General features: G+C 36.9%; 1 protein-coding gene across 1 annotated transcript; it reads left to right on the forward strand.

Moving 5' to 3' along the window:
- Window positions 1–15332: 15332 nt before the first annotated feature.
- LOC114259475 (Tic22-like family protein) lies at window positions 15333–33253 on the forward strand. The gene is made up of 10 exons (XM_028199496.2): window positions 15333–15983; window positions 17715–17809; window positions 18002–18081; window positions 21976–22017; window positions 22082–22209; window positions 22720–22900; window positions 31509–31687; window positions 32155–32382; window positions 32469–32740; window positions 32813–33253. Exons 1-10 carry the CDS (start codon window positions 15478–15480, stop codon window positions 32842–32844), a joined length of 1743 nt encoding a protein of 580 aa, XP_028055297.2. The 5' UTR covers window positions 15333–15477; the 3' UTR covers window positions 32845–33253.
- Window positions 33254–72089: the final 38836 nt, after the last annotated feature.

The following is a 72089-nucleotide window of genomic DNA, read 5'->3' on the forward strand; positions in this document are numbered from 1 at the left end:
ATTTAATGAATTATTATATTTTTACAATTTTATTATTAAACAAAATAATTATTATAGATACTAGTACACACATCAAACTTTTTTTTAAAGAAAACAAAAAAACAAAACAACACACAAATGAAATAAGTGATAAGGAAAAAAGGAGATAAGCTTGGGGATGAAGGGACTTGCCAAGTGGTACCACGTGGTCATCTTGTCCAAGTGAAATGCACCAACGCACTGATAAATATGGCACTGATAAATAGGGCATGGAGCAAGGAGAAGGGATGAAAGAAAGTGTGGTCAGTCAGTAAAGAAGGGAATTTCAATGAACGGTGAAGTGAAAGTAAGGGAGTAAGGGATTAACAGTAAGGTGTGTAAAATTATATTTTGAGTCATCATAAAATATTTTACGTATATCTTAAGTTACTACAAATTATTTTATGCAATTGGGGTTGGGTTGTAATGTCTTAGGAGACTTAAATAATCATTGGTTCTTTGAATTATCACTTTAGTGACCGTCTGATGGTCCCATGCCTTAGGGGATTTAAATAATCATTGACCTTTAATTAGTCACTTTGTGACCTTTTGTTTGTCATGGATCCATTAACTCTCCATTTTGTTCCGTACCGTGGTTACGATTATTTTGTTATAATTCTACATTTTGTTTCTGTTATTTAAATGATTTACTCAAACCAAACTATTCTCTGTTTGGCTTAAATAATTATCCATGGTGATTTTATACCATTCTACTTTCAGTATAATATTTCTTATTCTGCTATGTGATTATAGTTGCTATCCCCTTCAGGTGATGAAATGTAAGGAACAATGGTAATCTCGTGTAATGAGACTAGCAGAGGACTTAATGTAGACTTACTTTTTTGTTATCTTTTTTTATAATTGTCTGATCATCAATAAAATAAATAAAAGTCCCGAGGAATGTTTTTTTTTTTTTAATTATTAAGTATTTTGATTATTATTTCCCTAGTAGGACAATTTGGACTGGCGTTGCTTCTGGGGGCAGTAGGATTTTGGTGGCCCGAACTGGCTGAGCCCGTATTTGCCTTCAGTGTTCTGCAAGCCCTACAAAACAACATAAACAATAGAATGCCTGAACGACGAGAAGAGCCGATTACAGTGAAGCAATTCCAAGATTTGAACACCTCATTCATCGGCAGCTTAAACCCACTAATAGCAGAAGCCTAGATCAGGGCATAGAGAAAACATTTCGCACACGACCTTGTATGGAAAGACAGAAGGTAACCTTCGCTACATTTACTTTTAAAGATGATGCACATGAATGGTGGTTCCTTGCCTTGGAGAAGGAAGAAATCGTAATTTGGGTAAGATTCTTGGAGGTTTTTGTAGTCACCCCATTTTTGACTGTCCTCAAGACTTGGACGTCATCGTTTGAACACTCGATGATCATATATGTTCGTGTTCGTTTTGAGTTCCTGAAGGTCTCGACTGTGCACCTTGCCTTGGAGACTCTCAACTTATCTGTTTTGCACTTGGTTGTGGATCAAGAGTTTGTGGTTTTGTTTCTGAGGGAAGGGAATGGCCTTTTGGCTAGCCCTCCAACTCATCGGCCAGGCCCTGTGCCCATTGGCCATGTCTTCTCTCCATCGGCCATAAGTGGTGGCCGGTCGGCCATATCTTTTGGCCGAGACCTTTTTAGTTATTTTTGCAGATATTTTTGTGCCAGCTGGTGAGCACAGATTTCATCCTCCATACACGTGTATGGAGGGATTGAACCAAGCCCTTAGCTTGTCCAACAAGCTTAGGACTTTAATTTCTATAAGAAGGGAGGCCCTTCTCCCTTTCCAGAGGTTCTGAAAATTACATATACAAAACATATATCTCTCTCTATATATTTTCCTCTCTCTCTCTCTCTCTATATATATTACTTAAAAGTGTGTTGTGTCTTCACTTTTGCACTACAACACCTAATAAAGCATCATTACTTTGTTACTGAGGTACTAGAGGACCTTGTTTGGACTCTCAAAGTTTGTTTTCTTTGGCTCAAAAGTGCTAGGTTGCTGTGGTTCTTCAAGGGTGAGTTGTTATCCCTTTTAAGCCTTGTTTTGCTTAAGTGTTTGACCCCCTTTGCATACTGTTTTAGGCCTTGCTTTCAACTGAAAAAATTTCTGATTTTAAGTGCTTAAAATGTTTGTTTAAGGCCTCTTTGGTGTTGGGGGTGGTCTACCCCCTTTTGTGCCTTGTTTGGCTTTGCTTTGTACTATCTTTTTAAGCTATTGGGACCACCTCTTTTTGGCCTTCTCACCATTGAAACTCAAAGGAATTTCAGTGGTGGAAAGTATGTTTTGAGGTCCCAAATAGGAGGGGGTCATCCCCTCTCCTTGTGTCTTGGCTGTTTGCCTTGTTGGCTCATCAAAGTAGCATGTTTGTTAAGCTTGTTTTGGCTCCATCTTAGCATGTCTTTGGCCTTATTTCAACATGCCTTAGCTCTGTTTTGGGTTGGTTTGATAACTTGTTGCATGCATTTTACACTTGTTGTGTAATCTTGCAATCTAGCCTAACATGCATCATGCTTTTGACCATCATTCTAGCATGATTTTGGCTCAACTCCAGCAAGCTTTTACTCATGTTTTTGTATGCTTAAGCTTTGTTTTATGTTGTTTTGGTCATGCATGCCTTGCTTTGTATAGTCATAGTGCGTTTTTGCTCACTAGCTTTGAGTTTCCAAGTCACTAGCATGCATTGCTTGGGCTATTTGCATGATTTGGCATCATTTGTTATGTGATTTCAGAGCATGTTTCATTGCCATGCCCTCACATCTTTCACTCTTTTGATGCTTTGGAGAGTTGGTGTTTTATGCCTTAAACATGAGCCTTTATGTATGCCATCATGCCTAAGCTTTTAAGCTACCATTTTAGTGTGTATTTGGTCTTATTTTTCCATGTTGCAACTCTGATTTTTGTTGGTGAAGTCACCCCATGCTTGGTTTTGATAGGTGTAGTGTAATCCTCCTCATTGGCCTTACATGCTTCATACTTTTGGCCTTTTATTCTAGCTTGTGTTGGGTATGTTCAAGCATGTTTTGCCATTGTTTTGACCTGCCTTGGGATTGTTTTGAGTCATCTTGGCTCTTTGGGGCTTGATTGACACGGCCATGGTGCAAGTCCCTTTGCTAGCCTTAAGCTTTGAACTTCCTAGCATGCTATGCTTATGTTATGTGCATGATTTGGCATCATTCCTTACATGATTTCAGAGCCTATTTCATTGCCACACTCTCATATTTTTCACTCCTTCAATGTGTTTGAGAGTTGTTGTCTTCATGCCTTGTTTGCGAACCGATGCGTATACACGCTTGTATTTGTTCTTGGACTTCATTTTCAGCATGTTTTGGCCATTGTATTGGCACGCATGAAGCTTGTTTGAGATTGGTTTGGTCCATTGAGTGTTGCATTACATAGCCCTTGCCATTGCATTGTTGTTTGCATGTTATTGTATGACATTGTTATTTGTATGTTGTTGCATGTTCATGATGTTTAGCATGTTGTTAGATAGCATGTTGGTTGCATGTTTGTTGCATTGCATTGTGTTTGGATTGGATGTTAATCCAAAGACGAGAAAGGATGGACATTTCATACTTGAAGTGATGAAACGTGCCTTATTTCTTGGTCACCGACACCTTTGATCATGTATGATAAGGTGAAGGTTCATTGAGTCCTACGTGTTATTTGTGTGCATTTATTGACATTGATTTGTGCAACTCGGCCTCTTTGGCCATCATGCATTGAGATGCGTGATTGATGGCTCGAGAGCCGAGCACTACACTCCTTTGAGCTTTAGACATGATAAGGAGTGTAGTTGCACACACATTTTTCTTACAAATACACTGTCATGCCTTTGTTAGTGCTTTGTTGCAGCAAAAGGAGAAATTGCAGCAAGCAGTGGCCGATCCGCCATCAGAGCTACCGATCGGCCATCAAAGTCTGTCGATTGACTATCAAAATGGCTGATGATCATTTTCTTTGGCCGATGGCCATTCCTCTTGGCCGATCACCCCTTAGCATGTTCCTAAAGTGGGTCAGAAGCATCTTGAAAGTTGGCACAATTTTCAGAAGTCTAAAAGAGTGCAAACAGAGGCAACACGAGGCACGGTAGTGGATTTCCGAGCGAAGCCGACCGAGCATGCATGCATCCCTCGTCACGAGGCCATTTCAATGCTTCTGTTAACTTAAGAGTAAATTGTTATTTTATTTGTAAAAAATGTTGTAATTAATTAGTTAACTAGGAGTAGTTAATTGATTTTGTTTTGTAATAATTAGTCTAATTAGTTTAATTAGATTAGTTAATTAGCTTAGCTTAACTAGCTTAGCTTATTATTCAGACCCTCCGTCGAGAGGGCACAACTGTTGTAATAAGTGTGCGTGTGTGTGATGCATGTCTTCCAACCCCCATTTCTTTCTCCCTTTTATTTACCAGCTTTCGATGGTTAGTTTTAGGGCATATTTTAATTAGCATCCTTATGCTAGCATACGTGCATCATTCATTCGTCTTGCATGCACCGGGCTCGGCGCATCATACAAACTGCATTGTATTTCAATACTTACTTGAATGCGTGTTTCAAAGCATGTTATCAAGTGTTGCATTCATATACCATCTTGGAATAGCCGAGCCCACTTGGTTGCATTTTGCATGTATTGCATTAGGCATTGTTGACATAGTTAGGATCATGCATTGATTACTAATTAGCTTTTGTTTTGGCTCGGAGTACACTGTGAGTGTTTATGCTTTAGCATCTTTGCATGCGTGTAAGTGATTGCCATGATAGCATGCTTGCCACGAGGCTATGTGCTTAACTGCTATAACTGCTTGAATGCCTGTGGATGAAGGTTGGATTGCTTGAATTGGAACAATTCATGAAAATGCGAGTTTTAAGCCCACTTGAAGTGGCAAAATCATGTTGTTTTCTAAGCCCACTTGAGGGTGGCAAATCCCCGTCTTAGCTTACTTGCGAGTAGCACCTTCAAACCATTTTCAAACAAACAAACATGAGATATTTTGTTCCAATTTAGGCGATCTAGTCTATACTTGTATGTTGTGCGCATCATATAGTAAGCTAGCTAATAAACTGGAATAAGAACACATGTGTTTTCAAAAACAACATATCATGTTAGTAAAGGCCGATCCTTTGATTAGGCGAGCGGGGGTGTTCATTGCATGACCTTCCTCTCTCGTACCCAAGTTCCCGAGCCGAGGCAACTTTGGTGATGACGGACATGTGGCCTTAGACGCGAGTCAGGGTTTCCTAAATTTTTCAAAATAAAATATTTAGGTGGCGACTCTGAAATCTAGCAAAACAGTCCATGTTTGGCGCTTTTTGATTAAAATCGATTTTCCAAAATGATTTGCCGGATTTGAACTCTTTGATTTTTTATCAGTCTTGCATTGCATTTTGTGAGATTAGATTCAGAACCGTGACATGAGTCCGAACTCTAGTAGCTAAAAACAATGATTCGCGCCCTCGATTCGCGTCAAAATTCATATACCTAAAACAAGGAACGATGTCGGTAGCTGAATATGAAAGCAAGTTCACCAAACTAGCCCGATTCGCAACATATCTCATTCCCATCGAAACTCAGAAGGTCAGAAAGTTTGAAGCTGGCTCAAATAATGAAATAAAAAACAACATTGAGGTTCTAAAATTGTTAACTTACACGGAAGTGGTGGATCGAGCATACATCGCCGAAAAAGGGATTAAAGCCTCACGTTCTGACAAAATAAATCAAAAGAAGTGGTTTTGGGAAAGAGTCAATATATGATCTGGTGTTGCACCCCCAAAGAAGACAAATACAGGCTCAGCCAGTTTAGGTAACCAAAATCCTGCTACCGTCAGAAGCAACACCATTCCAAATTGTCCTACTTGTGGAGGGACTCATTGGGGACGATGCCATCGAAATATGAGAGCGTACTTTAGATGCGGTCAAGTTGGCCATTTACTGAGAGATTGACCATTTACATTAGCAATCATTGTATTTAACCACTAAAAAATAAAAATAAAAAAAACAAAAATGAAATAAGTGATAAAGATAATAGGAGATAAGCTTGGGGATGAAGAACTTGCCACGTGGTATCACCACATGGTCATCTTGTCCAAGTGAAGTGCACCAGCGCACTTATAAATAGGGCGTGAAGCAAGGAGGAGGGACTAAAGAAAGTGTGGTCAGTCAGTAAAAGAGGGAGTTTCAGTGAATGGAGAAGTAAAAATAAGGGATTAATATTAAGGTGAGTAATTTTGAACATAAAAGTTATCAGTACACATTTTCTCTTTTAAAACACACATCAAACTTTCTCCTTCATTCTTTGTTTGTGTCTCCCCCTCTCCCTCCATTACTCATTGTTCATTCCACTGTTCCCTCAATGTTTCTCGTAAATTTAGTTGTTCACTTCCTAGGTTCGTGTAACTCTATACTCCACTGTTTGTAACATTCTTCCATTACACTCCACTGTCATAGTTGATTTGTGTAAATGGAGAATTTGCATAACACTGAAGGTTCAAAATTTAAAAAAAAATAAAAATAAAAATAAAAATCTAATTGTTCACAACAAATTAGGTAACGAAAATGTGATATATATATATATATATTTTCATGTTTAGGATTATCATTCGAAAAATCAATTCCGAAAATAATGCACCTACATGGAAATCAAGTTCTGAAAATATTTTTATTGCACGACATCTTTTGCTCAAAGCAATAGGTGGTCGACATTTACTAGGTTTAGCATCCATCTATATAATAAATAAACAAATAGAAGGGAGAGAGGGGGAGAATTAAAATCCTGTTCGGAAATACAGAACCAAAATATATAAATATTTCGAAAATATAGAATCAAAAATATATAATTCATTCGCAAACACAAATTCGAAAATATAAGTTTAATTTGGAACTATAGAACCAAAAGATTTTCTTTTGTTCGATAGTTATGTCAAAAATTTATATTTTATTCGAAAGTATAGAATCGAAAATTATTGTTTGATTCGGTTGTTGATAATTGAATTTGTTGTTTATTTATTCGAATAACTAGTACTGAATGGTTTTGATTGCTGATTTTAATTTTTTTATTAATTCGAATAACCAGTACTAAATGGTTTCCATTCTCTTCACAATACAATATGAAATGAATAACGAAAATAATAAAATAGTATAACGATTGTGGTTTTGACTCGACCCTTTTTAATTGCTTTTGGATTTGAGAACCCATGTATTTAACTGTTGTTCAGCTCATTTCCATCTTGTTGTTTGTTGGGTTTGGCTATTGAGAAGTTAGTTTTTCAAAAAGTTGTTGCCCGGAATTTTGGTTATTCGCTCGAGCTACCATTCTTACGCTTAAGCAGTCTTTTACAATCTGCAAAACTATTGAGAGCCTGCAGAATTTTGCTCGAGCTACCAGTATACTTGTTTCAAGTCTTGGTATATCTTGGTATTTTTCGGAATGCATAGCAAACATCGACTTATGGGCTTCTTCTATAATTTTTCTTTTCAATTCTACATCATTAAGAATACAAAGTCTTCCTTGGAAACTTAATACTTGATCTTCAATAGTGAATCCCGATCTGGGCTTGGTTTTAAACTCATCACACACTTTCTTGAGAAACTGATCTTCCATCTGCTTTCGTTTGATTTCCTTAATGATAACCAGTTGTGCAAACATTGCAACCAAAATACTGTCTTACCCATGATACACAACTTCTATATCAAGCTATCTAAATCTTGCAAGAGCTCCTTCCATTTTGTAAGCAAACATGCCAACGTCTTCATATTCTTCCAGCTAAGTGCATCAACTACAGTGTTAGCCTTACCCGGATGATAATGAATTTGCAAATCATAGTCTTTGATCAATTCAAACCATCGACTTTATTGCATGTTTAATTCTTTCTATGCAAAGAAATATTTCAAGCTTATGTGATTCGTATACACTTCACATTTAGCCCTATACAAGTAATGACGCCAGATTTTCAATGCAAATACAATGGCGAGAAGCTCTAAATCATGGGTCAAGTAATTCTTCTTATGCAGCTTTAACTGTCAGGACCTGTAAGCAATTACTTTGTCGTTCTGCATTAAGACACAACCCAAACCTCTGTAAGAAGCATCACTAAAAATTACAATTCCTTTTGTACCTGACAATATGTAAGGATTGGAGTTGTAATCAATCTCGTCTTCAATTCTTAGAATGCAGATTTCCTTTGGTCTGTCCACACAAATGGTTCTCATTTTTGAGTCAATTGCGTCAATGGTACAGTAATCTTGGAAAAATCCTTGACAAATCTCCGGTAATAACCTGCCAAGCCCAAAAAACTTCGAATTTCTGTTACATTAGTTGGAGTGGGCCAATTGATAATCGCTTCAATTTTTTGTGAATCTACAGATATCCCATCTCTATTAATGACATGCCCCAAAAATATAAATGTATTCAACAAAACTCACATTTCTTGATTTTTCCATACAATTGTTTCTCCCTGAGTGTTTAAAGGATTATTCTTAAATGTATTCATGTTCTTCTTTACTCTTTAAATAAATCAAAATGTCATCAATAAATACCACAACAAACTCATCTAAAAATGGTTTAAAGATCCGGTTCATTAAATCCATGAAGGCTGCAAGTGCATTGGTGACTCCGAAAGGCATGACTAAAAATTCATAGTGTGCATACCTGGTCTGGAAAGTAGTCTTCTCTATGTCCTTGGCCTTAATCTTAAATCAATCTTGGAAAACACTTGGACCTCCTATAACTAATCAAACAAATCGTTAATCCAAGGCAAAGGATATTTATTCTTAATGGTTACGTGGTCTAGTTCTCGGTAGTTAATACACAAGTAGAGTGTTTCATCTTTCTTCTTCACAAACAATATAGGTGCATCCCACGGTGATATGCTCAGCCGAATGAACCCCTTATCAATCAATTCTTGCCGCTGAACTTTTAATTCTTTCATTTCAGCAGTTGACATGCAATATGGAGTTTCAGATATTGGTTGAGTACCTGGTATCACATCAATCACAGATTCAATTTCCTTATCAATCAATTGTCCAAGCAACTCTTTCAAAAACACATCAGAAAAATCTTTTACGACTGGAATATCATGTAAGACAGCATTTGTAGTCTGAACATTCAATAGACTACACAAATACCTTTGACACCCCTTGTTAATCAATTTACTAGCCTTCATTATAGAAATTAAGTATGGTGGGGGAACTATACCCTTTCCCTCAAAATAAAACTCATTTTGTCTCGTAAGTTAGAATATCACTCGTTTCGAGGCACAATTAATGGTCGCATAATATTTAAATAGCCAGTTTATACCCAAAATAATATGAAAATGAGTCATATCCAAGGGCAATAAATCAACATACAAGACGCATTCTCAAGTAAAATTTCACATGTAGGGTAAATCGATGAACATATCATAAATCCTCTTGATGGTGATGACGCACATAGTATATATCTCAAGGTTTCCAAAGGTCTATTCAATTTATGAGCAAATAGCATAGAAACAAAAGAAGGTGTAGACCTCGAGTCAATCAAGAGATATGCATATTGCCCACAAATAGAGAGTGTACTTGAAACCACAGTCTCTACATTTTTGGTGTCCCTTGGAATAAGCGCAAAAACCCTTCCTTGTCTTTTATTGTCCCTTGCTATAGTCAGAGTTGCATTGGCCCTTACAGTCAGTACTGATCCAGTTGAGCTTGTAGTACCCTAGTTACCACGTTGTCGTGGTTGTGGACATTTCATCGCTATGTGTCCTACCTTTCCACACAAAAAACAAGCCCCCATAGTCCGATAACATACCCCTCGATGATTTCTCTCACAATTTGGACAAACAGGTGCCAAGTTACCATTCTGATTCAAACTACTAGAGTTTTCCGATTTTGCTTTCTTGTTTGTTGCTGATGTTGCCCCTTTGTTCACATTGACATTTTGCATTTTACCCCTCCAATCAAAATTCCGGTTACAAGTAGCCATGTTTGCCTCTGACATGAGAGCCCTGTCTAAAACATCAACATATTTGGGTAATTTTAACACATTAATTCTTTCAAGAATTGAGTCACAAAGACCTCCTTCAAAATTTCTGGCCTTTTTGTAATATCTATCAACCATATGCAGTGCAAAATGTGGCAACTTTGTAAATTGGGCTTCGTATTCAGCCACTATCTTGTTCTCTTGCTTTAGTTGTTCAAATTCGAATACCTTTCTATCTCGAATACAACAAAATGGACTCACGGTCCCAAAACATATATGCTCGGAGCTTTCACACATTACATCCAAGAATCATCGTGCCCCATTAACAAAAGTTTCCCCCTCCTAGTCATTGAGGTGGTTGCACATCACCAATTCTTGAAATTGTTAGATAGGAATGAGCTAGATGCCTAGTAGAAATACTTTTAACAGGATATCTAATTATTCAAAGATCCATATGACATCATCACAACCAAAAAAATTTCTAATTCAATCAAAGTTAAAGCTTAGTCAAAAGAAACTAAGAAATTAGAATTTCCATCAAAATCAAATTTCAACATCGGGAGATAAGTACGCCATCAAGCCCCTAAGGAGAGTCTCATCACATACATATATATAGGTTTATATCAAATATCCCCACATTTGCTGTTATTAATACGACAGGAAATGAGCACCAAAAATCATCTGTTTTTCCACTTTTACCGACTACAATACGGTGGGACCAGTGGACATCCAAAAACAATTTCCTCACATTCGTTCGATAATAAGCTCAAGATAGGGCAATTTGGCACCTAAGTACTAACACAATACACAACCTTTTCCTAGAATTGACTCCCTACTCGGGCTCACACGCTATTTATCACCCCCTCAAAACAATATTTCCAAAGCTTCCAAACATTTATACATTCATAAGAATAAAAGTAACCTTTCACCATCCAAGCAATTGAGACAAATATAAAGTGACAATTTCCAAAATCTCAAATCAAATCTCAAGAACATTCCAATTTCACAATTCTCCATTCAAATACCACTTTGATATCATAATCCAACCATCAATTTAAAGAATTAAGGATCAATTTCATTGTATCATATTATTTCTAAATTTTAACAATTAGGGTTTTCATAAAATTTGGGGCTTTTGCCCCTCTAACATATATAATATTATTTCTTATCTACTTCCATAATCCAAAGCTAATAGTAAAAATCTTGAGAAAATTGTAAGAAGATCTTTATTTTTGAAAGAAACTTCAATTTATAAACTCAAATATTCATCAACTCATCAATGTCATGGCAATACTACATAAACAACTTCAAATCAAAGAGATACACGGTTAAAAGAAATCCTACCTCAAATATCAAAGCAAAGAAGCTAGTCCAAAGATGAATGCCTCGAGAAACAAAAATCCAATCGATGGAAAAACTTGATCTTCACCCAAACTCCAACTTTTGTAAGGAAAAAGGTTGCAAATCTAAGTAAAATGGGAGATTTCTAGAGAGATTAGGGTTTTCGGAACTAGAGAGAGAGAAAAGAAGAGAGAAAAGAATGATCTACACAGTCACTTTTAAGTGATTGATGTCGCGTTGACCACTCGAGCGGTCTTTCCACCGTTCGAGCGATGAATGAAAGCTCCCAGTATCTTTATCTGCAAAACGAGATACTGTGGACCCCCTCATTTTCGCCTGAGTGGTCCATCGACCTGCAAAGTGAACTACTAGAAGCCTCTCACCGCAACTCAATCGGTCATCTCACTGCTCGAGCGGTCACTTGAGACAAATTGTCACAAATATTAACAATTGAAAATAAATCAAAACATAAATCTTAAACAAAATCATCAAAATACATTGACCTTGTTTGGTTTGTGTTTTGAGATATTATTTCAAAAATAATTTTCTAGAAAGAGTTTAGAAAATTTAAAAATTTGTTTGTTGTATATTTTGAAGATAGTTTTAGAGTTTGGAATGATTTGATATTTTTGTAGTTGAATAGAAGGATATGAGAGAAAAAATGATTGAGAAAGAGAGATGAGAGAAAAAAAGTAATTGATTGATGTGCAATAGAGAAAAGAGTGATTTGGATTTTTTTTTTTTTATAATTTTCAACCAAACATGCTGGTTGAAATTTTTTCTCCGAAAACATATTTTGAGAGACAAACCAAACATACCCATTATTTCTAACAGAAGCAACCATGATGGTTCACCAATGATCGTTGCAATGGTAACTGGTAGTGTGTACTAAAAATGTTAGATTAAGTTATGTCCAAAATGATAATTTAATTGAAAGATATAATGGTAATTAGAAAAAAGCAAGTAAGCATGTGAATTGAGAAGCTTAGTGGTGTGTAAATAGAATTTTCTAATTTGTTAGTACTAATTTCTCACCAAATCACCAATATCCAAATGCAATCTATACTATATTAATGATAATGAGATTTCTAATGAGAAGAGCCTTATGAAACTTAAAACTCTCAAATTATTTTTTTTCTAGAATTTTTATTTTTTAAATAATTAAAAAATATTTTATTGAATTATTAATTTTTTTTTATTATACCTTGATTTACACATTTCAAAAGGAAAGTTAACTAATCAATTTTAAAATTTTTAAAAAATCTTTAAGCTCTTATTGAATCATTTAAAAGAAAAAAATCTTATTATACCTTGATTTATACATTTCAAAAGGAAAATTAATTAATTCATTTATAAATTTAAATTTAGAAATTTGAAAAGGAAAGTTAATCAGCTTTAAAATTTTTAAAAAAATCTTATAACTTTTATTGAATCATTTAAAAAAAAAATCTTATTATACCTTGATTTGCACATTTCAAAAAATAATAATAATAATTAATTAATCATTTAAAAATTTAAATTTAGAAATTTGAAAATGATCAGTTTTAAAATTTAAATTTTGTACCTCTAAAATATAAGAATCAATTCACATCTTCTATAATTTATTTCTCTTGGTGTTTAATTTTTTAAATATTTAAATTTTTTTATATTGGCTAGCTTTTATTCCTTTATAATGTAATTGATAATTCATTTTAAGAACTTACTTCTCTCACCAAATATTATATAATTTTTTTTTTTTAAGATAGTATATATCAATACAATAATGGATCCAAGACTCCTTCCAAACATTGTTGATATGTTTGGTTCATGGTTTTGGATATAAATTTTTTTTAAAAAAATGAAAAATGTGTGTAAAATTAGGTAAAATATAATTATATTTCATTTACATTTCATCCTTCTTTTTTTTTTTTTCCTTTCTCATTCTAAATTCCTACCCAAATCCATGAATCAAATATAACATAAAGTTGGGTAAATATTTTCCATATTTAAAATTTTGAATTAATATTACTTTTTAAATTATGTACTACAAACTCTTATCATACATGTCTCTTCATATAATAATGATTGAAATTTATTTTAGTTGCTATCTCAAAAATTAGTCATGGAGTCAAAGAAAATGTTTAGGTTTTAAAATTTTATGCAAGAATTGTTCAAATGTAATTCTTTTAATATTTATAATTTTTTTATTGATTTATAAAAAGCACAGTAAATATTAAAATTATAATATATATATATATATATTATGATATTGAGTTATTAATGTGATGTATTATAGGTTAAACCAATAATTATTGGAAAAAAAATCAAGTCGAATTAGATTTTCTAGGCTAATTTTAATATTTAATTCAGTATTGGAACTCAAACTAAGGCCAAGTTTGGCATCCTCCAAAAAATTCAAAAAGTCAAAAAGTCACTATCCTATTTAAGTCACATCATCTTATTTAAGTCACATCACCTCTCTAACACATCACTTCAAACTCAACCCAAATCCAACCCATATTTCATAAAAAGTCAAAAAGTGCACTTATTTAGTCTTCCCAAACTTGGCCTAACTTATAACTTATACCGGTCACGAATTGATAAAGACAATTTTTAATGATTAGATGAAAGTTACATTAGTGTAAATATTGAGTCGAGTAGTTTCTAGGTCACTTCTAATGTTTAGTCCGATACCACATGTCAATCCTAATTCATTTTTACGTTAGAGTTATGACATACGATAATTTACAATTTTGAGTAGATAAATTTGTAAATAAAAAAAAAGAGTATATTAACAAATGTAATTTACTACTATCATATGCTAAATTAAAATTATAAAACTTATAAAATGAAGTGTATTTATATTTTATCATAAATATAATTTTTGTAATTTACTTTTTAATCTTTACCAATTAAATTAAGACATGTCATTTTTTATTAAGAATTTAGAACATATCATTAATGATATCAGAATAAAATATTCACTTATTGTAACTTTGATAAGAATAAATAAAATTTAATTAATTATAAAAATATTTTTAGTTCATAATTTAAATAAATTTTATATTATTATTTTAATTTAGCTAGTTATATTAGAGCATCTGCATCAGCCTCTACAATGATTTTGAAGCTATTGTAGAGAGCAAAAGCTGTAAATCTCAGCTCCATCAGACTCTCTATAGTCTTTATTCATTTGGATTTTGTTACAGTGCCTCACCTGATTTGTTGAGGCACTGTTTATACGGTAATATATTTTTTATTTTATTTTTTGGAGCAAAATTGGGCCAAAAAGTCATGGCCGGTCGTCTACTAGGATGTCTCCCGGATGTCTTTCTAGATGTTTTACGAGTGCTTTGTAACAAAGAAGGAAAATGCTCAAATTTAGCATGACCGGTCGACCACCCCTCAGTGGGTTTGACCCTCTTATGTTGCTGCTGTTGTTGTTTTGAGTCTTGTTTATGTTTACATCTTCATAATATTTTAATGAAATAAAATTTGATGGAATGGATATATAAAAAGGAGACTAAAAGCATCTCTAACAGTTTAGCAAGATTTTCACCAAATCTAAGTAAAAAAAAGTCGATTTTCTTAATCTGATACGCGTAGCTCCAATGGTTATGGTTACTGTAGTGTGCATCAAAAAAGGAAGGGGACATTCGGTGGGTCGACCAATTCAAATTTTTTTTGAACCGTTTGAACCAGTAATTTGAACCATTTAAACCAGTTCGCAGGCCAATTTTTGCATGAGCCGGTCGACCGGTTGGTCCACCGGGTGGTTAGGTGGTCAACTGGGTGGTCGACCCTGTAGCGTAAAATTTTTATAAATTTATGTTTTAACGGTTATGCACAGTGAATTGGTTAAAGGAGCAAGTCATCTCCAGTTTGATGAAACGTTTGATATTTTCACAATTTAATACTGTTTTAGTACAATCGTTGAAGTATAAAAAATAATTTTTTCATCAAAATTGAATTTAATGTTGAATTTGATAACGGTTGGAGATGGCCTTACTAAAATATAAAAATGAATTTTACTTTATAATTTGGACCAAAATTTGTTGAGGCTGACAAGACTGTTAATAGGGAGAGCGAACAACTCCCAAGTTCCAAAAGATGAAAATTCCAGCATAAATCTATTTTATCTCACTCTGGGTGGAAAATTCTATCGAGAATCAAACACCCTCTCCAATGGCTTCTACAACAGAATCCAATCATCATTATCATCAGCAGCAGCAGCACCATAACCGTCAGCATATCAGCAGCAACTTATCTCGATTAATCCAATCCACAGCGTCCAATCTCTCTTCTCTCATCATCCCCTTCCACACTCCCAAGCCAATCTCCTCGTCAACCACTCCCTCCAAGATCTGCGTTCCCCTCCGGTTCGCCCACTCCGCTCCACAATTTCTCTCACTAACACCACCGTCTTCCTTCTTTGAGTCGACTCAGACCGACTCACCGTCTTCACCGTCTTCGTCTTCTCCGGCACTCAAGGACATGCCATCGCCCTCTGGTTCAGGTTCTGGTTCTGGTTCTGGTTCTGGGTTTCCTTCGACGGTCAGGATTTCCAGCTTGAATTCCGCCGGAAAGGGCGGCCCGGCCTTTGTAGGCCAGGTGTTCAGCATGTGTGACCTTTCTGGGACTGGCCTCATGGCAGTTTCCACCCATTTCGACATACCCTTCATCTCTAAAAGGTAATTCATTAAATATCTATATTTCTAACCTGTTCTATACTTCTCTCTAGGATATATGAGTGGATTCAAGTGCTTACATATTCAAACCAGGCTACCTTGTCTTTCTATCTATTGGATTGTTATTGATTTTCACTGCTTTTGGAATCTTGATATTTGAATAGTAGCAGTCTAGCAACACATGTTCGGATTAAACTTTCGGTTAAGGAAAAATTTTGGTCACTCCTATGGTTGATCATTTCACACACATGGAATGAGCTTAGGGCATGTTTGATTAGTAGGATTATAACATAGGATTGGGATTGTTAGTCCATAGACTCACAATCCCATGTTTAATTGCAAAATTTATTAACCAAATTACATGTACGGTAGATATTTAATCCAACGAAATTAATGATTTTTTAATAGTGAGAGGGGTTGGGATCATAATTTCAAGTATGAAAGAAAAGAAAAGAAAATGAATACACAATATATGGTTATCTCACTAATTTAATTGGATAACTAATCCTACATTAATTCATGGGATCATTAATCATTTCACTATTAATCCTCTTAATCAAACAAGGCCTTAGGGTGTTGATGAAGATGTGTTCTTTTGATTAGTCCAAGGGAAACAGTGTGGAGGCTAATTGTTGCTGAATTATAGGAAGGGAGTTTTATTTATTTATTTTTAACAGGGAAATGATATTCCTACTCCCCTTTAGCGTCTGACAATCCTTTTTCTTTTTCTCGTCATCTTCCCTTTCACAAGGCCAGTGTGAAGGGATGAAGGGGAGGCTGAATATCATTCCCTTTTTCATAGACCGTCACTGCATTTGTCATAGAAAGAAAGGGAGGTCCTTGACGGCTATCAGGCGTGATAAAGGAATGGGATTTTTTCCTAGGAGGATGGAGTGCTCCCTGCAATGGTTTCGTAGAAATGTTATTGAAAACATAACGTTGGCTAATAGAGGAGCACTAGCCCTAGAAGATTTATTTGGCTGTGGTATGCCGTCTAGATTAAAAATCTTTGTATTCTATCCGTCATTGGTTTTATTTTGCTTGTTTAAAGTAGTTTACCTTTTAATTGGAGGAAATCTGTTCCTCTTGGTTATGCACTGTTTATGTTTTGTTGTATTTTATTTTTTAGTTTCTAAGGAATAATATGGGGACTTTTTTGACAATGGAGGTATGGAGAGGGAGGGAATTCTCCCTCTAAGGTCTTACCATGCTTTTACAATGACTCAAAGTTTCTATTTTAGAGGTGTTTATTTGTTGCAAGAATAATTGAAATAACTGTTTTCTTCTAAACATATGGTGTTCATTTTTGAAGCATAGGTGTGACATAGGATCTTATAGGTTTTCAATTTGATATTTCTTTTATAAATTGAAAACAAGGAGAACACTGTCCAATGTATCTTATAAAATCCACTGTAGGGGGAGGGTCCTAGGCCATCAATTGTGGCTATTTGATCATGTCTGTGAACACATTCCCCTCCCAGGCCCCGCCCCCCCGCGCCCGGTCGTTTGAATTTTCAGCCTGTACATCATGAAATAAAATTATATCCAGCCCGCTGAAATTTAGAACAGTAGAAGATAATATGCACCAAGGTACACAACAGAGGATATATTATATTGTGCATACAAAATGACTGCATGTATGTTTATTTTTCTAGTTGTTATATTTACTTTGTTTTCTGGTTGGAATAATGTTTTTAACTGCAGTGCTTTTGGTTAATTCTCTTTGATATGTAGAACACCTGAGTGGGTTAAGAAGATGTTTGCAGCAGTTACTAAGAGTCAGAGGAATGGCCCTGTGTTCCGTTTTTTCATAGATCTAGGTGATGCAGGTAAGTTTGACACTCTTTATGTTTATTTTGGTCATTTTCATTAACTATTTTTGTGTTTTATTTATTTATTTATTTTTCATTCTCATGTCCTTTTGAGTATTTTTCTTTTAATTTCATGCTTATTATTTTTAAATTGGAATTATAATTGTTTGTAGACATAGATGTCTTACAATTTAATTGATTACTTTCCAGTTTCTTATGTTAAACGGCTGAATATTCCAAGTGGTGTGGTTGGTGCTTGTCGTCTTGATTTAGCATATGAACATTTCAAGGTATGGCTTGCTTGATTTGAGTGGATGTTGTATTGGGAATTTTTTTTTTTTTTTTGGTGGTAATTTAAGGGTAAAATCCTACTTTACTCCCTTGTGGTATGTCTCTGAAGCACTTTACCCCCTTTCTCTTGACAATAGCCTTATACCCTCCACACGGTTTTGGACTAAATTCCAACACTGACTCTATTAATTTTATTTGTAAAATGACATTTATACCTTGTCTTCCCACCACTTTGATCTTTTTAATTGAGGGATCCCTTTCTTTTTCTTTCTAAAAATCAGTTTCTCCCCATCTCCAAAAATCAAACCCAGTTCATCTTTTTCTCCCTTCGTCCCCACTTTCTCTCTGTTCTCTTTCCTTTCCATTATGGAACACCTAACCATTTCTGCTAAAGATAGTGTGTATCTAATTCCTTGATTATAGGCAATGTGCATAATTATTTTAATTGTTATATATCCCCTGATGGTAGAGGTTGATTACGAAGCTTGATTACAGGGATTGATTACAGGCTTTGTAAATTACATAGCCTTGATTATGGGCCTGGCTCCATTTGAATGAATAAGATATATACCTATTACTAGTGGGCAAATCGTGAGGGTACCAAAGAAGAATCTACCGTGTAAAACTAATCACCAGTTAGATCATATTGAAGAAAGACTATCAATGTCTGATTTGTAATGCTTGACAAGCCAATCAATAACTAAGAATGACAACAGTGATAAATTTAAGCCCCTTCACAATATAATTATATGTCATTTTTTTTAATGCCAAATAGGAATAATAAAGAACCAAAAGCTCAGAACAATGCCAAAGTAGTGACACTGCCACTGTTTACATCTGTTTAGTCAGTGATGGTTTGGTTAGCAGATCAAAAAGTTCATTTCTTGAGATGCTGAGGTTGTCATGATCGTGGAGGATGGAGGAGGTGGCAGGGGAGGTCATGGACGATGGAGGAGGTGGCGGGAGAGGTGGGAAAGTCGGTGGGATTGGTGGCAGGTGGTGCGGGAGATGAGGGGTTGAGGATCATGGTTTTTTAAGGTAGAAGATGAAGACAAGGGTTATTTTGTCTTTTTACGGGAAATGTAATGTTAACACTTTGGGTAATTCTATTGACACACCACAAAAAATCTTAGTACACACCATTTATATTGTTCAGATATGAACCTCCTAACAAAACTCAAATGTTCGGATATAAACTTATGAACAAAAGCAATTGTTCTGACATAAACAACTGAATTAAATATATATTTGAACAATTTATTTTTGTTCATCAATTTTTGTTTGAACATTTGCCTTTTGTTCAATAGTTTATATCCGAACAAAACAAATGGTGTGTGTTGACATTTCTTGTGGTGTGCAAATAGAATTACCCTAACACCTTAGTCCAAAAATGTGTGGGAAGTATATGGCTATTTTTAAAATATAAGGGGGTAAAGTGCTTTAGGGCTATATCATTTGGGAGGGGGGTAAAGTGAATTTTTCCCTGTCTTTAAAATAAGCATTCAATTTCTATGTGATTTATGCATTCTTGACGTCCCCTTTTCTCTATTTTGCTACATATGTGATTGTGTTCATGTAGCATATTAGCATGATTTAAACTGTGTTGCTTTCTGAACTTATTTGATATAATTTCTTTCATTTCGTATTACGAATTACTTTATCGCTTCATGTGTTGTCTTTTTACCACAAATTGATTTTGATGCTATTTATTTCAAAGGAAAGGAGAAGTGGTTGAGGTGTTATATGGCTGTATAATGTAAAGCATGGGTTAGCTGTCATTGTCCAAGGAGGACAGATCAATTACTACTTCCACAACCGATTCCAAAGATTAGGGCTGCCATTATGTAGGTGACAGCTAACGTAAAACCCCGTTAGACTTTATATATTAACGTGGCTTGAAATGGTAGGGAAAGACATGTTAGTTTGTAATTTGACAATTAATCAAGCTGAATGATAGCATGGGATTCATGTAGGCAACCTGTCACGACCCCAACCCGCTCCTAGAGGTTTAGGCCATGATCGACCAGTAATCATAAGGGCTGTTTGGAAAGTGAGATTTTAGCTTAATTTAGGCTAAAATCCACAAAAAGATAAAATAGGCTAAAATAGTTAATAAGACAAAATATCACATCAAACCGATAATCATTTCACTTTTTCTCTCACAAACATCACATCCAATTACAAAAAAATCCAATCATCTTCTCAAATACAAAAATTTTAGCCTACTAAAGTAGCTTACTAAAATAGCAACTTCTCAAACACCCACATAGATTACCTATGGCCTTAAAGACAAAATTTCAAAATATTTAAACAATATTGGGGCCTAAAACGGAAGCAAAATAAAAATAAGAATGTCCATTGAGCTGTGTGTACATGATAAACTGAAACAATTAAAATATTTATAATATGCCTTCACATACACACGACATATCTTGTACATCTCACACACATATATACATAAGACTCAAGCTTTGACAAAATAAAACTAAAGCCTCAACACGGAGGTACTGCTTGGGTGGTTTGACAAAAGGGCAGACTCCGAGGCAAACTCTAATACTGATCTTCTAGTTGCTCACCTACACGTATAAGGGAGAAAAACATGTTTTACAAGTCCAAAACGAATCATATTTCATGATATAAAAACATTTCAAAAAGGTAGTAGATTCATGCATTCAATGAGATCCAACTCATAAAGCCCAGTAAGTAATGCCAAAATAAAGAGGTTAATGAATGAAATCCAACATGATATAAAAACATGTTTTACAATTCTAAATGAATCATATTTCATATTCATGTCAAAACGTTTGCTATAACAAAGTCTATCTCATAAAACATATCTTCCAATTTTCAAAACAATTCATATATCCAATCATATCAATATTTGCGATAACAATAACTGATTGAGTCTTATACGTAGTACATCTAATAGAGTAACAATATAACAATGTGCCGAAGCCAATAGGACCACTAGGGTCAATCTAATGGGACCACAATGGGTTAATCAATAATTCACAATTTAATGTGGATCATTAAGGTCTAACATCAGAGATATCTGTGTTTCAATTAATTCAATGAGACATGGTATTGTTTTCCCTAGGCGAGGACCTATTAATCAATGGGCCATGGTATTGTTTCCCCCAGGTAAGGGCCTCACTAAAGGATGTCACAAATACATTTCAAAAAGGTACATTCATTTATTCATATGTGAATAATTGTGATGAACTATGAATATTGTGGCGGGGTCGTCACACAACCCTAAATATTTGAGTTGAACTATGAATGCATGGTCTCGAATCAAGAACCTCCGAAATGTTAATATTCAGGAAATGAACAGACAAGCTGATTATAGAATCATTATAACAAAATATGGATGCCAAGATGGATGTGTGACAAGATGTGTTGTTTTAATGAAGCATGGAAGTTAAGAAGTTAGATGTAGTAGCCTGCTTACAAATAAGATTATGTAAGTTGCTTGGATGATTTGGTTATCAACTGTAAAATAAGTGTCTGCTCCATAAGGAAGAAATAAGATGGTTCAACTTGAAGGTACTATTAAGGATGAAAATAAAGTCTCCTAGGACATAGGTTTTGGTAAGATGGAAAACATGATGGATTGTGCTTTTCAAAAAAATACAGTCCCATATAGAGTAGAACGGCCACAGAAAGTGTCAACGTTATCAATCAAACCCCTAAATAGTTGAACATCTTTTTCTACTTGGGTTGACATCGGTGCTTACTGTTTCTATTGCTACATTGTGGGACATATTATTTGCATGTATTTTATGCCTTATTTGATGGGTTCTGGGTTTTTTTTTTTTCTAATCTCAAATTTGATTTGATGGACCTTTTTCTCTCTGCACCTATTTTAACACTGTTTGCCATGTGCTATGCAGGAGAAACCTCACTTGTTCCAATTCGTTCCAAATGAGAAACAAGTAAGATGCAATGTTGGCATCTTGTTAGACATTGGCATTTGTTTGTAATAATTTTCTCATGCAGGTCAAAGAAGCCAATAAACTTCTCAAGACAATATCACAGAATGGTGGAAGGAAAAGGGTAGATGGTGTTCCTGTTTTCAGTGCTCAAAACTTGGACATTGCTATAGCGACAACAGATGGGATTAAGTGGTATGTTAAATGTGTTCAATCAATGATTTGTCTTTAATTTCAACGTTCTTATTTCTTGCAGATTCTTATTTCTTTTCTGTATAGTTCAAACATCAATGTCGATTGTGGAGACTAGAAACATCTTCTCATCATATGAACGGGATGCCCATCTTAACATTTTTTCGTTTTTGAATTGAGTATTAAATGGACTGGCCATTGATTAGCGGGCATAAGTTTTAAGCTTTCTTTTGTTGCCAATTAATTATTGATATTAGGTTATATGTCCTCCTTTTGTTGGAAAGTGAAATGCTGTTATTGGATCCTTTCGGTCCTTATTGTCCTTATCTCAATGGTAAAAGTAAGGAAGATTACTCCAGGATATGAATTCTCCTTTTCACTGTAGAGCCTGAAATGTCTTCAGCCAACAGTTTAACTAAATATTTCCTGTTCACCCCAACCTATTCTTCTCTTTCTTATTAGTGTTCATTTCAGAACATCTGACACTTGCACTGTTGTTCTTGCTTCCATTAGGTATACTCCGTATTTCTTTGATAAAAACATGTTAGACAACATTCTTGAAGAATCGGTTGATCAGCACTTCCATTCATTAATTCAAACTAGGAACTTGCAACGCCGGCGGGATGTTATTGATGACAACTTGGCCGCAGAAATGACTGAAGAGACTGCAGAAAGTGTATGGGAACCACCAGAGGTATGAAAAAAAATACCGACTTACTTTTTTTTTTTCTGCATGAAAACTAAGAAGATAGGAAACCAAAATGATTACAGATTTGCCATTGTTTGGATTTGTTTGTTTGTTTGTTTGTGTGCTTTGTTTTGGGCTTTCTTTTGGGGAGCGGGGTGTTGTGGTTTTTGTTAGGGGACAAGGTGGAGGTGGGGGTGGGGGTGGGAGAAGGGAAGGGGAACAGTTAAACAGTAAATTTGACGAAGAGAAGAGTTGCATGTTCTTGTGTTTGAGTACCTTGTCTTTGTTTGTCATTCTGTCAATTTCTTGCTCTGTTTTCCTTTTTGAATGGTCGGAGGTGTTGTGGGAAGACACCATGGCCCTTTGGGAATTATTGTCGTCATGGAGATGGCACAAGATCACCATATTGAGGGAGAGAACTGAGGCAGTCTTAGAGTAGATAGAGAGAGAGTGGCAGTGAAGGAGAAACTTTTGAACTTGTTGGAGATGGTGAATATGATTGTTATGTATATGTCTATACATTCTTGTGTGGAGTTTTGTGGGAGATATGGGTCTATAGAGCAGCTCAACCTTGCACAATGATCACTTGGGGACAGGTGACTCATTCCCTTTGGTATGCTTAGGAGGGACGTATGAAGGAGCTGTAGTGAGTAGGTATTATACATCTTGCAAGGTATAACATGACTTAGTGAAAGTGAGGTGGAACATGCACGCATGGAGATTTTGTATTTATTATTTGATTTGATTTATTTATTTTAAATTATAGTTTAATTTGAGTTTTATTTTAGTTAGGATATTATGATTTAGTTTTCTATGTTAATTGAGTTTTATTAGGAGTTTAGATTTCCTATTTAGATTAGATTTTCTAGCTTATATGTATATATTAATTTTTTGCATTGTAATAGTTAGCTTTTGATTAATGAGAATTTAAGTATTAAGGCTGCGGCCATTGTGTTATGGCTGTGGCCCTCTTCTTCCTCCCCTCTCTTCACTTCTCTCTTTTTTTTCTCTAAAGCGTTCTAAATCACAAAGCTTGACCCTTGTTGTAAAGGCCTCTCTTTTTGGTCTAAGGTTGGTCAAAGTTTGACTTCCCCTTAGCTATAGTTGTCAATCCACCATCACTTGTGATCCCTCATTGGGTCATAGGTTGCTCGGGTGTCCTATGGCCTGAGGAACTTACCATTAAGGGGTTTCTAGGCCTATCTTTTGACCTAGGTTGTCATGTAAGCAACATAATGCCCTTCCTATTCATAGCTTGCAATGGTCGAGTGAGGCAAGTGAGGTGACAAGTGAAGGTAGCCGGGCAGAGCCAAGCAACCTTAGATGACTGAGCGGAATCAAGCGTAACCAAGCCAAGGTTCAAGTTGTGCCTTATGATATTATGGGATGATTTGGGCCAACTTGTAGCAATGACGTAGCTTGCTACATAGGAATCCAAATACATGTTAAGTATATTAGTCCCTGTGCAAGGGCTCTCACGAGCCAATGAAAGTGGTCATGCATATCTCTTGATCATAGAAATTGGGTGACACTTTGACTCAATTTGGATGGTATGGCGAACGGGAATGAGATTGTGATTTCAGGTCTCTATGATTCCACTATTTGGATAGGAAAAAGAATGTAATTCCTGCTTACCTATTTGAGCTAGACTCACTTTTGCAAACTAAGCAAGAAGCTGATTCCCACAACCCCATGGTAATTTTAGATTCCAGCCCAATCTAGAAAAAAAGGAAACTGAGGGCTTTAATATATTTCCTACTATACAACATTTAATAAAGTAGAATCCTCTCTATGCCGTCTTTCTCTTCCTTGCAATCTCTCCCATCTTTCTCTCTTCTCCAATCACACTTTGGTTTCTATACTTGGACACTATAGCTATGTTAGATCACTCTCTCTCTCTCTGAATTTTATGTTTTTTAACAAGAAAATCATCATTTTTGATTCCAGATTTCTTGGTTAATGACAAAGTGAAAGCAATTATTATTGTATTGTATCCAAAATAACAAGCACAAGAAATCAGCTTGGAATTGATTCAAATTAATTGCAAAACTTATCATTTGATTAATCTATCTTATAAAAGTGGTGACCCAACAATTCAAAAAAAAAAAATTGTTCATTGTAATTTTTGTTATTGTAACATTGATTCTTTATTACTTGAAGATATTCTCGACAATTTTGTGAATATGGACACAAAAGCACAATGGCAATGTGACATGGAAAACCATTCTTGATCCAAACATAAAAGACATCTTTTAGTTTAATTGAGTTTTTTAAAATCTCATTCCAATGGTGAAATTTTGTCTGCTAAAGTTGATTAGTTTTGTTGAATTAATAGATTGAACCCATGAAAGCCTTGAATAATTTAGGGACAATAAGGTTTAGAACTCTGAGTAGAATATAGTCAACAAAGTGTCGATGGAGCACAAAGTGATGAACGTAGGGTGTTTTGGACAATTAAATAAATTCTCATTCCATCCCTTGTTTTAAAAGTTACACAAAACACTTGAATATGCTTTAATTATTATTTTTTGTATTTATAAAATTCTTGAATTATCCAAACACTGGAATGAGATTACCTTAGTGATGATATGGCAGCAAACGCATTAGATGACAAATAAATTGAAAAATATATGATTTTTTTTTATATTATTAGAAATTATATGATTTAATAGGAACTCCGCTGGGGTTGTTAACAACTCCGCCAGTCCCAAGCCCGGGTTAAGGAGGAAGGTTGTGTGTTAGGTAACCGACAGCCAACACATAAAAAAAAACGCTCGGATCCGTTATGACAATGAATCCTACTTTGAATCGTTTAAATACTAGGTTGTTCCCCTCAAGTGACGCGTTGTGCCTGCCTCCAAGCGTTTCGAAAAGTGAGCAAGGGGCGCCGCATCGATGCCTGGGTGCGGTGAAAAGTGGGCAATGGTTGGCGCGATTTTATGGACGAGCGCGGGTAAAAAAGCTAGTCCAAGATTATAGGTTTAGGGACTATAGGTTTAGGGTAGCTACTTGGAATATAGGAATCTTAACTGGTAAGACGATGGAATTGGTAGCTGTTATGATTAGGGGGAGAGTTAGTATAGCTTGCGTACAAGAAACTAAGTGGACGGGTGAGAAAGTTAGGGAAATTGAGGATACCGGTTTTAAACTGTATTATAGTGGTAAGGATGAACGCAGGAATGTGGTAGGAATCATAATTGCCAATGGTCTTATGGAGAATGCAGTGACGGTCATTAGGAAATGGGATAGGATTATGTTAGTTAAACTAGTTATTGAAGGGAATATAGTGAACGTTATTAGTGCATACGCCTCTCTAGTAGGATTAGATAATCAGACAAAGAGGGATTTTTTGGAGTAAATGGATGAGATCTTACAGGAAATACTCGTAGGAGAGAACCTAGTTATAGGTGGAGATCATAGTTGTCAAATCGGGATTCGTATCATGAATCGAAATGGTCTCGTACCGAATCGCGAATCAAATCGAATTGTGAATCGTAAAGATTCGGTAACTTTTTCTAAATTGCTTAAAAACATATATCTACACATTTAGATATTAAATATATCTTATGAATATAAAATATTTAGATTTAAATCAATGAAAATGTTGTTTTGAATAATAATCACGTAGTTTAATAGATAAGAAGTTAACAAAAGTTCCTATGTAAGATCACCATTTTACCTTTTTTCTTTTTTGGATATTTCTTATCAACCATTCTTAAGAAAGATAATAACCAAATAGACAAACTATCAATTTTCAAAGTGACAATAATTAACAACAATATTGATATTTGGACAATAAGCGTATATACTTTTCTAAGTAACTGTAAGCAAATAATAAAAAAGAATTATTTAGAATATTTTATTTTAAAGTCTAAAATATTTTAAAAGATATAATTGGCCTCACACATATAATATTCGATTATATTCAATTTAATAAATAGCAATAGATAATTCATAGTGTAACTTTAATCTTAAACATCTTTAAAAGATATATTATGATTTTTTAAAAGGAAAAAAAAATGAGAAGAAAGGTTAAAAATATGTTGGGTTTAATTGAATCTGATTGGATCCTATTAAAAATTTCATGATCACTAAAATAACAACAAACCATGTATATATGTTGGTCATTTTGGTATTAAACGCTATTAAAAGTTGTATTATGTCATTTTTACTAAAAAAATAGAGAAAAAAAGAATCGAAAATATGTTGGACACACTAATTTCAAAAATTGCATGAATCGTAAAAAGTGAATCGAGTCGTGAATCGATTGTGAATTATGCGATTCACTAGAGATTCACTTCTAAAATAGATTCACCCATAGATTCGTATCGATTTTGCAAAAATTGTAAATCGAATCGTAAATCAAATCGTGAATCGTAAGATTCTAATAACAGAGGTGGAGATTTTAATGGCCATATAGGCATAGATAAATTAGGCTATGAAAGGGTGCATGGTGGATACGGTTTTGATGACAGAAATGAGGTTGGAGAGAATATCTTAAATTTTGCATTGGCTTCTGATTTGGTGGTGGCCAATACTAAGTATAAAAAGAGGGAGGAGCATTTGATAACCTTTAAGAGTGGGTCAGTTAAGAGTCAAATAGATTACTTCTTGGTGAGAAAAGTGGACCGCTTAAAATGCAATGATTGTAAGGTGATTCTTGGAGAGAGCTTGACCTCTAAACATAGGATTTTGGTACTAGATTTATGTTTTAGAGGGCAATACCAAGCTAGGAAGGATGGTAGGTGTCGTAGGATGAGATGGTGGGATCTAAAAGCGGATAAACTAGAAATATTTAAGAATAGAATGGATAAAGAAGGTATTTGGGACTTGGAAGATGATGCTAACATTATGTGGAACTCGATGGCCAATTGTATGAGGACAATCTCAAGGGAAGTGCTTGGAGAGTCGAAAGAAATGGGACCCAGCTGTAGGGAAACTTGGTGGTGAAGGAAAGAGGTTTAAGCGATAGTTAAGGCAAAAAAAGAGTGCTTTAAAAAGTGGCAGAATGATAGAACTGAGGAAAACCTTAAGAGTTATAGATTGGCTAATAAGGAGGTCAAGAAAGTAGTGAGAAAGGCTAAGGTGAAAGCTTATGATGACCTATACACTAGACTAGATAGTAAGAAGAGAGAGAAGAGGGTATACAAACTCGCTAAGATACGGGAGAGGAAAATAAGAGATTTTAATTAAGTTAAGTGCATCAAGAATAAGGATTTTAAAGTATTGGTGAAGTATGAAGAGATTAAGGAAAGATGGAAGAACTATTTTGATAAACTATTAAATGAGGAACATGGAAGTACGGGAATAGGGGAAGAAATAGCCAGTCATACGATAAACCAAGACTATAGGTTCTATCGCAGGATTAGGAACTTTGAAGCGGGGATTGCACTTAAAATGATGAAATCAAATAAGGCTTTGGGACCCGATGATATCCTTATTGAAGCTTGGAAGTGGTTGGGTAAAAAAAGGGTTCCTTGGTTGACTAGGTTATTCCAGATGAGTGGAGGAAGAGTATTTTGGTGCCAATTTATAAGAATAAAGGAGATGTCCAAAATTACAACTACTATAGAGGAATCAAGCTAATGTGTCATATAATGAAAGTGTGGGAGAGGATGATGGAACGCCATTGCAAGATATAACAGAGGTGTTAAAGAATCAATTTGGGTTTATGTCTGGCAGGTCAACAATGGAAGCAATCTATCTTTTGAGGAGAGTAATAGAAAAGTATAGAGAAAAGAAAAGAGACATTCATATGGTGTTTATCGACCTTGAGAAAGAATATGATAGAGTGTCCCGAGATATAATATGGTGGGTGTTAGAGAAGAAATGAGTGACAAAAAGTTACATTGATGTGATTAGAGACATGTATGAAGGGGTGGTGACCACTATTACATCGCCTGTTGGAGAGACAAATGGGTTACACCAATGATCTAACTTAAGTCCTTATCTTTTTGCTTTAGTTATGGATGAGTTGACGAGAAATATTTAGGATGACGTGCCATGGTGTATGATTTTTGCAGACGATATCGTGCTTAGTGGACGAGACTAGAGAAGGAGTTAACACAAAGTTGGAGATTTGAAGAAAAGCTCTTGAATCTAAGGGATTTCGGATAAGCAGAACTAAGACAGAGTACATGGAGTGTAAATTTAGTAACAGTAACAATGAAAGTAAAGGAGAAGTGAAGATTGAGAATTAAGAACTACCTAAGAGTGAACATTTTCGTTACTTAGGGTTGATTATCACAACGGGGGAGATTGATGCGGATGTGGCCCATAGGATTAGGGTGGGATGGTGTAAGTGGAGAAGTGCATCTAGGGTATTACAAGGTAAACGAATACCCACTAGACTAAAAGATAAGTTCTATAGAACGGCTATTAGACCAGCGATATTGTATGGGACGGAATGTTGGTCAATCAAGAAACAACATATAGATAAAATGAGTGTGGCTGAGATGAAGATGCTAAGGTAGATGTGTGGCAAGACAAGACAAAACAAAATTAGGAATGAGTGTATTTGGGAATGGGTAGGAGTAGCACCAATAGAAGATAAGTTGAGAGAGAATCGATTAAGATGGTTTGGTCATATTCAACGGAGATTGACAGAGGCAGTAGTAAAGAGATGCGATACTGTAACGGTAGATGGAAGTGTTAAGGGACGAGGTAGGCTTAGATTAACGTTGGCTAGCGTTGAAAATAGAGATTTGGATCTACTTAATTTGACTAACGAAATGGCCTTTGATAGGGCCGCGTGGAGAAGAAGGATTCATGTAGCCGATCCCATTTGATGGGATTTAAGGTTTGGTTTGGTTTGGTTGGTTTGGTATATGATATAATAGGATTTTAAAGCATGTTTGGTACGAAAATATGGAATGAAGTGAGGATGAAATGAAAGGGTAAGGTTTTGTGTTGTGTTACTTGTATATATAATGTATATAGTGAATATGATCTAACAATCTAAATTATTTTTACATAATTCCACGGCTAATAATTTCTATGTGTAGTTAATATTTTCATATATTTATGTATACAATTTGGGCTTCAAGTTGTTTGGTGTCTCAACCCAAGTTCGCCCAAATTTAATTTGTACCCAAGTTCACACCGAATTCAGAAATGTTGCTCAAGGCCTAATATATTACAGACTGAATTGAGCTTGATCAAGTTGCAACCCTAGAGGGATGACTCGCGGTGGAAGAGGGTGGTTACAGAGGTGGTGTTTGTAGAGGGGAGAAAGTGTTGTAGTGGTGGTTGCAAAAAGGAGGGTTGGTAATGATAATTTTTTTTTTTGCCCATATATATACACAAAATTTATGCACAGCTATGAAACACAAACAACTCTCCAAGGCTTGCGTATCAGTGTCGGACATGCTGTCCCGAGAGTGTCCCAATTTGTTTTTGAATTTTTTGCAGTTGGACACGTTCGGGACACGTTTCGGACACTGCCTGGTACAAAACATAATTTTTGAAACTTGAAGTGGGGGTCAAATTGTAAAAAACAAAAATTAAAACAATTAAACCAATTTCCAACCCTAGAATCGAACAGATTGAAGAGAAAATACCAGAGAAAGGCTCGTTGCTGTTGCTCGCTGCCATATCCAAGATATGTTCTTCGATTCTCTTCTTCTTCTTGTTCATTCGATCTTCTTCTCTCTTCTTGTTCGATTTTCTTTTTCTTCTCTCTCTCTTGTTGATGACTAAATGTAATTTATTTATTTATTTATTTTTTTGACTGATGAGTTTTATTTTATAGAACAAATTATTTTTATTTGAAGAAAAAATCAAATTGTTGTGAATGATATATGATGTTAAATCAATGAAATATTTTTTAAAATAATTTTAACAGTGTTATTTTGTATTTTTTTATAACCTTTCAATGATTTTATTTTTTATTTTTTTTAATTTTAGGACATATAACAAATAAATTTATTCATGTATATTGAGCGTGTCCCCAGCGTGTCGTGTCCCTCATTTTTTGAAAATTTGTGTGTTCGCGTATCCGTGTCGTGTCCCATGCCCATGCTTCATAGATGCACAGTATATAGAATGATCAATTCACCAGTCCACAACACCCATCACCACCGCCTATACCCAACTTCCGCACAGATTCACCCCCAAAATTCATTGTCTCCGTTCATTTATTAAAGCTACAACCTACACTCCCAAGTTGAAAATGGCTACTGAACTTTTTGCCTAAAAAATAGCAAGCAAATTAAGGGTTCGTTCTGAAGGAGAGCTCGCACTTGCTCCATGGTGAGCTAAGGTTCTAAGGGAGTTAGCCAAAGCTGTCCCAAGGGAAGGATGAGTTGAATCAGGAGTTGAAGTTGGAACAAAGCTAGAGCAAGAGCCTGAGCCAAAGCATGAACCATAGTTGGTGAGCTACAGCCATAGTTGGACATTCATTATGATCTGAGGGTGGGAATAAATTTGTTAGAATACTTTACCAGTCACTTTCACTGTGTGAGTATATATGTTTTTTTGGTGAACCTCTAAAATGTATATATATGAAGAAATAAATTTGCTTGGAGGATGTTTGCATTGTTCCTTTTGACAGTGCTGGTCGTGTAAATCTGGAGTCTTTAGTGTTTTAAGTTGCTGCATTATTTCTCGTCGTCAGGTACAGGAAGTGCTGGATGAAATGGGCAACCCAGGAATACCTTTGAGTGTCATATCAAAGGCTGCTGAAATCCAGCTTCTCTATTCTGTTGACAAAGTTCTCCTTGGGAACAGGTGGTTGCGAAAAGCCACTGGAATTCAGCCGGAATTTCCTTATATGGTTGATTCATTTGAAGAAAGGTACCCCATGCCATTCTCTGTTTCCCTTATTTTGAGTTGTTTGATGTACTTTTTTAGCACCCAAGCTGCGTTGGATTTTGGTTATTTCTAGTGTAATTGAACTTCATTCCCGTATGCACCACCTGATGAGTTAGATCCACCACCTGATGAGTCCATTTAGTTTATTAGCTTTGCGAAACAGCTTAATCGGGAAAAAATTGACCACGCAGTTAATGCACATTCATTTTCATTTTTTTTTTTTCTGCCAAAAAATCTGGAGTGAGGTGGTTAGAAGTTAATGTGGCTGAATTTTTACAGTTCATCTTCTAAGCATGTTTGTGTGGACATGTCTTGGTGGCTCCAATTTTCAAAATATTTAGACATACACAGGCCGAACTTTTTCATTGTATAATGGCATAATTAGGTTCGAGTCCGTTATCATGCGTTCGTTTGTGCCTTCTTAACAGCATCATGTTCATTTAATTCAGGAGTGCAGCTTCCTTGCTGAGAGCATCTGATTCATCCAGATTTGTAGTCAATTCTGAATCAGAAAACAATGAACACCTTGAGCACCATGGCATTTCTGAGCTCATTTCAAAAGATAGTGTTCACACTGAGCAAAAACAGAGACCGGGTTTCAGGTTTCCCTTTGGAGATTGGTTTGGGCATTCATTGTCAAAACAACAGCAGACGCACCATAACCAATCGGATAAAAGGTGTGCTTCTTTACTTAATATTGATACAACAAGCATTCTTTGAACTTTGCTTTCATGCTAATTATATATGGCCTTCTTTATTGCAGAGTGGAAGATACAACCAGGGGATGCATGAAGCAAGAACTACAGACTAGCCCTTTTCTTCCGAAGATAACAATGGTTGGTATCTCAACTGGGGAAGCAGGGCAAGTGAGCAAAGCCAATTTGAAAAAGACAATGGAGAATTTAACGAGGGAGTTAGAACAGACAGATCAGGGAAATGCAGCTAGCGCTACAAGTACTGAATTCAAATCTGAAGACAGGGATCCTCTCTTTGTGGCAAATGTGGGTGATTACTATTCCGGTGCAGCAAAAACAGGTTCAGCTCGATGGGTTCGTGGGGGATAAATTAACTAAAGGAGTTTTGCTAACAGAAATCTTTCTTTTGCAGGAGTTAGTGTGCTAAATTTACTAATTAGTTAGTAAAGTAAGGATTTCAATCAACTTGGTAATTGCATCGGATTTCATTGGTTTGCATCCAGCAACAGGAATGTCTTGATTGTTGATGAGTCTTTAGGCATTTACTTCTGATAAATGCTGTGAACAATGATTCTTCAGGGGAAAGGGGATGGGGATGATCATATGGTTGAGCTGATGCTGCAGATGTTGCTTGTAATTTTGAAATGTAGATTTGTATCAAGGAATGAGTAGAATTTTAGTTCCTCACTATTTTGGACATAGAGTAACCATATTATTTGCATACACATAATTGATAATGAGTAGTTTCATGGAGGTTTGGAGCCTCTCTAGTCTGTATAGTGATTTTTGATGATGCATGGTGATTCAAGGTTTTCAAGTTTAATGATATAGCCTTCTATGGTATGTTATATAAGATTTGAAATCAATGTATTTTATTAATCAAAAAAAGAAATCAATATATTTCAAAGATCAATTTGGCAGGATGGCCTTAGGCTCCACCTGGATAGATATGCATTTCAAATCGGTAGATTTGTGGTTGGATTTTATGAAAATATTACAGTTTGTTATTCTAGTAGCATTTTTGTTGGTGAAAGAAGAATTCTTTGCATGATTTTAAATTACTATTTTTGCATAAGTATATCAAATACATCATGATAAACCGTTTAATATAATATTGAAATATTTAGGTAAACCTTCCTATTTAAATTCAAACTATTCTTGATTGTAAAATTTTATTCATACATAAAATTTAAACAAAAAACTTGACAAGAATAATGTAGTATTGTCATTATTGTAAATAAATCGATCTTTAATGGTGTTTTTTTTTAAAATGAAAGGTTTACAATGAGACATCATTATGCATGAATTTTAAGAAATTCTACTTACACGACACATTCACGACTTTACACCCACCATTTAGGTTTTTATTTATTTTATTTTTTTTGTATTTTTTTTACCCATGTGTGAAATTACCATGAAGGACAAAAGACAAAAATTAAATAGATTTAATTATCTCTTTACACCCATTACACTTCAATATCTTCAATATCTTCTTGTCGTCGTTTCTTATTTCTTCTTATCCACCATACATCTACTTTTAAAAAGTGAATTATGGTATTTTTTATTATAAAAGAAAGCAATGGACAAAGAAATGGTGGTGAAGAACTAGCAAAAAGTGAAATGGTAAGTTTTTTTCTTTACTTTTTACGTTTTCGTTTTTTTGCTTTTGAAGAGGGTTGTTCGACTTTTATTTAGTGTATTAGAACCAAACAAAATCAAATAATCCAGAATCACACTGCCGAACAAAAAATACATATCTAGCAATCCACTACTGAACAAAAAATACTTGCTCAGCAACCTATTGCCGAACAAAAAGTACATGTTCGGTAATTTACTGCCAACATTTTTAATTTTATTTTTCTGACATTTTTTTTATTTTTTTATTTTTTTAAAGGATTATGCTTATATGCATTGTAGTAAGGTTAATGGTGAATTATTAATGGACTACAATCATGAATTCATTATAGACGAGGTTTGTTAGATTTATTGGTTTCCTGGTCATCTAGTACCTCTGATAACAAGTAATTGGATTCGTTTTCATCGCTCATAGATGACATAAAGTATATACTACCCATATTGATCAATTACGTACGGTTGTCAGCCTTGATGTAATAACTACCGAAACTATCGTTATAGATGGATTGTGATAACATTTCAGCGTGTTTTTATAAATGTTTGTATTGACTGATTTGAAACATTTGTATTGATAGATTTTATGAATGTTGTTATGGATATTTGTACACTTCACGTTTTTATGGATGCTTAATGTTTTAAAGAAAATGAATCTATATACGTGCGGTAATAGATGGATGGACAAATTTAGTTTGTTTGGCAACAAGACACCAAAATAGTCCAAATTGTTTGACAATGTATAACTGAATAGGCCCATCATAAATTTAGAAGAAAAAAAATAATGCTTTAAGAAAAGTTAATCTATAAACATGCGGTAACAGATGACTGGACTAATATAGTTTGTTTGGTAACATGACACTAGAGTAATTGAAAAGGAATAAGTATCATGAGAAAAATCTGTAGGAGTTTTGAAAGGGGTTTAATTTAGGATTACTTTTGGTATTATAAATGGTGTGATGAGAATTTCAATTGTCTCTTAATAGTGTAATGAGAAAATAGGTGTAAAGAGGTAAAATTATAATGTAAATAGAATTTTCTATGAATATTTTGTTCGTTTTGCATTACTCTTATTCTTGAACTTTTCATATTATATCATTTAGATAACACCTTATGGAAAGTGGAATGAAATTATGAAATAGTCAATTTACTCGCTTCAAAGTAGGAGTGCTTGTGAATCGGGTTGAATTGAAGTGTCTCTCATTTGCCATTTGTCCAAACTTACGTGAATTGGAAAAAATCAATCTGCATCCATTCACTTAGTTAGTGGATACAAATTGAGTGGGTCGTACAGGTTAGCGAATGGATGCGGATTGGTTTGATAGTTGGACTTTATTGTTTTGGACTTTTTTTCAAATTATTTTTTAGCAAATTTTTCTTAATTTGCACTAATTTTTTTTGGTTTATTTTTTATAATAAAAATAAAAACTCAACTTTCATATTTCATATTTCATAAATAGTAAATATAATTATTAAATAAAAGATTCTTTTTAATAAACATAAAGCATAGAAGTATAACTTCATTTTCTTAGGAGTGTTGGTGGATCGAGTTGGGACAGGTGGCCTCCCATCTGTTATCCGTTCAAATTTAGACAGATTGAAAAAAATGCATCTGCATCTGTTTGCTTGGACCATTGAAACTATCTATTCTATAGTGGATTGATTCAGGCCATTATGTTTTGATAGATCGGCCGAATGCTTGCCCACTCATACTTCAAAGTGATTGAGAGTTTGACATCTAGTTTGAAATGGATCATTTATTTTTTAATATATTATTTTGATTTTGATTTCTATTCAATTTATTAATGAATGCTGCTTTTGATTTTGACACTATGAAAAATTAAAAGGTAAAATTGATACAGTTGAAATGAGAAGACCAAATTTAAATAAGAGGAAATTACAGTATCACATATATAGTTTACTTTAGTTTTTTTGAAATTGATTTTTGGTAACGTGTATTTTGAATTAAAATTAAATGAATACAAAAATATATCATTCTATATCGAAACTCCATAAATTTTCTTTTGGTAATTTATCTTGTTAGTCCCTCTAATTTAAGTGAAGTTTTACTTTGGTTCCTGTAAGTTTAATTTTAACAATTTGAACCATACACTTTTATTTTATTTTGTTCAAAACGTTAACAATTCATGATGAAGTGACAATATTATAATAAAACTAAAAGTCTGAAGTTTAAATTGTTCAAAGTAAAATTGCAAGGACTAAAGTGATATTTCGATTATACTATGAAAAGTAATGGTGTAATTTGTCGCAAATTTATTTTATTAATAATTGCGCAAACACTTTATAAATGATATGGGTGATATGGGACTAGGTGATATATATGGGTTCGTTTGGAAAGTGAATTGGCTTTTTGACTTTTTGATTTTTTAGCTATTTTAACCTGGGGTTAAAAAGTCTCGTTTGTGATAGACTTTTTGATTTTTTTAACTTTTATAAGAGAAATAATGTAATGATTATGAGTTGTTTTATCTTATTAAATTAAAAAGTTTATAATATTTTTTTGTGGCTATTTCAGTCCAGAAATCCCAAACGTCAACTTCCCAAACTAGCACATATTGTTTAGAATCTTCATTTTCTTTGTTGAACATGTTTTTTGGGTGGGTAAAAAATATTTTTGGGTGGGTTCTTTGTTCAATAGCAATGATCACATTCCATGTTTTTTTTCTTTTTCTTCTCACAAGTGAAAAAATAAGATATTTAGATAAGGCTCCATTTGTTTTCCTACCCCCTCTTTTTTTATTTGTTTGTTTGTTGTTGTTTGGTTGGCCAAAAAGTAAAATATTTTACATCATAAAAGTGTAAAATGTTTTATGTTTAAGAATTATGTCAGTTTTTTTTTTTTTTTTTTTTCATTATGGTTGATACTAATCAAGGTATATATTAAGTTTCACTATTTTCATATACACTAAACCTATTTTCTCTTTTTCTCTCTCTCTCTCTCTCTCTCTCTCTCTCTATATATATATATATACCTATACCTATACATATATTGGCCCTATTTGGTAGAGCTTATTTCCAGCTTATTTCAGCTTTTGGCTTAATTTAAGCTATTTTGATGTGTTTGGTTCAGTTTAATAATACAGCTTATAGCTTTTTATAAGTTAAAAATCAATTTATTCTTTGAGTGAGGGAGGATAAACTTAATTTATATATCAAAAATCAGCTTATGTTCACAGTTATAAGTTATAAGCTGTTAGGCTGTAAGTTATAATCACTTTCCCACAGTTCTACCAAACTGGGCCATTATGGTTGAGTTTGGAATTGCTATTTTTGTTAGAATCAATTCTTATATTATTTTATTCTTGAGTAATGATATACAAACAACATTTGGATATCAAAAAAAAATCTATATATATTGGTGTCACATTTATATCCACTAATTGAAAATTAAAATTCTTATCACATCATTTATGTTTAATTCTACATAAAACTTATGTATGAATATCATCTTTCTTTATTCTTTTCCTTCTTAAAATTTACTCCATAATTGGTTCTTTATCAAGATTTTTATTGTAAAAAAATATTTTAAGTGTTAACAAAACACCGAAAAATAAAAACAAAAACAAAAACAAAAACTTAAACTTATTTTTAGGCAAAATCATTTTACATAAAATATTGTGCGACAAAACAAATGTAGCCTAAATTCATTTATCTTCTATTAATTCCATCTCCTTGAGAGGTGCCGCCTCTACTATTTAGCTCAAGCTTAGCTGTGAAGCTAGTGTCATGAATTAGCTAGCAAGAGATAAGACAATCCCCTTGTAATTAATAGGGAATAAAAGCATTCAAAATATTCTTTTTATGGACCATAAAAAAATCAATAATGCTAGGAACATAAAAATTAAATACAGAATGAGATATAATTTTTTTTTCATAAGTTTGGGTCCTACACGTAGGTCTCACATATGTAGGTCCCACCCCTTCTGAAAGAGTTGTATCTCATTCGGTATTTGATTTTTATACCCATAAACTTACTAAAAAAGAATTGTATGCTTTGCATGACATAAGATTTTATGTTCTCATATTTCACAGTCTTTTTATTTCAAAATATTTATATTAATTGAATTATATAATGTAATTGTTGTATCTCAAAATTTTTAATTCTTCAATAATTATGAATATTTTATGACAAGAGAATAGAAAAGAAAAAATTATTGGCCACTTTAGATAATAAACCGTTTACTTCAAGTTCATGTTCGTCTTTCCTCTCTTTCAATTAGGGATGTAAGAAAAATAAAAAAAAAAAGCTGACTAAATCAATTGAATCAGGCCAAATCAGTTGTATTTAGTGTGTTTTTTTAATACAAATTGGTTTGTACAATTTTTTAATTTGATTTTTGTTTTTAAATTTTCGGTTTAGTATCAGTTTAAGTACTTCATGTATCGAACTAAACCGAAATCGATCGCTTCAACGTAAGTGAATTTAATGTGTATATATATATTTAATAGTATAATGATATTAATAAATATAATAAATTATTAATCTCAATTAATTAACCTTATCATCTCTCTAACCTAAGTTAGGATACCCTAATCATATATAATCTTAATTTTAACACACTATTCTTGAAGTCTTAGTATTTATTATAATTTTTTTGATTGTATTTTGTTAATCTAGAAATTGTAAAGTAGTTATTAAATGAATGGATTGAATATATTTGAAATGATTGACAAATGACTAATTCAATGTTTGTACATAAATGAGTGACTATACTAAAAAATTAGTTTAAATTTGAAAGATTATAAATCGATTAAACCATACCAAATTGAACTATTTCAATTGGTGCAGTTTGATACGATTTGATCGGAGAAGTCATCTGTATTGATATTCAAAATAATAAAATTGATATTATCAGTTCAATGTAAAATTTTACCTAAATACTAATCATATCAAACCGATTACATAAAAACCATCAACTAATCAACTCTATTGTCAACGGAACAATGTCATTACTGGAGTTAGTATGTCTAACCTCAACTAGATCTAATGCGAAATTTTAATAGGAGACTTTTACATTTAACAATTTAAATAATATTTATCAATTGTAGTATTTATTTATAAATCACTTTTCATCTACATATATTTTACTTAATTCAAATTATTATTTTTATGTTCTAATAAGTTTTACAAGTCGCATAATTACCAAAATATTCCTAATAATAATAGGGTGAATCGCATTAATATTCACATTGATGTGTGAATGTTTCATGATGTGAATATTTACGCTGTCAAATTTATCTAATGTGAACGTTCACATTACCAAGTTGCTAAGGGTTCAAAAAATATTTGTAAGGGTAAAATTGTCTATAAAATATCTTAAACATGAGAATTAAAATTTTGTGAATCAAATGTCTAAAATAATAGGACTTATTGAAATACAAGAATATCTTATAGATTAATTGGGATACAAGTACTTGAAAGAGGATTTTCTAATAATAATAGGGTAAAACGCGTATTAATATTCACATTGACATCTGAATGTTTCATGATGTGAATATTCACACATCCAAATTTATTTAATGTGAATGTTCACATTACCATGTTGTTAAGGATTAATTCAAAAAATATTTCATCTCTTTACACCATTAGTTTTTGAAAGGAAAATAAGGAAATAAAAGGGGAAAGAGAAAGACGCAAGAAAGACAGTGAGTGAAGCCTATAGCGAAGTGCCTGTTTGGTCACATAACGCTTGTTTGGTCACATAGTGCTAAGCAATTTACATTCCTTCGGTGTTATGTTACTAAAAAAAATAGATTTCTCTAACATTTTGTTACTATACATTTTAAGAGCCACTTTCTTCCAAATTTTAAATTTGTGTCGGCTTATTTGGTCAGATAATGCTAATGAATTTGAATTAATCTAGTACCATGTTACCAGACAAACTTTTTTTTTTCCAGCAACATGTTGTCGTTCATAAAAAAATCGTATTCATGAAAAAACTTAACAAATCTCGTATGTAATGAATTCATGATTGGAGTCCACTAATAATACAGTACTTGCATTGTTGTAATGAGTGAAAGCATAATCCTTTCAAGAAAAAATATTAAAAAAATGAAATTAGAAATACACGATAATGAGTAGCTGATCAAATTAAAAAAATTTGACCTTAGGTTATTGAAAATGTATCTTTTATTCGGCAGTTGGTTATCAGACATATATTTTTTATTCGGCAATGTGATGTCGGACTATTTTATTTTGTTCGATTTTGAAACACCGAATAAAAGTCGAAGAAAAGTCTAGAAAAATAAAACAAAAACCTACCAAACAAATATAAAAATTCACCATTTCACTTTTTTGATGGTTTTTCACCACGGTTTTTTCATCCATTGCTTTCTTCTATGATCAAAACACTATGCTTCTTACTTTTTGAAAAGAGATGTGTAAGAGAGAAGAAAAATTGAGAAAGGAAGAAGATGAGTTAGGGATTGAAGACTAAGGGGTGTAAGGAGATAATAAAATATATTTAATTTTAGTGTTTTGTCCTTAAAGATAATTTCACATATGGATAAAATTGGAAGAAAAAAAAGAAAGAAAAGAACATTCATATGAAGGGTGTAAAGAGATAAAATAGTGGTGTAAGTAGAATTACTCATTTTAGAGTGTGAACTTTTGGACAAAAAAAAAAATTAAATTGAATTTATAAACTGAGTGCCCTAAGATTTATTATATTTTGATTTCTACTACAAAAATTTAGGAGTTATTTAAAACCTTTAAGATGAAATGAAAGAAATATTTAAAGGTGTTATAAGTTATTCAATAAATAGAATTTACAAATTCAAATTGTGGGCTACAAGGTAAGGAAATAATTTTAACTTGAGAGAATGTTTGGGCTTGGTAAGTACATTTTAGAATTGACTTCCGTAGTACGAACCAGTCACTTTTTATGACTTGATGAGTAGAATATTCAGGTACAAAATAAGATAATCGGATATCGGTAATTATATGTTTGAATCACATTTGTATTATAAAAAAAAATATCTATTTTTGAGATTATATTAGTTATCCATTTTCTTAAAACAAATATGATTAAAATATATAATTACCCAAATCCAATCGTCATGATTTTTTTGCATAAATATTCTATTCAATAAGTCCTAAAAAATAAATAATTTAAATCACCGAAACCGGTCCTAAAATAAACCTACTAAATTCAAATACTCTTTTAAATTAAAATGACAATTTAAAAGATGTCAAACTTTTCCAGTATCAACCTTCTAAAGAAATAAAGTGAACGTTTTTGACAAATATGTATGAAACCAGTGAAACCCTTTTCCAAATATGTTGAACATTTATTATGCTTATGGTTGGGGTTTTTCCTCTCTATCGTTTTTTTCTTTTGGTTATGTTAGGCGGACAATTTTTTCGAAGTGGGCCGTCCAAAAAAATAGAATTATATTAAGGCTTTTGGAGAATTTGGGGACCTTTTTCAATGAGGCCTAAAATTATTGTTTTATTGGCTTGTACCCCTGAGCTGATCGTGACTTGGGAAATTTGACTAAAACTTCTTTATTGGGTCCTTTGGCGAAAATAACATCCTATAATTTTTTTCTTCCTAAACCTCCTTACCTCGAGGCTCATATTCGATAGAGGACACATAAACTTTTTTCTATTGCCTTTCAGACAATCTTACCCTTCCATATTGTAACGCTCCAAATTCTACAATAAGGATTGAAGTTAAAGCAACGTCATTAATAAATCCTTTGGTCAATAACTAAGTAAGATCTAAAAAAGGTCGGATAAATCAATATAATCTCCCTTCAAAGTTCAACCACCTTAGATAGCAAAGCTGCCTTTTTGACAGATCATAATAAGGTTTACACAAAGTCTATATAAGTTGATGGAAGGGTAATGATAGGTTCACAAAAGAAATGTATATAGATATAAGTAACAATAATTATAGAAGTTGAAATTTAGTTACAAACTAAAGCTCCATCAATATTACATTCCCAAAAGATAAAATATTACAGATGGACTTTAAACAAAATAACTTATACTTTCATCTAGGATAACCAATAACCATCAAAAGTTTCTAGTTCTCCGTCGTCTACATAGGTTTTTTCGATACCTAGCATGAAACGCCATGAGTTTGGAATACCCAGTAAACGCACACGCACTCCTCCCCCTTTTTTTCCAGTTCAATACACATTCATAATTGCAATAAACATTTAAGCATGATGAAGAAATAAGAAAACAAGTAGGGGGTTACAATCCTCTCAACCATAAGAATTGGACTCGAATTATTCGGTATGTCCCATCTTTTGTTGCTTTGTAGACCTTAAATTTGGGTGCCATGCCTTTTTCGAGTCTAAGGCATTGCTTTCCACACTACTTGCTTTATTGACATAGAGTCGCCACTTAATTTTTAAAGGGGAATTAAGAAACCTTTAACAATGAAAACTAAGTTAAGGCCTAGGTTGTCATAACCAAGAAAATTCCAGGCTAGGGAGTTTAGGTACAAAAAGAAAAGGCCATTTGTATGAAAGTACCCCATCTTGCCCAATTCGAAGATTGGCCTCTACTCACTCTCTATTTTATAATTTTAGTGGTTAATCATTCATAAAATTCATTTTAGATCTAAAACCTTTAACTAACGTAAAACTATGTGATTGAAGCAATAATGAATATCATATATTTTAGATTGAATGAATAAAGCCATACTTCTTTTAAAAGAATGTTTATTATTATTATTATTATTATTATTATTAAACATGGATTTTTGACAATCCATCGCCTTAAAGACAAACTAAAATAAAAAATATTTATGAAAATGTACAAAACACACAATTTTGCATATAGGCCTCGTTTGTTTAGGCGCATCACAATCCGGAGTGGACTGTGATGGATGAACAGTATATATAGCTCATGTTTGTTTTGTGTTGTGGCCTTCGGATTGTTAGTCCGTTGGGACTGGGATGGGCCTTGGGCGAGGGTATTAGCAATCCGGGGTGAGAGATGGTATTAGCAAACTAGTCTGTTCGGATTGGGTGTTACCGGATGTCCCCCCAGATGTCCGGCCGGTCAACCAGTCAAAGCAATTTTTTTTTAGTTAACATTAATGTTTAATGTTTTTGTATTTTTTGTTAAGTAAAAATCATAATTTTATTTGTTTTATTATTTTATATTTATTTTATATAAAAATAATTTAACAATCCCCTCACTATCAATACCCTCACTAACAAAACAAACACAATTTTACTAATCCCCTCACTATCAATCCACTCACTATTAATCCCCTCCCTTCTATCACTGAAAACAAACGGGGCCATAAAGAGCATAGAAACTTGCATTATTTAAAGGACAATGCAAATAACACACATGTGCCTAGAAGAACAAAGGGACTTACCCAGATGCCTACTTCTGCGTCTTACATGCACGCATAAAACAAATATAACCTAAACATGAAACTAATCATACAAAATACGTACCTAGGCCCGATTAATGCATAAAAGAGAAGCAACACATAAAATAATACAAAATTAACCTACATGATGCTTAAACCGAGCCATATATGCTGATTATATGATTAAAATGACCCTAAAAACATGCTGTCCTAATGGAAAATAAACAAGACATGCAAGAAGAGGCGAGAGAGCAAGAGAAATTAAGAGACTACATGATGCAAAGACGGATTAACAACCTATTATGGATCGGCCACTGAAAATAAGCGAAGAGCTACTAAAATATAGATGATACGAGGGGTTTACCTTTTGGTTTTCGAGAACCAAAGAGCCTACAGAGAATAATGCAAAGAAACAATGAGTTCCTTGCTCGCAATCTTCCCTTAGGCTTGGAATTTGAGTTTGGGTTGAAGGTTTTCAGTGCTTAGATATTCTTAGTGTTTAGAGATGCTGTGGGTGGTGTGTATTTCAGAATTAGGGTAGATGAAGGAGGGAGGTTGGTTGTTTTGATCTTAAAAGCTTTTAAAATGCTTCAAATTTCTGAACCCTTTCAAAGAGAGGGGGAGGGCCTCTATTTATATAGCTGGAGGAAGTTTCTAGAACACTTCTATGGCTTCATCGCTTCCATCTTTGCCTTCGTACCAAAAATGTCCCAAGATTGAGTTTTTAAAAGTAATTTGCGCACGTACAAACTAAGTGCATACGTGCAATGATTGTGTACACGTACAAATAATGAGTGCATTCACATCTAACGTGCGCATGCACGTTTTGCCTTGGTACACACGTCCAAGTACGTGGTCCTATGCTTTTGGCTTGCTTGCGCCACAAGTAAGCCCAAATTGCATTATGATAAATGTTTTTGATAAAACTGATTACTAGTTTTGGAAATTACATTTGATCATAGCACAATTGGGCTTACCTCTCTTTCTCGGTGTTAAAAGTTGTTTTTTTGGCTAAAAACAGGCTTAGGGGTAAAATGTTCATTTTTGAAAAAAGTTCATTTTTGGCCAAAACGGTTTTACATAGTAACTCTAAACATCCTTAAATATTTTAAAGATGAAGTAATTTACCATTTCATCATCGGGAGGCTTACAAGCGTCCAAAGTCTTAGGATCAGTTAAAATGGGGTGTCCACAGTTGCCTTTTTTTGACAGAGCTCAAACAATCATGATGTGATGAGAAGCGAATGTCAAAGATCAAAGACCATCCCAGTTGACATAACCCTAAGGCTTAAGGTAGTGCCATTCATTCATGCAAGTGATTGGACCCGCAAGCTGCCTACATATCCTTGTTTGCAAGGAATCAGACCAGTGTAGTTCGGGGGCAGTTGTGCAATAATTTATATGTAAGTGTGTGTGTGCAACAAGCACTCAGGCATTTATCCAATCATGCATCAAAAAGGAAGAGATGGGTGATACCTGCCATACTCACCTTACCGTTGCTATGCCAAGTTCCTTTGCATTCTTTTCCAAGTTTGTGCCAATCTTGTAAATTTTTTTAGAGAAAACTATTCCAAATAATAGCACACCACAGTGTGGTTAGAGTGATGCCAAGGTATGCCATTCTATGCCCGTATTGACGAGGCAAGGGTGTGTTATTGTATGCCATTCCATGTTCGTATCGACGATGGATGGTTTCGTTAAGAGCCAAATGACAATTTTCCATGCCCGTAGCAACGAGTCATGGAGGTATTTAAATGCCAGGTGGTGCCATCCTGTGCTCATATTGACGAGTTATGGGGTTTAATGACTGCCATTCCGTGCTCGCATCGGCAAGACACAGAGTTTGTTAGGTGCCTTTCCATGCTCGCATCGTCAAGACATGGAGATTTGTTTGATGTCGTCTCCACGAGCGCATCAGCAAGACATGGTGGTTTAAATGCCAAGGGGTGCCTTTTCCATGCTCGCATCCGCCAGACATGAGGGTTTAAATGTTATTCGACCCTTGCATCGGCAAGATGTGGAAATTTTAAATACCAAGTAGTGCTTTTCCATTCTCGCATCGGCAAGACACAGACGTTTAAATGCTATTCCATGCTCATGTCGGCAAGAAATGGGAATTTTAAATGCCAAGTGATGCCTTTCTATGCTCGTATCGGAAAGACATTGAGGTTTCGATGCTATTCCACGCTTGTATTGGCAAGACGTGGGAATTTAAATGCCAAGTGATTCCTTTCCATGCTTGCATCGGCTACACATGGAGATTTAGATGTTATTCCATGCTCGCATCAGCAAGATGTGGGAATTTAAATGCCAAGTGATTCCTTTCCATGTTTACATCGGCAAGACATGGTGGTTTAGATGCTATTCCACGCGTACCTCGACAAGACGTGGGAATTTAAATACCAAGTGATTCCTTTTCATACTCGCATCAGCAAGGCATAGAGGTTTAAATGGGTGCCATGTGAAACCTAGTGGCTCCGACTTTACCATGATGTATTAAGCGGTGCCAGGTGTTTACCAAAATGTATTAAGTGGTGCCATATGCTAAGTTTTATCAAGTGGGTGCCAAAATTTGCAAGTTATTTTGTCATGATGCCAAATGTGGTTTTAAGGAATATTTTTGACATGCAAAGTGATTTGTGTACTAGTGCTAATGCCATAAATGATCAAATAATTATGCCTCAAAAGGCGTGCCAATGCTTGTGCCTTAAAATACGTACCAATGCTTGAGATGACAAAATGGTATGCCTCAAAAGATGTGCCAATGTTTAAACTTGAGTTTAGGATGTACCAATGCCATGAGGATGTTCTGAGGGTGCCACAACTTGGCCATGCATACGGGCCAATCATAGAAATATGTGTGCGCCTATCTGGCCGATATGGGCACGTACAAGCTTATGAACATGTACAAACAACGTGCGCACACACACTCAGCCGTCTCATGTGGTTCTGTCAGGACCTAGAGGGTTTAATGCTCATAAGCCTTCATTTCCTTCACTCTCCCATCCGAAAATCCTTTATTTTTCTCTCTAACTTTCTCAGCTCTAGTGCTCTTTGGTTGCTCGGTGGTTCGAGTTTCCGCACGTCCTTTCGTATTCATCACTTTGTGGTCTCCGTTTCTACTAAATAACTCTGAGTTTCGGCTACTTCATGCTCATTCCTAGGTATTTTCACATCTTCTCTGTCGTTTTTCAGCTTTCCTTCATTGTTGCATGTTTTTACAGCTTTATACAAGTTTTTAGGGTGATTTTCTGATTATTTACACGAATGCCAAGAGTTTCTCCACATGTTTCCTTGGTGTATGTGAATATTTACCCATGCAAGTCATTCTATCGCCCTCATTGTCTCGTATAGTCCATAAACACACAAGCACCTAAGCTTTTGTCCCATTTTCTGCACTTTTTCACTGTTTATGTCATCTTTGCATCATATCCCACTGTTTTCGCCACTTTTTGCCTTGCTTCTCATTGTGTTGCTTATGACAGATTATCTCATGAAAAGACAATTCCCTCCCTTTGATCCTACGACTTATGCGTCTTTCGTTCATGCCCCGCGGGCCGGGATGGATCAGTTCCTTGAGGTAGATGATATCAGCTCTCGCTTGGTGGCTCTCCATGAGCCAAAGCAACATTTTTCTTATATGGGCTGCATGGTATGGCCCCATTAGGTATGAGAGGGGAAGGTCATTAATTGGGCACCTTCGCTCACCCAAGCAAAAGATTGGCCTCTACTAAGCTATGATATGATTTTTATTAACTTTATTTGCTCATATTCCGGTTATTAATAATAAATCCTAAAATTTACTATGTGAAGAAAACAAATATATGTTGTATCTTCCATTTTGGAACAACTTGATTTCATTATTTTGAAAATGTTTTGAATAGTGCAATCATGAAAATCAATTTTATTCCAAATTAAACAACAGAACCTTCACCTACTAGCATGCATAGAGTTATATCAAATAAGCACGTAGCCACATGGTAGGATGCTAAACATAGAAAAAAAAAAGACACACATAGGCGGGATGCTAAAGCACAGAAACTTGCATATTTACTGATGTCCCACAAACAGTTACAAAACAAAGTTAGTAAACAAATGCATGATCCTATATACAAGATCCTAATGCAATTCACACACGAAATGCAGCTAAAGATCCGGCTTCTAATACATGGCATGTGAAACATCTCAAAATATGAGGGAGTGCACAAGATCACATAATAGTCGATTAAACCCACAAATGCAAATTTAGCCAGATCTTAAGGCATAGAGCATGGATGCAAAGAATGGATATGACGATGATAAGCAAAATATATTACATATGTATGGATAGGGAAAGAAAATAAAAGAACGGGAATAGAAAGAAGTGGGGATGGGGAATTATTACATCACTTTGAATCATACAAACCTGAATAGGGAGAAGAGGAAAAATATTACAACAAAAAATTAAATCCTCACAAATCTCTCTTAATACTATAAGAAATAAAAAAAAAAAAAATAAAGAAGCTTTAGGGGGCCTCAATGACCATTGGAGACAATTCTGCTTGATACCGGGAGGCTATTGGGTTCTGTCTTGGAAAAAGAAGCTGGCCGGCCGGCCAATCAAGCTAGGCCAAAACTCTGTTTTGTTCAAACACTAGAAAAACAAACGCAAAATATGCAAGTGGCTCAACTAACAACTTCCAGTTAGCTTACAACGGGTTTATAACATGAAATCAAAGCAAGAAAAGCAATAGAAGAAAGAAAATGCAAGAAACTAAAAGAAAATAAAAAGTGTGCAAAATTTACCTTCCAAGGAAGGATTTGATTTTTAAACTTCCTTTTGATCACCCTCAAGTTTAGGAAGCGTCTTCTCAATCCTCAGTTCAAAAATTCAAAATTCTCATTTGAATGATGTTTTTGAACTATTTAACAGTGTGTGTGTGTGTGTGTGGGAGGGGGGGTAGAGGGGAGGGGGGAAGAGTTACAACTCTCTGTTTTTCCTCGATGTCAACAACACTCACTCTCTTTTGATCAAGGCTCTTGGAACTTAGCTATAACAGAATTTATGGGATGGTTGTGATGTTTGAAAATGTGGTACATCAGTGTATGGAAAAACGGAAGTGTTTTGGCTCAAAACATAAACTTCTCTCTTTTTCTCTCTACCTCTCCTCTCTTAATTCATTCATCTCTTTCTTTTCTTTTCTTTTTTTTTTCTTTGTTTTTTTTTTTTTTTTTTTTGTTTTGATACATACATTCTGATTCTCTCCATATAGACAATTAGGGAATGCAAAGTCAAGAATGTGGAAGACAAGATTGGAGACAAGGTTGATGGGATGATATGGGTGGTTGCATTGCATACCCACTTTTGGGAAGAGAACAAACTCCCTTTTGACAATGGAGACGAAAGGATGATAATGGAGGGGGTGGTCGTGTGCCTCGTGCATGAATATATCAACAAAAGATCTGAAATGGCATGACCCATACACATTTAATAAGAATTTTACCGAAACTGCCCTGCTTCTAGGCATATTAGCTGGTCAGTCAATTCATTGGCTAGTCGGCCAAAAAACCTTAGTTGGCTGGCTGGCTAATTAGCCGGCCGGCCAAATAATTGGCCATAGCTGACTATTTTGCACAAAACATGATTTTTTGATAGAATTATTGTCTTTTCCTTCTATTTTCACATTGTTCTTTGCTTGATTTTCTCAACAAAAGTTTCATTTTAAAGTTTTAAAGTGAGCCTCGTAACACTACGAAAATATTTGGAACAAAGTGCGGAAAAAAAGTTTTGAAAGAGAGTTTCGAATGTGACTTGAACACTTGGCCAAAACAATCTTAGGGTTGGAAATGAAGCACAAATTTCATATTTCTTACTGAGAATTATGTGTGAAACACATTCTTGTTTTCATTATCGAGTAATCAAAATGGAGTGTCTACAGTTGCCCTTCTTTGATAGAACTCGAAGTCATCTCTTGACGTGAATGAATGTCAAAGCCCAAAGATGACCCTTTTGACAAGGCCATAAGACTTGGGCAAAAAAACAAAATGCAAATGTAGTTGGTTGAACCCGTGGGTTGCCTACGTATTCCTTTACAAGGAATCAAGCCGGCGTAGTTCAGGGACAGAATGCAAATGACATGCTTGAAATACAATTTATAGTTGGACTTACACGCTTCACAAAGCCAATATTTTTTTCTTAAAAATTCATGATGTACAATACATCATAACAAGGGATACAATCCAAACACATTCACATAAGAGAAGGAAATGTAACCGACGAATAGTTTTAACCTATAACCCAAAACAAGAGAGGTATTAACCGAAGATGGTTTGAATTGACAACCTAAGAAAGGGATAGTATCGTCATCCTAAAGAAGGGCCATCATTAACTGATGGAAAAGGTTGTAATCAAATGTTGATGTGAAGAGATTGTAGCCAAGTGATGCAACAATGGTAGTTGTAACCATGCAAATGATATGCTAATGCAATTGAAAGTTGAATTGTTTTTTCTTTTCTTTTTTAAAAATGCATGATTTATGCAATGCCAGATGAAATACATGGTGAGGCAAGCCTCATGCAAATGATGCAAAACAAAAAGGTACAATCCAAACACACTCACATGAGAGGAGAAAAGAAGGTTTTAATCAACAGCGAGACCTATACCGTACCACAATACGAAATAAGGGATTGATTTCAACCAGGTAAAGAGAAAAAGGGTCTTAACCAATGTACAAGACCTAGACCGTACCTCAATACGAAATAGTGCGATGGTTTTTAACTGGGTGAAGGAGAAATGGGTCTTAACCAATATACAAGACCCAGACCGTACCTTAATACGAAATAGGGCAATGGTTTCAACTGGGTGAAGGAGAAAGGAGTCTTAATCTATATACAAAACCTAGACCTTACCTCAATATGAAATAGGGCGAGGGTTTCAACAGAGTAAAGGAGAAAGGGGTCTTAACCAAAAAGTTTGAAGTGATGTGAATGGATTATAACTATGCATAAAAAAAATGTAATAGATAGTGCAAGCGAGATGGTGAATGCAAAAACATGAAAAGGCAATGTGAGACATACAATATGCAATGATATGATATGATTGATGCACAATAGATGAATACAAAAAAAAATTTCTTTGTTTTCTTTTTTGTTTTTGATTTTGTTTTTGTTTTGAAAATTTATATATATACATGTAGAGATGTGGTTTGGGAATACTCTTCAGATCCTGGAGAACGCTCGTAATCCTATTCTGGTCACCTGAAAAGGAATAAACACTCTGGTCGGGGGTACCGGAATTAGCACTCCGACGGACAAGTCAGAATCCACACTTAAGAATGCTTGTATTCTAAGTTAAGCACAACAATTCTCACATACCTTTCTTAGTCTGTTGTTCCTTTATTTATACTTGTTTCCTGGGTCTCGTGGCCAGGCCCACTTGTCACTCATTAGCCTCTTATTTACTCGACTCCATAGTTCAGTATCTATTCGGCCTATCCATTATATTCGGCATCTTTATCGTGCAGGGTAAAACCATGTAATATTTGTCTTCTAGAATACGCTTCTGATTATTCCAATTATCTGGATCCCACAATTGCCCCCCAAACACCTCGCTAGCATCAGTTAGTCGGCGTGTTTGGCTAGGAGTCAAAAAATTCGGCGGTTAATCCTCTTCCCGATGCATGTCAGAACGCGTATGTGCTTTCCGATCATTGTAACGCTTTCCCGCCCCATTCACGTTTCTGTCACATTTATTACGATTTGAAACTTAAGTCTCTTCGAAAACATGCTTTTTTGAATATTTGAACCTCTTGGACTGCCAGTCGGTATCTCTTCTTCGATGCATTTTTTGTAACTCCTATACATTCTCTTCTTGTCTCCTTTGCCTTTCGTAAGTTTTCTTCTCTTCTCCTTGCAATCCTGTTTTTCGTATTTATTTTTGATTTAGAATATCCTTGAGTCCCCACTAGAATATTGGCTAAGCATTTGAAAGACCTCCTTTCCGAGGGTCGAATTTTTGGGTTCCGAAGACATTTTTCTATCCCTGAGGATGTCCATCTTTCTCTGGTAACGGATAATACCCTTGATATGGAGAGGGACGACCAAAATACAATCATCTTCCCTCTCCTGTCTATTGCGGAGGGCGGAGTTTGCTTTTCCCTACACCCATTTCTCAGGGCCGTCCTCCGCTATTGGAGTCTGATTCCTTCACAACCCAATGTGAATTTTTTTTGAATCGTAATGGGAATCGTAGAGTTGAATCGGCATCTCAGAATCAACCTTGGCATTCCAGTGATTCGGCACTGCTATGCTTTATCCAAATCCTCCGGTTGGCTCGGGCGCTACTTTCTCAAGGCCAAGGACACCGACCATCACTTGGTAACGATGTTTGCCAACTCTGGCAAACGTGTTGACGATGTAATGGTCAATGTCTGGGGCAATTGGGAATTCGGTGAAGGCGAAGATCACCTATACCCTATTCCCAGATGGAGGGGCGAACTAGGTTGCCATGTAGCTCTTGTTTGTTGATCTTTCTTTTATGCGGCTTTTCCTGCAAGCCTTATCCATTATTCTTACAGGCAATAAGTTGAAGAGGATTTTGACCTCGGCTGATGACGCAGTCCTTGCGGAAATTAAAAATTCACTAAAGTACTTTGGCCGTCCAAACGTACAAAAGCAAGGGAGAGCGGCCCATATTCTCCTGCAGTACGAGCCTACCTACACTACATTCTCGGCCGCGGATGGCATCCCAATCCCAACCGGCGAACAACACCTTACGGCTCTTGTCTTCCCCAGTTTCAAGATCCTTAGGCAAATTGGTCTCGAAGCTTCTGATTCGAAGCAAGGCTTACAGCCGGTTGTCGAGGTACATGCCGAATCAACGAGAGAGTTCGCTGCTGAGGCCGAAGAGGTCGATGAAGCTCTGAAATTAGCGTTTGAGGCGGCCAGTCTTAACCAGCCCAATTCACCGTCCACTTCGGGTCCGGCGGAGTTTTCCTTCGGAGATATTTTTACAAACTTGGGAGACCTTCCTGGCACTTTTTCAAAAGGCATGGCTCGGGAGAATCTCACGCAGATGGCGAGAAAGAGAAATGCCGAGTGAATGGCCGCTCGAAAGAAAGCCGAGGCCGCTCGTTCTGAGCCTACCCCGGTTGAATCTTTACAACCGGTTACTGGAGAAGAAACGACTCAAGTTGTTGTGACTGAGACGGAGGGGGCTGAACAGCAGGTTACAGAAGAACGGTTGATTTCAAAAGAGCAGGGTGAAAAATGTTCTGCCGAGGGAGAGGCCGGCTCAGAGGATAGCCCTGTTGACAAATGGCCTCGCTTAGAGGAGTCCGACGTGGTTGTCCCCTTCGTTGTTCAACCAAAGATCAAAGACACGCCAATCTCCTCTGACGCATCTGCCATGAAGGATCTAGCTGTGGCGTTGAGCTTGGCCGCCTCAATTTCACTATCGGCTGACAAGGCCACCTTTCGATAAGAGCCGGATTTGGTGGCTATAGCGCTCACTGCCCAGTCGGCCCTTCTGGTATGTATACGATACTTATTTTTTTGCTCGTTTGGTTTGGTTTGCATATGATGTTGCTTGATGTGGTGATCCAAACTTGTTTTGCAGACGGTTGGAAGGATAGCCGAACTAGGCCGCCGGCAGCGTGATGCCTTTGAAAGAATTGGCCACTTAAAGTTTGAAGCTGAAGGTGAGAGAAGTAGGGCCGAGTTCAAGGCGATGAGAGCCGCAATGGAAAGTGCTCGAGCCAAAGCTAAAAAGGAGAGGGCTCGGACTGCTGACCAGCTCAGATCCGAAGCTGAGGATAGGGCGAACGTGAGCGAGGAGTCGCTCAAGTTAGCCCATGAGGCGCTTTCAAAGGCAGAGGCCGAGTTAGAAGAATTGAAGGCGGACAAGGAAAAAGCCGAATCTGTAGCTTCTACGGCGCTAGAAGCTGGGAAGAGCACTACTTTTAAGGAATACGTAGATGAGGTCCCCAAATTCGAGAATCGGGGATTCAAACATGGGTGGCTCAAAGCCCTTGCTGCCACTGGAGTTACATTGGCCTTGCCAATTCCATACGAGCAAGTGGACGTTGAGCCACTTGAGTCTGATCTCGAGGATTGATCTGGGAGACATTTTAGTTTTATTAGGTATCTTTAATTTCAATGTACATTTTTGTTTAGTGGATCCTTGTTAGTTCAAGGTAATTTTCATGTATAAATTAGTTACTAGTTGTGCTCAATTTATTAATGAAAATTTCCTTCCCGTTTCACTATTACTTGTACGCAATTTTTTATATTAATGAAGAGTTTTGCCTTCCACTACTTTGGATAAAATGATTACTGTCTGTTGTGCCTTCTAACTAGCGATTGGATAACAGTGTAATCTTGGCAATTATATTAGTTATACTTTAATTTATCCAAACAAATCGACTCTTGGTGCAGAATAGGACTAGTAAATCGATTCATGAAGCGGCTACGGCACTCAAGCCGAATAGATTGATGAATCTGCCCTTGCCCCAGCTGGTTCATGAACATTAAACGTCGAACCACACAATACAATATTGATGAGTCGATTCATGAAGCGGCTGCGACATTAGAGCTGAATAGATTGATGAATCTGCTCTTGTCCCAGCTGGTTCATGAACATTAAACGCCAAACCACACAATACAATATTGATGAGTCGATTCATGAAGCGGCATTAGAGCCGAATAGATTGATGAATCTGCCCTTGCCCCAGCTGGTTCATGAACATTAAACGCCGAACCACACAACACAATATTGATGAGTCGATTCTTGAAGCGGCTGCAGCATTAGAGCCGAATATATTGATGAGTCGGCCATGCCCCAGCTGGTTCACGAATTTGCCCTAGCGAAAGTTAAGACTGCCGAATAATAGTGTTTGGTGGGGGCTCGGCACGACTCGGTTAGCGCCCCAGTGATTGATGAGATTGCCTTGAGGGCGCTGACCTCGCTGGGAATAAATGAATAAAGGTCCTATTTATGTGCTCAGTGAGCAACTTAGTCCAAGTCTTTGATGAAGAATAAACAAGCGCGAATGTCGAATAGACTCTTCTTTAACAGCAAAGGGGAAGCGAGGACGCTGGCTGAGCTGGGAGGAGACATGAATCGAAGTGGCGAACCTTCACGCGTGGGAGGTAGGATTTTGAGGGAGCAGGAGAGACGTCAATCTCCTCGTCGTCGAAGTAGGTTGCCTAGGAGGGACAAGGAGTCACAGGATAAATCCCCACAACCCCGTTCTGGAAGGGAGCCCGATGCGAACCCACGCCCCTTGAGTTTTGCAGTCTTCATGGGGAATAGGCCCATGACAAATACGGACTCGATCATTTGAGATTCAAATATGGCAGTCAAATTTGCTTGATAGATTTTTCCTCCCGAGGTCCAGTAATCGATGTTAGGTCGGCATGACTTCGAAGTGTTTCGTGAAGGCATTAACGGTGCGGTGAAGGGGCTCTATACAGCCTACGAAATCGGCATGCATCTCCGTGCTTTCCGCCGAGAAATAGAGAAGAAGGATGAACACATCCGAAGCCTGGAGGCTCGCCTGGAAGCGGCTGAGCGTGAGCTAAGGAAGGCCAAGGTCGTTTAGGCACAACCCGTCGGATAGGCTAACCCAATCATGGAAGAAAGGGTCACCCAGCAGCTTATCAGTACCGCGCTTGCCGATTGAGATACGGCGAGCATGTTCGCGATGGAATCCGCGAAGGGGAGGGCCTATGAAAAAGGCTTCCACGAAGGTCGGAAAGTAGGGATACAGAAGACCAAGGAAAAGCTCGTCGAGGAAGTTTGCCGATGCGAAAATCGTGGATTTAAGCATGGTTGGATCAAGGCGCTTCAGGCCGAGGAAGCCCTCCGAGCAGCGGGCGTTGATTCGACATTGCCACTGTACCAACGTAACCATTTTCTGTTTTCCGCCTTTGAAGTTGAGCAGAGTGAGGATGAGGGCGACGCCATATAAAAAATACTCAACTTAACGTTTGAACGCAGATCGCGTTCATAACTATGTAATTATTGCCTGATTGAATAAAACGTTCTATTTTAAATGTTTCATTGTAATTTTCATTCGGCACACACGTGTTTGCATATTTCATTGCATAAATATCAACCGACTCGAGTCAACTAGGCATTTTAATTCCGAATGGTTATATGCCGGCTCGTCATGAGCATTCTCCACTGAATATATATTTGGCATGTCACGCAAGGTCAATTGCACCGATGAGTTTCCGAATTCGGAGGCTTAACCAGCCTAAAGGTGTCATGCACCAGGGGCTCCGAATCCGAAGACAGTCAGCCCATCTATAATTGCTTGTTTATATAATTAGGCCATTTTAACTCTAAAAAAGCCAAAAATTAGTACATGGAGTGGTTGTGGCCAATATCGCTCGGCATTCGTATTTTGGAGTTTAGTGTTAATGAAATCGCCTCGGGGCCACTGCAAGGGTTTTAGAAATAAATCGCCTCGGACTTTTTGCTCTAGTGACTTCGCTTACTGTGTACAGACTCGAGTTAAAATGATTTTGTTGCATGGGGTTAGATAAGTGTGAATGTCGAATGGAGTTTTCTTCAATAGCAGAGGAGAAGCTCGAACTCTGGCTGAGCTTGACATTGCAATGAATCGCAGCAGAGAACCCACTCGCGCGGGAGGTAGGGCATTCAAAAAAATCGAAAAAACGTCAGCCTTTAAGTTGTCAAAGCAGATCACCCCGAAGGGAGAAATAGCAATGGGGAAGTTCTCCGCAACCGCGACCAAGAAACGAGGCCGACGTAGCGCCGCGACCGTTGAGTATTACTGTTTTCGTGGGGAATTCCTTTCTTGTCCTGGATCTTGGCCTTGACGTTGTCTATGGTGCCAAAGGTCCCCGCCTCGAGGATGATTATCTCGTCGGTGTGAACGCAGATTCAGGCGAGGTCAGATTAAAGCATTTCAAGTTGTGAGTGCTCTTTGATTAGGGGCGTTGATTCGGCGCTGCCGCTGTGCCAATGCGACGCCGTATGAGAATAGATATTGTAATGCTTCGAACACGGATTGCGTTTTTCGTAATTATTGTTTAATCGAATAAAATGTTTTATTTTAATAGTTTATCTTATTTTGAATTTTTGTGTACTTAATTAAGCATCTTATTTTGAATGATGCAATGTTTTGTCTTGTTCATGCGATTGTACTGGCTCAACCTACATATCCCTGCCTCGATGTGTAAATGTTTTCGTTCTGGAGAGTGCTCCGAATTCGAAATATTATTTGGCCCTCTAGCGTCGCTCCATGGCACTATTTGGTCAGTTGAATTTGGAGGCTTTATCGGCCTGAAGATGTGCTGACGGGGCCCCGAATTTGGAGGCTTTATCGACCCAAAGATGTCATTCGCCGATGGGGCTCCGAATCCGGAGGCTTTATTGGCCCAAAGACGTCATTTGCCGATGGGGCTCCGAATTCGGAGGCTTTAGTGGCCCAAAGACGTAATTTGCCGATGGGGCTCCGAATCCGGAGGCTTTATTGGGCCAATCGTGGCATCCACGAAGGGCGCTCCAAATCCGAAGGCTTTATTGGGCTAATCGTGACATCCACGAAGGGCGCTCTGAATCCAGAGGCTTTATCGGCCCAAAAACGTTATTCGCCGAAGGGGCTCCGAATCTGAAGGCTTTATTGGCCCAAAGACATCATTCGCCGATGGGGCTCCAAATCCGGAGGCTTTATTGGGCCAATCGTGACATCCACGAAGGGCACTCCGAATTCGGAGGCTTTATCGGCCCAAAGACATCATTCGCCGATGGGGCTCCAAATCCGGAGGCTTGATTGGCCCAAAGACGTCATTCACCGATGGGGCTCTGAATCCGGAGGCTTTATTGGCCCAAAGACGTCATTCACCGATGGGGCTCCGAATCCGGAGGCTTTATTGGCCCAAAGATGTTATTCGCCGATGGGGCTCCGAATCTAGAAGCTTTATTGGGCTAATCGTGACATTCACGAAGGGCGCTCCGAATCCGGAGGCTTTATCGGCCCAAAGACGTCATTCGCCGATGGGGCTCCGAATCCGGAGGCTTTATTGGGCCAATCGTGACATCCACGAAGGGCGCTCCAAATCCGGAGGCTTTATCAGCCCAAAGACGTCATTCGCTGATGAGGCTCCGAATCCGAAGGCTTTATTCGGCCAATCGTGACATCCATGAAGGGCGCTCCAAATTCGGAGGCTTTATCGGCCCAAAGACGTCATTCGCCGATGGGGCCCCGAATTCGGACGCTTTATTCGGCCAACGTGACATCCACGAAGGGCGCTCCGAATCCGGAGACTTTATCGGCCCAAAGACGTCATTCGCTGATGGGGCTCTGAATCCGGAGGCTTTATTTGGATCACTTTTGAACTGGATTGCACAGTGAGTAAACAAGAATCTTTGCATTACAATAGTGGAAAGTGTACATGGTAAGCCATTCGGAACCAATATCATTCCCCACAGGTCGGGTTTAATGATAGAATTTGCGCAAGTGCGTTAGAAGCAATGCCGCGTACCTAACTTTCTATCAACTGGCCTCCCATCATCCGGAAATACCTTCAGGAGCAACATTCCTGGCGTGTAGCGGCGCAGCTGAACGCATTGAGCATACGTCTCGGGAAGCTGCTGCTGGTATCGCCTAGAGCTTCCGTGGCTTTTCGCCAGGGAGCCGTCCGACATTGTCGAGATTGTCTCGATACGGCACTTCAGTGGAGTTGACCTGCGACTCCGTTGGTGTCTTTCCAGAAAGGAGATAGCATGCTCGTGGGGATTGCCGGGAACCACGAATTTGCTCAATGCCGTGTTCGGTCGGGAAGCGTAGCAGCTGATGATAGGTGCTTGGCACGGCCTGAAGTATGCAACCAAGTTCGCCCCATGATGAGGTTATACGGCGAAGGGAGCTTGACGACCAAGAATTCAATGTCCACTGTTTGGGAGCCTGCCCGAACGGGCAACGTGATTTTTCCCAACGGGTACTCTGGATTTGCGTTGAAGCCAAATAACGGATGAGGAGCCGGAGACAATTCTGATTCATTGAAACCGAGTTTGATGAAGGTCTCGTAATACATAACCTCTGAAGTGCTCCCTTGGTCTATGAGGACGCGTTCAACGGTAAATCGGTTCACGTGTAGTTCAATGACCAATGGATCAATATAGGGGAGTGTTATGCCGATAAGGTCAGAATCGTCGAAGATAATACCCTAAGCTTCGTGGGGCTGTTCCGTTTGTGTGCGTTGCTTCTGGGGGCTGACTGAATTGTATGTATTGTACGTGGCGTTGGAAGGCTGTATATCATATGAATAACGCCGAGGGGAGGTGACTCCTGCAGAAGGGCAACAGTTTTGATTGTGCTCTTCCAGACATACTGCTGGAGCCGACTATCTTGCACCAATTCCTCAAGGTGATCTTTCAGGGCATAGCAACTGTCCGTATCATGACCGTGCTTTTTGTGATATTCACAACGCCTGTCCCGCCTTCTCGTGTCAGGAGGTCCCACCATCTTGGACGGCCATTTGAAAAACGGAAGATGTTGGATTTTGGACATAATCGAGTTGATTGGTTCTGACAACTCCATATATTTCTTGTCGGCGCGCTTTGTGCGCCTACTATCGACCTGCAGTTGCTCATTTGCATGGTGTGAGCATTGATCGCTGGATCGGCGAGAATCCCATCTCTTGTCTCGTTTAGCCCGCTGTCGTGGTTCAAGGCTCTGTGGTGGTACGGAGCTTATTGGATGAGCGATTTCGGGAGGGGCCGTTTTGTTGGCCATGTGTCTGGCTTTAACTCATAAGGCGTCATCTTCCACTTTGCAGTATTCCTCTACTTTCTTCATTAACCCCCAGATTGTTTTGGGGCGTCTTATAGTCAAGGAACTGCGGAGGGCACTATTTGGATGTAATCCCATTTTGAAGGCGGTGATGGCCATGGAGTCGTTGCAAGCGTCATCAACAAGATTAAAGCATTCCCAATATCGCGCCGAATATGCTCTTAGTGTTTCTCCTGGCAGGATTTGCATTGCCTAGAGAGAGTTGGCTTGCTTCGGCTAGACCTCGTTGGTGATGAATCTGGCCCTGAAGGATTTCTGTAGTTGGTGGAAGGTTTTGATCGAAGCCGGCTCCAATTTATAATACCACCTGACCGCTAATGGTCCCAAACTGCTGGGAAATATTCAGCACATGAGGGCCTCGTCGTCTGCATGCAATGTCATGGCCTGCTTGTAGTGGCGGATGTGGTCGGTGGGGCCTGATTTTCCGTCGTACAAGGTGAATGACGGTGCTTTGAATTTCTTGGGTAGCGCAGCCTTTGCAATCCGTCGTACGAAGGGATTATGTTGATCTTCGTCTGAGCTATTCCTTACTCGCTTGTGCATTATACGGGGACTTTCTTCAGAAGAACTGGTGGTATCATGTCGTCCCTTATTTTTGGGCTCCGGGGATAACGAGTGAGAGCCGCTATCGGTGTTGTCTTGTCGTGCTCGAGGTCATCGACCACCTTCTTTCGGAGATCATTCCGGATTTAGGCGTACAGCTTGTTTGGGCTTCGCCACTTCCAAGGCTAAATCTTTACGGAGACGTTCGTTCTCAGCGATCATGTTCTCCAACCTCTGTTCATTTTGCTTTGCTTATTCCATGATCACCTACATTGTCTCATGTTCCGAAGTCGAGGGTGAGGCAAAGTTCAAGGCATGTCTCACAGCGATAGTCTCCGGTCCAAGCATGTTTGTTGGAGTGAGGTCGTCTCTTTGAGTGGTTTCATCAGTGACTATTGGAGGATCTTCTGTTACGCCTGCCATGGATATATTTGAGTATTCCCACAGACGGCGCCAATTGTGGAGATGTGGTTTGGAAATACTCTTCAGATCTTGGAGAACACTCGTGATCCTCTTCTGGTCACCTGAAAAGGAATAAACACTCCGGTCGAGGGTGCCGGAATTAGCACTCCGACGGACAAGTCAGAATCCACACTCAAGAATGCTTGTATTCTAAGTTAAGCACAACAATTCTCACATACCTTTCTTAGTCTGTTGTTCCTTTATTTATACTTGTTTCTTGGGCCTCGTGGCCAGGCCCACTTGTCACTCATTAGCCTCTTATTTACTCGCCTCCATAGTTCAGTATCTATTCGGCCTATCCATTATATTCAGCATCTTTATCGTGCAGGGTAAAGCCGTGTAATATTTGTCTTCTAGAATACGCTTCTGATTATTCCAATTATCCGGCTCCCACAATACACCATATATACATGTACGGATACAAACAATATACAAAATACGTATCATGTACATATATATTATAATATATATATATATATATACAAACCATATATATACGAATACATACATATACATATATTTATGGACATAGATATACGGATATGGATACACAAACATATACGGATACACAAACATATACATACAAATATATATATAAATATATACATATATACACTCCTCTCCTGTCTTTGTGTCTCTCTGTCTGCCCCGTTCATCTTCGTCGAGCGCCGTGTCTGGCGCTCGATTTCAACAATCACGGCACGCTTGACCGATAGCAGTTGGACTGGCCTCGTTTGTTAAAGATTGCCTTGGCAATCCCTCTTCTCTTAGCCTCTTCTTCTGCTCCATTCTCTTCTTAATTCGAGGCTTGCAAGAGAGCAAAGCAAAAATCTACAAACTCTCTCTGCCATTACTCTGCCTATTTCCCTTTGAAATTACTCTCTTCTGATATGGCCTCTTCTCGCGGTCCTCTTACTCTCTTTCCTGACCTTAACAATTCCCCAATTGAGAATGCTGAGGCCAGCTCCTTCGAGCCTCGAAAGAGTGTCCCTGTTCTTAGTTTTCCTGCGCTGTCAGTCAAGCAAACAATGGCAACATAGTCTGATATTGATGCCAACCACTTCACATTGAAGTCCTGTGTGGAGACGGTGACCGTGGTCTCCAATTTGTCCCACTAGCTGCAGAACATGACAAGTGAAGTACACTGATTAAACGTCCAACTCTCTCTGCTCCAAAGTATGTACAAGGATGCTCGAGCAGAGATTAGCGCATTGAAAAAGCAGAATAAAGAGCTGAAACAACAGGCCACCTCTGTGGCCCGATTCGAAGTTTCTTTGTACTTCGCATTTGACGGCCATCGAGAAGTAATTTATTTTGGAAGCTCTGCCAATGCCGAGGCAGAGTCTTCAAAGGTTTCCCGAGAGTGAAGTTGTGGCGAAGCAACTGACGGTAGAGTCGAGCGACAAAGTTGTCTACGAATAAAGTCGGTTTGTAATCTTCGCCGCTGGGCTACTACCAGAATTTAAGAAAAAATTCCCTCTCTCTTTTGTATTTTCAATTTTCAATTTTTTATTCTTTTTGTTTTTTTTTTCATTTTCTATTTTTGCTTAGGAAGGAGCCCTAATGCTTCAGAATTTCTCTTTTGTTTGAAATTTTATTGTCCTTTTTTTGTAATGTTGATCGAGGCTTCACCCTGAAGTTTGATAAATTGAGTTTCGATTTTGCACATCATGTCGTGAATGACACAACACTTGAGCATGAAAAACATTTTTGTTTCGAATTTGAATATGAGAATGATTGAATTTTAACAAACTCTTAATTAGACATTGAGTCCTCAACTGATCAAAAATCAAAGAATGACTCAATGAAAGAAAAACAAAGCAAAAAGAGTCCAAACACACCTATTTACACTTACTGAAATGAAAGGCACTAAAAAAAACTCTAAAAGATAAACCATTGAGCCTACATAAATTTTGTAGTTTTCCATTCTGGATTCAAAAATTGGCCTGCTGGCTAATTGATTGGCTGGCCGGTTGATTAGTTGTCAAACTAGCTGGAAAATTGACGGGCCAGCTAATTCATGAACCTACCAGCTGAACGAACTAATGCACTGGCTAGAAAATTGGTCGGTCGGCGCCGGTTGACTAAAACAAACAAGAAGCACATCTAGAGTCAACTTAAAACTTGGACAGCTGACTGAATGGTTGGCCGGCCGGCTGAAACATGCAACAAGAGACTCGAAAGTGCGGGGAGAAGACATAATTCCTGACTTGACTATGCCCTTAGTTCATTTTTTTGACTTTTTTTTTTTTTTGGTTTTCTGCTAAAAATTATGACCAACATGAAAGTTAGATTAGTATGCTTGCTCCACTCTATGTTTTGAAATCACGTAAGTTAGGTTATGAGCACTAAAAATTTTGCTTTTTGGGTCCAAAGAATGGTTTGGGTTTTGAAAAAAAAATGGAATAAGTTTTGATAAAAATCAGTCAACTTGATTAAAAGTTCTTAAAATTTGTTTTCGTAAATGGCTACTACCCAACCAACATGGAATCAACCCTTGAGATGCACAAACTCAAATTAGATAAACTGAGCTTGATTTGTCTTGCAACTGAAGATATATGACAACTGAATTGAACGGGGATGAGCCAATAAAAAATGGATAGGACAGTTGTAGACACCCCATTTTTGACCGTCCTCAAGACTTGGACGTCACCGTTTGAACACTAGGTGATCATCCATGTTCGTGTTCGTCTTGAGTTCTCGGAGGTCTCGGCCACGCGCCTTGCCTCAAGACCTCTCGACTTGCCTGTTTTGTGTTTTGTTTTGCACCAAACACTTGTGTTTTGCTTTTGAGGAGCAGGGAATGGCTTGTTGGCCATCCCCACATCTCACCGGCCATGGCTTGAGGCCACTAGCCATTGTTTTGTTGCCATCGGCCAAATGTTTGGTCGGTCGGCACTCTTTGTGGTCGGTCGACCATTTATTTGGTCAATTTTTCATTTTTGGCTGGCCGACCACTGTGCATCTGCTTTTGGCAGATATTTTGTCCCAGCTGTGATAGCTGGCACCCACTTTACACCACCTCCATACACGTGTATGGAGTGTATGGAGGGATTTCACTCTTGCTTAGCTTGTTTTATAAGCTTTGCAAGAGTGAATCTCCATAAGAGGAGGCCTTCTCCTCCCTCCTCAAGGGTTCCAGAAGTTCAAGGGAGGGTCTGAGATTAGGGTTAGGGTTGTGTATCTATTCTATCTCTATATCTTCCTCTCTTTGTGTATTTGTGTGTGTTTGTCCTTACTTTTGTGCACAAACACCTAGTGTTACACTTTCCTTTAGCTACTGAGGTACTAAGGAGTGATTTTCAGAGTTTTTGAGTGGATTCAAGCTTGAGGAAGTGGCTGGAGCTCAGTTCTTGAAAGGGGTCTTCAAGGGTAAGAACTTTGCTCTTTATTTTCCATTTTTGCATAGGCTTTTAGCCATCCTTACATCTGTTTTTAAGCTTAACTTATAACATATAAAAGTTCTGTTTTTATATGCTTTTGATCTTTGTTTCAGGTCTCTTTGGTGTTTGGGGTTGTTTGACCCCTCTTAGGCCTTGTTTGGCCCCCATTTTGTGCTATTTTGGTGAGCTCCGGGACCACCTTGTTTGGGCCTCCTCACCACTGAAATCCAGAGGGATTTCAGTGGTGGGGATGGTGCTTTGAGGTCCTAAGAAGGAGAGGGCCATCCCCTCTCCTTGTTGTCTTCAAAACTTGCCATTTTAGCCTCATGTGTGAGCACGTTTCTTGAGTTCATGTTGGCCATGAATTAAGTGTTATTTGTGCTTATTTTTCCATGATATAGCACTATTTTAAATTGGTTTAGACACACCATGCATGCTTTGCACACTTGTCTTGTAATGCCATGAAATTGCCTTAACATGCACCTAGCATTTAGACCACTATGCTTACTTGTTTTGGCTTAGCTTTGTGAAGCTTTTATGCATGTTTTAGTATGCCTAAGGTCTGTTCGTGGTTTTTTTGGCCATCCATGACATGCTTTGTATAGCCACCTTGCATTTTGGCTTGTTAGTCTTGGGTGTGTGAGTGTTGAGCATGCATTGCTTGGTTTGTTTCAGTGGTTTGGCACCACTTATAGCATCATTTCAGTCCTTGTGGTATGCTTGTATGCTTGCATTTGATGTTCCTTTAAGGCCTTAAAGCGTTTGTGTTTCATGCTCTATGAATGTGTCATTGCGTATGACATCATGTTTAGGCCTCTAGGATGCCATGTCAATGTGTTTTTTGGCTTTGTTTTATCATGCTAAAACTCTGATTTTGATTGTTCAAATCATGTCATGTTTGGTTTTGCTAAGTGTAGTTCAATACCTCTTTGGTGAGCCTTAAGCTTTGGGCTTGCTTGCATGCCTTACTTGCATGGTTTGTTTGGTTTGGCACCTTTTCTAGCATGTTTTCAGAGTTTAACATGTTGGTTATATATCCATGCTTGCCCCTTTTAAGTGTACTTAAAAGTCCCTCTTTTGTGCCTTAGCCTTTAGGCCAACTTGCATGCATGTTTGTATGTATTTTAGACCTCATGTTCTTGGCATTTGGCCACTGTTTTAGGCTTATTTGAGAGCTGCCCAAACTAGTTTAAGACCATCCTTTGCATGTTGTTGCATGCTTGGCCAATCGTATGTTGCAGCATGCTTGAAACATTTTGCATTTGGCATGCATTCTCTTGGTTAAGTTGCTTAACATGTTATCACATGTCTTGCATACTTACATGTCCACATTGCATCTTGTATGCTTGTCATTAGCATAGTTGTTCCATGCCTTGCATGCTTGTTTGCTTAAGTTGTGTGCCTATTGCATGTTTGTCCACATGTTCATGCTGCATACTTAGGTCACATGCCTAGGTTGCATTTTGCATGCATGCCTTGCCTCTTGAATCACCATGATAGAGGTTGGGTCCCTTGTTTGTTTTGTGTGCATTACATTTGACATTAAAATGCACACCTTGGCCTCTTTGGCCATCACGCATTGAAATGCGTGATTGGTGGCCCGAGGGTCGAGTCCCAAACTCCTTTGGGTCATAAACATGATAAGGAGTGTGGTGGTGCACACATTTGCTTGAAATGCATTACCATGCCATGTTTGCCCTCTGCTGCTGTCAAAACAGGATTCTGCAGGCATACATGGTCGGCCGACCATCTCTATTGCCGACCGACCAAAAATTTGAGGCCGAGAGCCATATCAATGGTCGATGACCCTTCTACCATGGTCGGTGATGTTTTCCCTTGGTCGGTGATGCTCCACAGTGTTCAAAGAGTGTTCCTTGGGACTTGTGCAATTTTCAGAAGAGCAGAGCAGGGTAAACAGAGGCAGCCTGTGCATGGTGACAGATTTCCGAGCAAACCCGAGAACGTATGCATTGGACCCTCTTCCTGAGGCTGTTTTATTGCTTTTTTAGCTTAGTTAATTTGCTTAACTAGTTAAGTGGTTTGTAATAATTAATTAGCTTGTAGGTTAATTAATTTGTATTATTCTTTTGGTCCCTCCGAGCGAGGGCGAATGTGTAATAAGTATGGGTGTGCGTGTGCATGTCTTCCAACCCCCACTTCTTTCTCCCTTTTACTTACCTGCTTTTGATGGTTAGTACTAGGGCATATTTAATTTAGCATACCTTATGCTATGCATGCGTGCATCCATTAATTTGTATTGCATGCACCGGGCTCGGCGCATCATGCTAACTGCATAGTATTTCAAATCTAACTTGAATATATGTTACTTGTTGCATTTCACATGCCATCCTAGGATTAGCCGAGCCTATTCTAGATTGCATTTTGCCTGTGACGCATTAGCCATTTAACATGGACTTGGATCATACATTTGATTGCTAACATGTTCATTGTTTTCGCTTGGAGTACACTGTAAGTGTTTTATGCTTTAGCATCTCGCATGAGTGTGAATGTTAACATGACAGCATGCTTACCATGTGGCTATATACTTATGTGATATATCTGTCTGAATGCCTGTGGGTGAAGGTTGGATTGTTTGAGTTGGAACAACTCGTTGAAATCCGTATTTTAGCCTACTTGCGAGTAACAAATTTCAAATTATTTTCCGAACAAACGGATATGCAATGCTTTGTTCCAAATTAGACGATCTAGTCTATACTTTTGTGTTGTGTGCATCACATGGTAAGATTAGCTAATTAATCGGAATAAGAACACATAATGTTTTCAAAAATAGATATCATGGTTAGTAGAGGCCGATCCTTGATCGGGCGAGCGGGGGTGCTCATAGCTGACCTTCCCCAATCGTACCCAAGTTCTCGAGCCGAGGCAACTTTGGTGATGATGGACACGTGGCCTTAGGCAAACGAGTCAGGGTTTCCTAAATTCTCCAAAATAAAATATTTAGGTGGCGATTCTGTATCTGGCAAAGCAGTCCATGTTTGGCACTTCTTTACAAAAAAATCTGTTTTCAAAAACGATTTGCCGGATTTGGACTGTTTGGTTCAGATTTAGAACCGTGACAATTTGAGTCCTGAACTGTAGTGAGCCCCAATGACGAACGAAACGGGATTCCCTCCCGGGGCGTTCGCGGGGACGTCTACAACAGCCGAGTCAAGTAAAGATACGCCAATCAAACATGGACGGGATAAATGAGTTGAAAATGATTGGGGCCAAACCTTAAGATGAAGCTGCCTACGTATCCCAAAGATAGGAATTAGGCCTTATGTAGTTTCGGAGGTAAGGCTCACTAGGGTATTAACATTTTCCTTTTGTGCTCTAACTTTTGCCAAAGCTGCCTTTTCAGGTTTTTAACCTTGCGAGCTTTTTTCATATTTTTCATATTTTTTTTCTTTTTTTATTTTTTATTTTTTTATTTTTTTCCTGCTCTACCTTTTGCTTGGGTCACCCTTCCGGGTTTTCGGTCCAACGAGCCTCTCAGGGATAACAAATTTTAACTTGTCCATGTTGACGGTTGTGAGATCTCTAGGCCATCTAAATCCATGAGAATGGTTGCTCTTCTTTGACCAGACAAATTTGATGATGTAGGGACTCCTCCAATTGGGTCTGAAGTTGCCTTTAGTGTCGTGGATAGGAACTCAATTGTTTTTCCGCAATAAATCTCTTTCTCGCATATTCCAAGATTTGAATTTCTTGTCGATCTTCATTGGCATGAGAAACGATCCAGTTTTGAATCTTCAATCATATCCAACCTTTTTGTCCCTAGTTGAAGGGCTACTTTGCCCCTAGTTCAAGGGATGCTTCCAAATTGGCTATACAAGCCTCACACTCTGGCTGATTTTTGAACATTCTGAATCAAGGCTTGAAAGCGATGAGGGGTCAAGTTCTAAAGTTGAGAGTGATCCTATAATGTGCAATCTCAAGATCAATTATAGGCATGTCTTCGTAGGACTATCTTTTAATAAAGCGATTAGTCGCTTGTGCTCCTCTAAAGACAATGTAAAACCAATCTGGACCAAGATAGGATCCTTTTCAATACTTGCATTAACAAAAATGATCTCATCCATCAAGGGCTTAACACACCTCCCTTTCTTTCAATTAATTGAATTTTACAAATCCTGAGAAATTCCTTCCCCTTTATTTTTTTAATCAAAGTTTTGGAAAATCTTTTGAAATTTTTTGGTTAATGCAATGATTTACAGGCACAGAGAATTAGGCAAAAATTATTGCATTTTCATTTAGAATTTCTAGCTCAATGGTTAAAAAGGACTTAATAGGAAAAGAAAATACAAACATAGAAAAGATAGTGGTGTTCGAGTTATCACCCCCAAAAATCACTAGACTCTTATTCACAAGACTGACTCAATCCTGATTCCAGCTTCACAGGCTTGGCGGAATCAGGTTCAGGCTCAACACCCAATTCAGAAAGGAAATGAAAGCATTCCTAAATTACTAATATCAGTGCCTGCCATCCACCACATTTGGAACAAAATGTGTGCAATCAGCAGGTGGTCCATCCCCTGATCACAAAAATTATCACAATATCCCCCGAATTTACAAGTCTTGTGTTTTGCTACCAAAAGGGTTCTGTTTTGCAGTCAGAAAATTGCTATTTTCACCTCAGTCTCTGCTCTGTTCTGCAGGAAAAACGGACACTGCCTAGCTAAAAAAGGTGGACGGCCATACCCAAAAAGTGGCCAGTCGGCCACTAGTTTGTGATACTGCCTTGCTACAACAGATAACAAACAAAGCACAAACAAAGCATTTTTAGGGGATGGCTGCCCACCCTGCCTTTCCTTATCATCAAATCGCTCAAAGGAGGGGTAGGCTTGATTCGCAAGCCATCAATCGACACAAATTCATTAAGTGATAACTTATGAACCAAGGGATACAATCTCAATAAATGCACAATGCAAAACCCACGAACCTCCTCCCTATCATGATTTTGATCAAGGGACATGGTTGACATTGACTCTTGAACTGTTTTCATCACTAACAAGTATAAAACGACTCAAGACTCAATGGGTTCAATTAACGTCCGATTAAACCTAAACCATTTTATTATCTTGCTCCATTTTATTCCAATTTTAATACCTCTTTTAATTACCTTTCCATTCCTTAAGCCTTTTAGTCCAATAATGAAGATTAAGTCCACTAATGGAAAGAAGTATCAAACAAAGGGTTGTTTTGGGCATGTGTGTGTGTGTGTGTGTGTGTGTAAGTGAGAGAGAGAGAGAGAGAGAGAGAGAGAGATGTCATGCCGCTGGTAATGAACCTCTAGAGAGATTAAACCATTAAGCACAACAATCTCTATCTCAAGCTTAAACAAACAATCAGTTTGAAACGACTCTCAAAGCAAAAAAGAAGCTACGAAATAAGAGAAGTACAGAGATGATTAGAGATGAAAATAAGTATGGAAAGCTTGAAATAAATGCTATCAGCTCAAATAGGTTGGTGTCTAATGCCTAAAACACCAAACCTACAAGGACCGTTACACTACAAGCATGCAATACAAAGCATAAACGACATGAACAACTTAAAACAATCCTAAAATAGGCTAAAACAACACTAAAATTAAGATAAAAACATCGACAAAAGCAAGCCAAAATAATGGAGCAATTAAGCTAGCAAACAAACCAAAGGAGACGAGGCTAACCCCTCCATTTTTGAGATTTCAAAATCACATTTTAGCTTCTAAAAAGCTTCCAAAAATCAGTGGCAAAAAGCTTAAAAAAAGATAATGAAAATGTGGGAAATACAAGGGTAAAAGCCTAGAAGACAAGGTACCCTTAATGGCTTTACACCACAAATTTTAGCCCACAAATATAGGTAAAAAAAATCCCAAAAACTGTAAGAAAAGATAGGAAAGAAACGATACAAAAGAGCTAGGATGTATACCTCTTGAAGATGAGTGATCCTTTGAAATACAAACCACAAATTTCACACCCTGAAAAGATAAAATGCAAGCTCAAACACCTCAGCACAGAACCCTCAAGGTTTGGTTTAGAGTGTCTAGGAAAAGGGTATAGAAGTTGCAAAGGGGGGAGAGAGAGAGAGAGAGAGAGAGAAAGAGAAATGTAAAGAGAGAAGACTTTTTCTCTCCAATTTTTTCTAACCTAATTTTTGAGAGGGAGTCATCTATATATAGAAATATATAGGACTATCTCGAAAATATCCATACAGACATAGTTGGTGTAGTGCATACATATATGGAGACAGCTGGCACAGTTGGCAAAAAGATCTAGTTTTTGACACAAGTGGCCGGTAGGCCACTAAAAAGGGGAAGCTGCACACTAATAATGGCCAGCAGGCCACTAGTGGGCTTGCAGGCCCCTGGATGGTCAGGCTTGAAAAACTACCATTTTGGTCCAAAAACAAGACATAAGGTTTGTAGGTTTCTAAGGCTCAAAACTAAGGTTTCCTGTTGAGGAAATTGAGCATTTGGACAAGCGTGTAAATTCATCATTGAATGATCAATGAGTGGCGCCCATATCTTAGGGCAGTCAAAAATGGGTGTCTATACTAGTGAATAACAACTATGTAAAAGGTTGAGAATGATGTCTGTATAGTAATAAAAACAGTCAATTTCATCAATGGATCACTTTCTCAATTAGTATCATATAACTTGTCATTCATATCGAAATAATAGCAGTCATACATGGTACATCCAATAGCAGAACAACACAGTAGGTCTTAACGACCGATACAATCATGTATGATGGCCATCAACACAGTAAATGGTAGTTCCAAAGATTGGAACTGACAGAGATCTTTATAACAGTAACAGTAAATAGTAACAGTAACAGATGCTATGGATGCCACGAATAAAGTTCATAAAATAGGACAATCATTCATTCGGGAAAGAATGTCATTTCAGAAACAAAGCTTAATATCATTCAAAAAAATAATTATAGTTCAAACATAGCTTTACAACGTTGTTACTCACAGTTGGCTCCTCGAAACATGTGATCACGGTGCGGAGTCTGACCCACATAACACATGACAGATACACATTAACACACAGGCTCTGTAAACACTTGTCTTATTACATTTCTTTCCTTAGTGTGTTTCTAATTCATATCCTCATTATTGTGGCATAAACCATAGCTTAAGAATACCTAAGATGGAATGAGGATGCAATTATGCACTTTGAGACACTTAGCAAAATTTCAGAAAACAGGGTAGTTCGCTCGAGCGGTCTGCAAAATTTACAAAAGTACTGGGAGCTCTCATTTCACACTCAAGCCAACTTCTTGGTTGCTCAAGCCAAGATCGAAAATAAAGGGTGGTCACTCGAGCGGTCTTTCAGTCGCTCGAGCCAACCATCAAACTCTACAAAACTTTTGAGAGCTTGAAATTTACGCTCGAGCAAAGCTTTGGTTGATCGAGCGATGCGACCAAATTCTGGAATTTCCACATTGTTCTAAGTTCAAAAACCAATTTCAAAGTACCAAAACACATTCTTTTGGTCCAAAACTTGAAGAAACACTTAGAAACTTGTAGAAAAGCATGAAATGAAGCTCAATTCTAAAAATCAAAGCCCAAAAGCAAGTCAATTCTTCATAATCAAATCAAAACTATGCTCTTTACTTTGAAAGCATACATGTAATCATCCACGTTCTTTACTTTGAAAACATGATCAATTAAGACAAAATGACATAGAACATAATAAATTTCCAAAACCAAGTTAAAATAATGACATACATGAGAGAATTCTTGGAAATCAATGTCAAAACATGGTGAATTATGCACGCATTCATTCCTTCACTCAATTCTCATGTTTAATCACTTAAACTTCTTGAATTCTTACGTTAATTAACTCAAATTCATAATTGAAGAGTTGAATTCTTACATTAATTAACTCAAATTCATAATTAAAGAGTTGAATTCCTACCTTAAGCCTTGAATTAGCAAGTGTTGAAGTTTAATCTCTCAAATCCTTCCAATTCTCTACAATATGCCTTTTTCTCACTCTAAAATCAAGTCTCTTTCTCTCTCACATTTTTTGTCTCAAAAGATGAAGAGTGATATGCATATATGAGCTCTAAGTGGCTTTATATACCCTTAATTAACCTAGCTTAATAAAGACTAATCAATTGTAGTTGTTTATTCTAATTATTTGACTCTGAAACAAAATCTAATTAAACTTACCAACTGGTTCTAAAAATTCCAAATAACATATAAACATATTTAATTTCATGTTCCAATGCCGATAATGCCTTCAATTAACAAAACAAAATACAATTCTGAACAGATATTCCTATGGCTAACAGATAGGAATGCAAAATACATACAAAAAGCACAATAAACACATAATCTCATGCTTAAAGCTTTATTAGCATTCTGAATCATGGATTATGGGCTAATCACGAAGAGGGATTATTACAAGGGTGGAGCCCATATTTGCCACAAAATAGGCCTATAGATGAAGATAGTTTGTAGGCATACATGGATCATGGATGTATTAATATGAGAGATTTTACCCTCATTTG

This window comes from Camellia sinensis, chromosome 1 (assembly GCF_055761805.1).
Source record: "Camellia sinensis isolate YWXY chromosome 1, ASM5576180v1, whole genome shotgun sequence".
Lineage (NCBI taxonomy): Eukaryota > Viridiplantae > Streptophyta > Magnoliopsida > Ericales > Theaceae > Camellia > Camellia sinensis.

Bases quoted from the DNA above. Each gene is read 5' to 3' on its own strand.
- LOC114259475 (XM_028199496.2), top strand. From the start codon at position 15,478: ATGGCTTCTACAACAGAATCCAATCATCATTATCATCAGCAGCAGCAG. The intron at 17,810-18,001 runs GTAAGTTTGACA...ATTACTTTCCAG, and splicing joins CATAGATCTAGGTGATGCAG to TTTCTTATGTTAAACGGCTG. The intron at 22,210-22,719 runs GTATGTTAAATG...TGCTTCCATTAG, and splicing joins ACAACAGATGGGATTAAGTG to GTATACTCCGTATTTCTTTG.